At 42.7% G+C, this 72,089-nt stretch overlaps 1 protein-coding gene across 1 annotated transcript; it reads left to right on the top strand.

Annotated features, from left to right (window-relative positions):
- The first annotated feature begins 33,857 nt into the window (after positions 1-33,857).
- CDCA4 (cell division cycle associated 4) lies at positions 33,858-58,072 on the top strand. The gene is made up of 2 exons (XM_069207326.1): positions 33,858-34,025; positions 55,050-58,072. The coding sequence occupies exon 2, from the start codon at positions 55,055-55,057 to the stop codon at positions 55,778-55,780; it is 726 nt and encodes a 241-aa protein (XP_069063427.1). The 5' UTR covers positions 33,858-34,025; positions 55,050-55,054; the 3' UTR covers positions 55,781-58,072.
- Positions 58,073-72,089: the final 14,017 nt, after the last annotated feature.

Below are 72,089 nucleotides of genomic sequence, written 5' to 3'. Positions count from 1 at the left end.
CCAAACATGGCTCTCTACTACCCTTTCCCTAACATACATTCACCCAATAACCACCCATGCATCCTTTCACCCATTGACCCATCCAGGAGATCTAACCCACGGAGGAGTCAGTTTACCCAACCAGGCATGGAATCCTTCCACTCGTAGCCGTTCACACACCTGGGCTGGCATCCTTCACCGGCATACCCTCTCATCCTTCCTTCACCCACCTATCATCCTCTTCATCATCCACCTATATGATCATTATTATGCACCCTTTCATCTACACACACATCATTTCACTCATAGTATATTTCACCCAACCATTCTACTTCCATCCTTTTTTCAATTTTCCAAAACACATCATAGTTCAAGTTTATTTTATAAACCTTAGTCTACTGAATTGCAGATAAAAGAGCCCAATACTTACTTAACTCTCGCTGCATCTGCAAAAGCAGGGTGTTAACGATTGAGTCAACAACACTAGCACACCCTTGTAGCGACTATATTACTAATTCTCACTAAGCAAGCAATAGGACTTACCACCGCCTGCCACTGCAGAGACTACCCCCTCATCCGCTCCGCAGCTGTGTCAGCTCTGTCACTGATGGCCCCGGCACTGGTGGTCGGTGTGGCTAGAAAAACAAAAAAAAGACACAATTTAGATGTCACATTTGTTTTTTTCTTTTGGGTACGGATTCTTTTCTATCAAAATGAAAGGAGGCATTGTTTTCTTTTTATAGCCAGGTAGTCAAGTAAAAAGAAATAGTAATGGAGGGGCCGAGAGAAATAAAAAGGTGCATGAACTGGTCAGTGAAGGGCATATGGTCTTGGTTGGCTAATACAATGAGGCCATCCTCCTCATACTTCTAACCATGGTTCACGGTTATCACCTGCTAGTATACTAATAATACATACACAACATTGGAGGGTACAAACAATTACATAACCATGTTCAAAAGCACAATTCTTTTCCTTTTTTTAATGACTGAGCTGGAGCAAGAAAAAGAAAGCCTTCTCACGAAAGGTGTGAAATACCTTACATGGGCATGCAATTTTCAGTATATGTGTTCTCTGAGCCTTACCACCACACCACAAGGTGGGATACATAAGGGGAGATGAAAAGTCACTGACAAAGCAGAAGAGAGGAAGCCACAGACAGACTATCATAGGCAGACTGTTCGAAGTAAAGAAACTTGAAGTACAGAAAATAAGTAAATAGGATAATGCAGGGAAAAGAACATTTTACGAAACACATCATTCGAAGTGGAATTTGAAAAAAACTAGGAGACATGCACAGTAAAACGGTAGAAAATAATTCAAAGCGTGGAGCGGTAAAAGTTAAGGAAATAAATATTAATATTAACAACAACAGTCGGACTTACTGGGGCCAGCAGAGCCATCTGCCCCGGCACTTGTGGAGGGGCCACCTTCAGCTGCCTCGCCGGCCTCAACAACAGTCCTCCTCCTGCCCCTGGATGCTGGATGAATTAAGAACAAAAATTAGAAAAGATCAGTGGTACTGTTAATAAATAATCTCTCCAAGAATATTATTTTTTTAAAGGATAAGGCAAACACAGTAACATTTCTACATCAGAGGTTCAAGGGGCCTGTATAATATTAATATTAGTATCAAGGACCACCCTATTTTAAATATCCCAACCCTATTCCTAATTTTCTAAACTACATTTTGGAATTACTAATAACTTGCAATTAATGATTTCTACTGTCCTCATCTCAGTCTCAATCTCTCAATGCACAGATTGGATGCATGCACACCTTATACACTACTTGTGCCCAGGACCTGTAAAGGAAATGCAACTAGTGGCCTGCAGCACTAATTGTGCAACCCACTTCAATAGCCCTTCAAACATGTTTCAGTCCTGCCATTGCAGAGCCTATGAGTGCAGTTTTAAACTGCCATGTCGACCTTGCAAGTTAACCCTCTTGCCAGGCTCCAACTTTCCTTTTTAGGGTCGAGCGCGCGCAAGCGCTCTGGCCCCTGTTGTAATCTCTCTGTGGGCTTTTAACCACGCCCATCATCTTGGTTGGTTCATGGGCTTGCCTTTTCAAAGCTTGCTTGATTTCATTAGTTCAAGGCATGCATACGTCATGCCTTTTCCAGTGTTAAGCCCTCCTCTACAGCACCGGTAAACTACTGAAAACATAAGAGGCGCCATGTTTTCCGAATGGCTTCTGCACTATGTCTTTTTATTTCCTATGCAGCGCGATCCCGCTGGGCAGTAGTTGAGCGCTTTGGATGACATCGACCCTGTTACATGGATAATTCTACTTTTGCCGGTTACATGGATAATTGCACTTTTGCTGCTATGTTTCACTGGAAGCGAACTTCTGTTTCTTTCCTTTTCTGTGTCTCCTTCGCGCTCATGGCGACGTTGGCTCGCAAATGTGAAACTCTTTTACTTTTTATTATCAGTTTATGTGGCAAGAAAAGTCCTGTTAGGAGTTTACAAAGCTAGTAGCTCTAGCTCGAGCAAATGTGAGACCCATTGCATTGAAAACGCTTGCTAATACATATGTTACCCCTAAGGTAGGCCCTGGAGCCCAAAGGCAGGGCTCAGTCTATTTTAAAAGTAGGACACTTAATTTTAAGTTTTAAATGTCTTAGCAGTGAAAAAACTCTTACACTCTTTTTTCAGTAATGCAAGTTTGGTGTCACTGGAGTCACAATTTAAAATCACAACATCAGGGCCTACCTTAGGGGTATCATATGCATTTGCTTTTTACTGTCCTTTCTGTGGTTGTTCTTTCAGCTGGGCCTCTTTTGTAATGTTATCTTTTTACTTTAACCATCTAGTGCCTTCTGCCTATCTCTGAATACACGTCTAGGTGGGTCACAGCTGGACTTTTGTGCATTCCCTACAGACATCCACACAGAAAGGGGGCTTAGGGTGACTGATGGGCCATCCTGGGCCTGATTTGTCATCCTGGGAGGGATAGGAGGGAAGAGCTGACACTTACACCCGAATGGGCTGTGTCTTGAACTCACACAAAGAGCTCCATCCCACCCTGTAGTGAGGCTGGAGCCAGGGCAGGAAAGGCAAGGACTTTGTGCACTCCCCCACTTTAAAGGCACCACTCTGTATACGATCTGGATCTCAGACACCACCAACTCAGGACACTTCTGGACTTGTGGATACAGTTTCTTTAGCAAGTGTGTTGCTGGAGGTGAGGGTTAAAAGAACAGTTGGGATGGGATAGTCTGTGTTTTTTTAGCTTTTAGGATTGGGAGTGGCCTGTTGCGGGAGGGGGAGATGGAAAAAGTAAATGAGGACAGGATAGGGGTGGGTTTTTTAAGGCTTAGAGAGAGGGGGTGAGCCCTTTGCAGGCAGGAGGCGAGGCTTTTGATTTTTTTGTTTATAAATGGGTTTGTTTTTTTCTCGATGTGTCATCTTTTTTTATTTTACTAGTAGCTATGACTTGTTAGTGTAGCATTATTATTAATTAAACTACAAGCTCCACCAACATTGTAATGACAGAGGCTAAGCCTCATACCAGGCCCATCACAAAGTAATAGTCCAACTGTGTACGTCCCCTGCATCCTCCCTTTAGTCTATCCCTACCAGATCTCTTTTGCCACATTAGGTAGGTTATCATATATCCTCCAGTCCATCCCCTCCAATCAGTGTTGGAAAACCGATCATGACCATACCCAACCCTCTCCCACTTTAATGACTTGATAAGCTGAGCTGCACCCACCCTCCCATCAGTAACAGATCTATACTTACTACCCTTGCCCTACTATCTGTAAATATTGACCAGTAATGGTGTAGCCAACTAAGAGTCAAAATAATAAACTCTCTCATTTTTAATACTTCTTTACTTACATGAGAAGAAAAAGTGATGTCTTCTTCCTACCCTAGTCGGCCTATACTTAACACAGAGTTTTTATCAGTGGTCCTTCTTACTGCTAGTGGTGCCCCACGGCTAACACTGGAGTCATCACGGAAAAACAAGGTTGTTCTTATTCTGAAAAATGCTTCTGACCCAGCCAAAGGATTCTCATTTTGCCTCACAGACATCTAGACTAAAAGAAAACACAAAGTGAGTAGGAAATCCAAGACAGAGACAATTATGATAAAATAACTAGCAGTGCAGAGTTGTTTACTAAAGTGAGCATAATTAAGAACGCAGGTGCCAGGACGCAGGAGGTTACTTTAGCGGCATTTAAGGAAGATAGATTGTGACAAAAAGTACACACTATCTATCCTTGGCCAAACAATGTTGTAATTTATTCTCTGCACTATGAGGTACCTTTCTTGCCTGCATAGGAGAGGGTGGGATGGGCAAATTTACAATGTTTGGTAACCTCCTCCTGTAAGAGTTGACATAGCCTTAACCACATACACAGTACCAAAGGAGAGATATGTTTTTGGTAGAACTTAATAGAACAACTGATTGTATAACTTGGTGGAAAGGGGGTTAGGAATTTAATGAATGGATGGGTAAGGGGAATTAGGGAAAAGTGACAGATAAACACGACATAAACTAAGTTCATGAGCACATTGTATCTATCGCGGAAAGAAGAAGACACTCCAGTTACCAAATTCAAACAGTCTTTCAGCCCCCAGACTCCTAGGTTAGCTAATTGTTACCTAGGCTTGAAAAAGGCAAAATAGAGAGAACTCAAATTTAAAAAAAACTGTTATAATAATATAAAAGGATTGTTGTATGACCAGCAAAGAGAAGAACAAGGAACATGGTTGCCTTATTCTACCCAGAGAATCTTTCCTTTCCCAACCCAACCCCCAAATAGATCATGTAGCATTGCAGAGGAAAGGATTGCACAATCATATATATCTAAAATGTGTCTGGGTCCACTCATGGAATTTGCCATCATCAGTAACTCAGCAGTTTCAGGTAAGAAAATACACTTACCCTAATCACAAACATTCTCAGGCAACATCAACTACCTCGCCAAACACCTTCAAAAGCTGCAGAAAAAGAACAAAATTTTTAGCCATCTCACACGCACAACTCAGATAAAATGGTGGGCAAGCACATGAGGAAGAAGGCAGCTAAATCAATGTCTGTCTGCTAGAGACTGGACTCTAGGAACCACCCCGACACACATGCAACAAAAAATAACCTATATTTTGTATGAATGCAAGGCTATCAACCAGATCCTAAAATGATTTTAAAAACTATAGTACAACGGTTGTGAGAATGTGATAAATAAATAGAGAAATACACTCTCCGTCATACTGCAGGACCTGCCAGGCCCAAACAGTAAAATATCAACACAATAAATGATTAATAAATGTGCGCAAAAGGCACAAAAACACATAAACATGTGGAAAAATGTTTATTATAACCCTGGACCTCCACCATCCAAAAAATGTGCAAACATTATTTCTTTCCACTACTCTAAATTCCAGGTCAATCAAAAAAGAAAATAGTAACTAAAATAATTGTATCTGCTCTCCCTCAGCCAACAAACTCTTTGTAGACTACTGCATCGCCCTAACTTGATTTTTCCCAAAAACGTAAAGTTTCCAGAATCCAAGTTCAAGCTGTCCAAGGGCTCCACAAAGCAATGAGAAGAGTCTTGTGAACAAGACGACTGTATGTATAGTACCCGCAGTCTCCATTGCACTTTCTATCTGGTAAAAAATAAGTGTTTTACCTAAAACAAATTACCCGGGTAGTTTGCGCCGGAATAACTTCAACCTGAAAATGAATGTATGTTGACTGCCCGTGTTAAAGAACTGCTTATCATGTTCGGAAAACGCTGCTCATGGTCATGCTAATTGCTTTGTTTCTGTGTGATTATCACATTAGAATGTTTTCCTGAACCAAATTATTGTTACATGATATGGTATAGTTACGTAATCTCGGGAATTACATACATTTAATTATGTGAAATTGCCCAAATTTTGCAAATTACACCTACGTAATTACAATTTTGGCCAGGCATAATTACCAGTAAATGCCGCTAGCCAAGGAATCATAGGAACAAACAACATTTATTGCTGCTTTAAGTGACACAGAGAAAATATCTACTAGTATAGAAAGGGATTCAGTAGTGTGTTCCTGGGCAGTCGGAAAATGCAAGACTTATCAATGGGGAACTCATTTTCAATTGAGAACACAAACGTTTATCTATACGAAGAGTGAGCATGGATCAAGATGGGCAGCTGTACGTTTAGTGCGTTCATTTTCCAAACTTGTGGGCTACAAGACCTACGTGGGGGCTAACATACTCATTTTTTAAAAGGGAGGTTCTTACTTGCCAAAAAGAGCAATTTTGACAGGTCGCTGTGCAGGTTTTACACTGCAGCAGGCTACTCTTGCATGCCCGACATTGTATTTTGTTGGTCTACTCTGTGGATGCACTTAAAGGCGCTGTACTCCACAATGGCATTTAACACCCAGACCCTAAGTTTACTTTCTACAATTTTTACTAGGGACATGCAGGCAAGCTAAATGTGCTTATCAGGAATAAGCCAATTTAATCATGTTTAAAGAGAGAGCGAAGGTGCCTTATTTCTAGTTAGCAGGGGTAAAATGCACAGAGTACTAAAGCCAGCAAAACTATTGTCCATTAAAGGGGGGAAATCCTGGTGTAACCAGGCAGAAACAACAGAACTAAGAACTTCTTTGTAACAGAGCTGTCCTTTAAGCAAACACATACCCATGTAGAGAGGAATGCTTGAACCCTTAACTTACACATTCAGAGTCCAAGAACGTAACTATTAGTCCACCAGTGACAATCTATAAAAAAAATAAAAAAAATAACAATGATATTCAGTTTTAAAAACCTGAACAATGAGGTTTTATTGGTGACTGTATTAACAGAACAAGTCGTAGTAAAAGGGGGTAGAGAGAGGGGCAGAGAAAGAGTGAGAGATGAAGAGAGAGTATATATTTTGCTATTTCTGGCCAGTATATCGATTATAAAAGGGATTCTCAAGTTATTGCAATATGATCATTACTGAATTTTAAAATATTTTGTAATGGAGTTTACCTTTAACCGGTTCTGTGCCGCGGATGTAATGGTTACGTCCTGCGGCACAGTGCTGCTGTGCCCAGAACGTAACCATTATGTCCTGGGCACCCAGCCCAGAGGGAGCGCTAGCGCTCCCTCTGTGGGGTCCCCCCCCCAAGTCAGGGATGGAAGGGGAAGCCCTTCCCCTTCCACCCCGACGCCCCCCAACCCCCGTGATGTCAGCACGCGCTGACAATCACAGAGCATACCCCATCGCGCTGATCGGAAGAGAAATGCTTTGCATTTCTCTTCCGATCACGTGGGGGAGGCCGAGAGAGGCTTCAAAGGGTAGGAAATGTATTTCCTTCCCTTTGAAGTCTCTCTCTGCGTTTGACAGCCGGATTGAAAGCAATCTGGCTGTCAAAACGCCCACTACACACCAGGAATGTCTTTTGAAAAAAGGAAATTGGCATAAGGGAGCGACCCCTTGGGCAAGGGTCACACCCAGGGGGGGCATTTTTTTTTAAGGCCTTTTCTGCCCCCCCCCACCGGGGGCAGAAACCTCTAGGCACCAGGGATAAAAAAAATATATAGTTTGTTTTTTTTGTTTTGTTTTTTTGTTTTTGAGGTGGGGTGCCTTGAGGTGGGGAGGCAAGGGTCGCTCCGCTAGGGGGCAAATTATATTTAGGCCATTTCTGCCCCCCCATGGGCAGAAACCACTAGACACCAGGGAGTTTTTTTTTTTGTTCGTTTTTCACGTAAGGGGAGCGACCCCTTAGGCAAGGGTCGTTCCCCTGGGGGGCAAATTTATTTTAGGCCATTTGCTGCCCCCCCATGGGGGCAGATCAGCCTATTTGAATTAGGCCGATCTGCCCCCAAGGGGGGCAGAAACCACTGGGCACCGGGGATTTTTTTGTTGTTGTTTTACAGATGGGGAACGTCCCCTTAGGCAAGGGTCGCTTCCCTGGAGGGGCAAATTGTATTTAGGCCATTTCTGCCCGCTTTGGGGGCAGATCAGCCGATTTTAAGTCAATCTGCCCCCGATACCACTAGGCACCAGGGATCTTATTTTTGCGCTGTCACGCAAGGGGAACGACCTTGTAGGCAAGGTCGCTCCCCAGGGGGGGTGGGGGGGCAAATTTATTTTAGGCCATTTCTGCCCCCCTGGGGGCAGATCGGCCTATTGTTATTAGGCCGATCTGCCCCCAGGTGGGGCAGAAACCTCTAGGTGCCAGGGCAATTTTTTTTTTTGTTTTAGTTTTTTTCTTTGTTTGTTTTTTTAGAGATGGGGAGCGACGCCTTAGGCAAGGGTCGCTCCCCTGGAGGGGCAAATTGTACTTCGGCCAGTTCTGCCTGCTTTGGGGGCAGATTGCAAGATTTTAGGTCAATCTGCCCCCAAGGGGGGCAGAAACCACTAGGCACCAGGGATCTTTTTTTTTGCGCCGTCACGCAAGGGGAGCGACCCCGTAGGCAAGGGTCGCTCCCGGGGGGGTCAGGGGGTCAAATTTATTTTAGGCCATTTCTGCCCTCCCCGGGGCTGGCTGAGCTATAGGCCAAAATCCACAGGTAGGCACTTTGCAAAATAGTTATTAGGTGATCTGTCCCCGGGGAGGGGGGCAGAAACCTCTAGGCGCCAGGGCTAATTTTTTGTTTGTGTTTTTTATTTTATTTTTAGAGATGGGGAGCGACCCCTTAGGCAGGGGTCGCTCCCCTGGAGGGGCAAATTGTATTTAGACCATTTCTGCCCCCCTTGGGGGCAAATCGGCCTATTTTAGGTGAATCTGCCCCAAGGGGGGCAGAAACCACTAGGCACTGGGGATCTTTTTTTTTTTCGCCGTCACGCAAGGGGAGCGACCCCGTAGGCAAGGGTCGCTACCCGGGGGGGGGGACAAATTTATTTTAGGCCATTTCTGCCCCCCCTGGGGCTGGCTGAGCTATAGGCCAAAATCCACAGGTAGGCACTTTGCAAAAAACACCTCTGTTTTCTGTGAAAAAATGTGATGTGTCCACGTTGTGTTTTGGGCCCATTCCTTTCGTGGGCACTAGGCCCACCCACACAAGTGAGGTACCATTTTTATCGGGAGACTTGGGGGAACGCTGGGTGGAAGGACATTTGTGGCTCCTCTCAGATTCCATAACTTTCTGTCACCGGAATGAGAGGAAAAAGTGTTTTTTGGCCAAATTTTGAGGTTTGCAAAGGATTCTGGGCAACAGAACCTGGTCAGAGCCCCACAAGTCACCCCATCTTGGATTCCCCTAGGTGTCTAGTTTTCAGAAATGTGCTGGTTTGCTAATTTTCCCAAGGTGCCGGCTGAGCTAGAGGCCAAAATCCACAGGTAGGCACTTTGCAAAAAACACCTCTGTTTTCTGTGAAAAAATGTGATGTGTCCACATTGTGTTTTGGGGCATTTCCTTTCGTGGGCGCTAGTCCTACCCACACAAGTGAGGTACCATTTTTATCGGGAGACTTGGGGGAACGCTGGGGGGAAGGAAATTTGTGGCTCCTCTCAGATTCCAGAACTTTCTGTCACCGAAATGTGAGGAAAATTTGTTTTTTTTAGCCAAATTTTGAGGTTTGCAAAGGATTCTGGGTAACAGAACCTGGTCAGAGCCCCACAAGTCACCCCATCTTGGATTCCCCTAGGTCTCTAGTTTTCAAAAATGCACAGGTTTGGTAGGTTTCCCTAGGTGCCGGCTGAGCTAGGGGCCAAAATCTACAGGTAGGCACTTGGCAAAAAACACCTCTGTTTTCTGTCAAAAAATGGGATGTGTCCACATTGTGTTTTGGGGCATTTCCTGTCGCGGGCGCTAGGCCTACCCACACAAGTGAGGTATCATTTTTATCGGGAGACTTGGGGGAACATAGAATATCAAAACAAGTGTTATTGCTCTGTGATCGGGCGAACCCGATCACAGTGACAGCAGCCGTGGGAACTGACGTATCGGGCGAACCCGATACGTCATTTCCGCGTCCCCATGTTGCCATGGGGACGCACAACTCGCCGCAGCTGCGTTTCCCCGTTCCCGGGGAAACGCTCGAATTAAAAAAGGCCGCGGATCGGGAGAGGGAGGAGAACAACGACGAAGAGCAGGACGGCGGGAGTCAGAGGAGGACGGACACCGGTGAATACACGAAGGAGCAGACCACCAGGCAACAGGAGCCGAACAACCCCGGAGAACAGGACAGACAGACGAAGGAGCCTAGCCACGGCCCTGGAGGGTCGTGGCTCACAAAGGTACGGTCCCTCTTTGGGACAAGGGGCAGGAACCCTAAATCTACGCTGGGAAAGGGAAGTGGGGAGGAGTAAGAGGGGAGAGGGATCAAGGAAGGGCACAGTCTGACTAAAGAATACCTAAACCTCTCGGGCGCACCTTATGACTTACCTGAAGCACCAATACTGTTATGCTTTAGCACAGTTCACGGGTGGACTCACTTTTCCTCCTATTCCCCTACTTACCCACTCCCTATTCGTTCTTCACTAGAGAGAGCCCCAGTAAATACCTATATACTTACCCAAGTCTTCTTCTGTTTTCTTGTCGGTACATCCCTGGAGCTTTACCACGTCACTCGAGAAACCTGGGAAAGGAAGAAAAGAGAGAGAAAGAAGACCAAGTTAAAGGAGAGACATTGAACTGGGCTACGCCATATTTCACTATGTAAACTTGAAGGAACAAAAGATAACGCCTATAAAATAAACCTTTACTTACCATAATATCGGATCTCTGTCTGGTGTATACTGTTCAGCCTGCCACAGTGGTGTCAGAAGTGGGATCGTGTGTCCCGGCGGCTGAGGAACGGTATAACCATGAGTGAACATCCGAGCCTTGAGGACATGATTAAACAACTGGCGGAAGGCCAGCGACATTTACAGCTGGTTTGGGAGGCTCACCAGCGCGAGGCCAAAGAAGATAGAGAAGCCTTACAGTCCGCTCTAAAGAGCCAAGCCACTATATTGGCAAACAATCAGCTGGTTCACGAGACGGCCATGAAAAAGTTAACTGAGACCATAGCTGCTAGTAAAGTGCACCCTAATGTCCCCAGTTCGGTTCTTCAACGGTATCAGGAGGGGGAAGATCCTGATTCATTCTTTACTAACTTTGAGCGGGTCGCCTCTTCGGCTCAGTGGCCCGAAGACCGATGGGGACAATACATCGCACCCTTACTCACCGGTCTTATACAAGCAGCCTATCAGGCGGCCAACCCCGATGGAACTACACCGTATAAAGACATTAAAAAGAGCATTTTGGAACGGATTGGTGACGACACTGAGTATTACTGAGTAAGGTTCCGTAAGGTTAGATGGAGTCAAAATGAGGACCTTCGGACCTTTTACTTTAGGGTTAAGGATTTGGCGCTCAAATGGCTAGGTCCTATAGGCAATAGTCGAGAGGATGTTATTAAAACAGTTATCCTCGAACAATATTTGGATTCATTACCCACAGATAAGACAACATCCTAATGTGGATACGGACATGGCTATAGATCTGGCTTGTGCGTATCACAGATCCACGGACGTAAGATCAACTTCACCTCGGCCCAATCCCAAAACCCTTCCCCCTCCAACACGGCCCATCCAGAGATATCCTGTAGAAGACCCTATTTCGCGTAAACCAGGGGAGGCCCATCCAATGTCCGGACCCCAATGTTTTAACTGCGGAGAATGGGGACATATTGCCCGCGTATGTCCCAGGAAACCAGAGGGGACAGAACCTATGGAAATAGGAGTAACCCGACGCAGAGTCTTATGTACAGGAACAGGGGATAGCAAATTTAAACAGACACTCCGAATTAATGGGCATCTCCTCTCGGCCCTTATAGACTCGGGTTGTACTCAGTCAGTAATACGACAAGATTTAATAGATCCAGTAGATGAAAACACCTGCCAAAGAGTAACTATTTGTTGTATACACGGCGATAAGGCCCAATATCCTCTCTCCACAGTAGAACTAGAGTGGGGAAATCACAGAGACTTTCTTCCCATGGGGGTCATGGAACAACTAATAGAGGAATGTATTGTGGGAACAGATTACGTACACTTCCAGCAATTGTTAAATAGTACCCACAAGGAGAACTTCGAATGGTGGACAGAGGCTCCTTTCCCTTATAGCGAAATTGACTGTCCCCCATATCGTAGAAAACTTTCTCGCCGGGAAAAGAGGGAAGGCAAAGCCCAGTTTCGAGCAAATAATAACCAACCTCAACCCATAAGAGTTATAGCAGAGAATCACAGGGACCCCATCAGTTTCCGGCAGCATCAGAGGGAGGACCCTACTCTTACTCATGCTTGGGGAGCAGCAAAACCGGGAGAAACTGACGAGGTGGGTCCCTATTTTTTTGTACAACGCAATCTTCTGTATAGGGTGACCACTAACCGGGCAGGGGAACGCAAGTTCCAATTAGTAGTCCCCGAGACATATAGAGACCAAGTACTTTTTCTAGCCCACAATCAACCGGGAGGGGGCCATTTTGGCAGAGACAAAACTGAAGAATATCTCCTCCGAAGATTCTACTGGCCAGGGGTTTTTGCTCATATTCGAAAATATTGCTCTCAATGTCCTAGGTGTCAGCTCACCGAACCAGGCCGGCCCCAGAAAGCACCTCTCTTACCTCTTCCCATCATTGATATCCCATTCAGTAGGGTGGGAATGGATTTAATTGGTCCCTTACTTCCCTCAACTAAGGGACACACATATATACTAGTGATAGTAGACTATGCAACCCGGTATCCCGAAGCCATACCTCTTTCCAGTATGACGACTAAAACGGTAGCCCAGGCAATGATAACGGTATTCACGCGGACCGGGTTTCCCCGAGAAATTCTTACGGACCAGGGTACACCCTTCATGTCCAACCTGATGAAGCAAATCTGTAAAACACTTGGCATTACTCAGATTAAAACTTCCGTTTATCATCCACAGACAGACGGACTGGTAGAACGCTACAATAGGACTATTAAAACTCTCTTAAAGAAAATAGTAGATGAGACTGGGAAAGATTGGGATCAGAAACTACCCTTAGTGTTATATGCCATTCGTACCCACGAACAGTCCTCTACAGGGAATAGTCCATTTGAACTGGTCTTCGGGAGGCAACCGCGTTCCCTGTTAGATATGGCCGTCGAAACCTGGGAGGAAGAAGAAGAAGAGGAAGGGAGACCAGTGTTAGAATACGTGCAGAGATTGAAATTGCATTTACAGGACTTATGGGAGAATGTAAGACAACACATGGAAAAGGCCCAAGAGTCGCAGAAACACTATTACGACAAGGGAAGTAAACTCCGTACATTCCTTCCTAATCACCAGGTGTTGATTATGAGACCCACATCTGATCAAAAGTTGTTAGCTAGATGGCAAGGGCCATATAGGATTGTTCGAGCAATCTCCCCTGTCACCTATCTCATCGAGTTAAGTGTCAACCCCAAGAAAACACAAATTTATCATGTGAATCTTCTCAAGAAATGGGAAGCGGAACCAGAGGTCAGTGAGAGAGTAGCAGCGAATTGTCTCTTATCCCCCGTTAAGGAAATAGAGATAGAGTTGTTTCCCTCGGGGAATCCACAAGAGGTAAACTTGCCCATTGTCAACACCTCGTTGACAAAATCACAGAAGGATCAGTTAGCTGCCCTATTAACTCAGCACTCAGGAGTATTTTCAGATACACCAGGCAGAACATCCCTAATCCAGCACAGAATAAGAACAGCCCCAGGGCAGATTATTCGATTACGGCCCTATCGTATTCCCGAGGCTAGGAAACATATAATCGAAACTGAAATAGAAAAGATGATACACATGGGAGTTATTGAGCCTTCTGTCAGCCCATGGTGCTCACCCGTAGTTCTGGTTCCCAAACCTGACAGAACAGTTCGTTTTTGTATTGACTTCCGCCAACTCAATGCCATCTCTGTATTTGACTCATATCCTATTCCCCGGGTGGATGATGTTCTCGAGAAGATAGGGACAGCCAAGTATATGTCTACTTTAGACCTCACTAAAGGATACTGGCAGATACCCCTTTTTCCCGAAGATAAAGAAAAAACAGCCTTCTCAACTCAATCTGGTTTAAATCAATTCACTGTGTTACCTTTTGGCCTTCATGGGGCGCCAGCAACCTTTCAAAGGTTGATGGATAGATTGTTAAAACCCTTTCATTCATTCTCTGCCGCTTATCTTGATGACGTTGTTATCTTTAGCAATACGTGGCTTGACCATCTGTACCATCTACACCAAGTCTTAACTACTCTCACAGACGCCGGGTTGACTGCTAATCCCAGGAAATGTGTTTTAGGGAAGACTGACATATCGTATCTAGGCTATAAGATAGGCAGTGGTATGTTAAAACCTCAAATGACTAAAGTAGAAGCGATTCAAAACGCACCAACCCCAAAGACAAAGAGAGATTTGCGTTCCTTTCTTGGACTCGTGGGTTACTATCGTAGGTTTATTCCGGGGTATTCCACGGTGGCGGCGCCACTTACTGAACTATTATCAAAAAAACACCCCAACAAATTGGCCCCTTTTTCGGACACTCAGAGACACAGTTTTGACCAGTTAAAATCCGCCCTTACCTCAGACCCAGGTTTGCGATGTCCTGATTTCTCCCAACCTTTTCATGTGTACACAGATGCTTCGAATGTGGGCATTGGGGCCGTTCTGGCTCAACCGGATGCGGGTGGTGGAGATCACCCGATTGTCTTTATTAGCCGGAAGTTGTTTCCCCGGGAATGCCATTACCCCACGATTGAGAAGGAGTGTTTGGCCATTAAATGGGCTGTGGAGACTCTACAGTATTATCTTCTGGGTCGACCTTTTGTACTGTATACTGATCATGCTCCGCTTACCTGGCTTGCTTCCCATAAGGATTCCAACTCTAGAATTCTCCGATGGTTTCTTGAGCTTCAGCCATTTTCCTTTCAGGTTTGTCATGTTCCTGGAACGCAACAGGGTCCTGCGGATTACCTATCCAGGTTTCCTTGCCCTTCTTCGGTCCTCGAACAGGACCGTTCTTGGGAAGGGGTATGTGATCGGGCGAACCCGATCACAGTGACAGCAGCCGTGGGAACTGACGTATCGGGCGAACCCGATACGTCATTTCCGCGTCCCCATGTTGCCATGTGGACGCGCAACTCGCTGCAGCTGCGTTTCCCCGTTCCCGGGGAAATGCTCGAATTAAAAAAGGCCGCGGATCGGGAGAGGGAGGAGAACAACGACGAAGAGCAGGACGGCGGGAGTCAGAGGAGGACGCACACCGGTGAATACACGAAGGAGCAGACCACCAGGCAACAGGAGCCGAACAACCCCGGAGAACAGGACAGACAGACGAAGGAGCCTAGCCACGGCCCTGGAGGGTCATGGCTCACAAAGGTACGGTCCCTCTTAGGGACAAGGGGCAGGCACCCTAAATCTACGCTGGGAAAGGGAAGTGGGGAGGAGTAAGAGGGGAGAGGGATAAAGGAAGGGCTCAGTCTGACTAAAGAATACCTAAACCTCTCGGGCGCACCTTATGACTTACCTGAAGCACCGATACTGTTATGCTTTAGCACAGTTCACGGGTGGACTCACTTTTCCTCCTATTCCCCTACTTACCCACTCCCTATTCGTTCTTCACTAGAGAGAGACCCAGTAAATACCTATATACTTACCCAAGTCTTCTTCTGTTTTCTTGTCGGTACATCCCTGGAGCTTTACCATGTCACTCGAGAAACCTGGGAAAGGAAGAAAAGAGAGAGAAAGAAGACCAAGTTAAAGGAGAGACATTGAACTGGGCTACGCCATATTTCACTATGTAAACTTGAAGGAACAAAAGATAACGCCTATAAAATAAACCTTTACTTACCATAATATCGGATCTCTGTCTGGTGTATACTGTTCAGCCTGCCACATGCCCCTTGTCTTTCTCTAAATTTTTTCCTTCCAAATATAAGAGAGTGTGTAAAATAGACGTCTATTTGAGAAATGCCCTGTAATTCACATGCTAGTATGGGCACCCCGGAATTCAGAGATGTGCAAATAACCACTGCTCCTCAACACCTTATCTTGTGCCCATTTTGGAAATACAAAGGTTTTCTTGATAGCTATTTTTTACTCTTTATATTTCAGCAAATTAATTGCTGTATACCCGGTATAGAATGAAAACCCACTGCAGGGTGCAGCTCATTTATTGGCTCTGGGAACCTAGAGTTCTTGATGAACCTACAAGCCCTATATATCCCCGCAACCAGAAGAGTCCAGCAGACGTTACGGTATATTACTTTCAAAACTCTGACATTGCAGGAAAACGTTACAGAGTAAAACGTAGAGAAAAATTGCAGATTTTTTCACCTCAATTTCAGTATTATTTTTTTTCAGTTGTTATTTTCTGTAGGAAACCCTTGTAGGATCTACACAAATTACCCCTTGCTGAATTCAGAATTTTGTCTACTTTTCAGAAATGTTGCGGTTTCTGGGATCCAGCATTGGTTTCATGCCCATTTCTGTCACTGACTGGAAGGAGGCTGAAAGCAAAATAAATTGTAAAAATGGGGTATGTCCCAGTAAAATGCCAAAATTGTGTTGTAAAATTGGGTTTTCTGATTCAAGTCTGCCTGTTCCTGAAAGCTGGGAAGCTGGTAATTTTAGCACCGCAAACCCTTTGTTGGTGCCATTTTCAGGGAATAAAACACAAGCCTTCTTCTGCTGCCCCTTTTTCCCATTGTTTTGGGAAAAAAAAACATTTTCACTGTATTTTGGCTAATTTCTTGGCCTCCTTCTGGGGAACCCACAAAGTCTGGGTACCTCTAGAATCCCTAGGATGTTGGAAAAAAAGGATGCAAATGTGGCGTGGGTAGCTTATGTGAACAAAAAGTTATGAGGGCCTAAGCGCGAACTGCCCCAAATAGCCAAAAAAAAGGCTCGGCACAGGAGGGGGAAAAGGCCTGGCAGCGAAGGGGTTAAGCAAAAGCATGAGCATTGAGGCAGGAGGGTATTAGCCTTTAGTCATCACAATGGAAGTCTAAGACCTTAAGTATTAGCCACCAAAGACTACATATTGGTTTTATGACATTACTATGACATTGTGAGAGTACAGGGCTGATTGTAGAGGCCCCCTAACTTTTTGCCCCCATTTTTCACTTTTTGCTGGTGTTTTCCTGACTCTGATGGTGCCCTGAGTACTGCTAACCAGCCCCAGGACCTGTGCTCTGTGTAAAATCTGTATGCAAATTAGGTTAATTATAATTGGCTAAGTCAACCTACCTATAAGTCCCTAGTATATGGTAGGGCATGTAGGTTTAGGGACCCTAGCATAGGTAGTGCACCCATGGGTGCACTGCTGAGGTGCCCAGTGTCATTTTAAATGCAGGTCTGCCTTCCTGGCTTCTTTTAAATTAAAGTTACATGCAAATTCAACTTTCGAATTAAAAGTAGTTCCAAAGTCTTAAACTACCTTATTTTTACATGTAAGTCACCCCTAAGGTGCCATGTAACTATAAGCAGGGACCATATAAAAATAGTTTTATAAGCCCTGGTGAGGTAAAACTGCCAAATTCGTTATTCCCTCATTGTAGTGAATGGCCTCCATAGGCTAGAATGGGGAGACTTTATTTTAATTTTTTTAATCTCCTTAAGTAACAGATACCAGAAGTTTGGTATCAAATTAATTGTTATAATAAATCCCACAACTTCCAGTTGTGGGATTTAATATAACTTGCTCGGGTAAAGAGTTTTAAACTTTACCTGAAAAGTTCCCAACTTCAGCCCTGCAGTGTTTGTGCTGCTGTGCTCTGATTGGCCAGCCTCTGGCAGCCTGGCCAGGCTGCTTTTGATGAGGTGTGAAGTGGCCTGGCTAAGTACAAATATATATGCTTGGGGAGGAGATCTCCTCTCAGCAGATGGGGAAGCAGGAAAGGGGAGGGCTGCCAAACTGATCTTCAAAGGCAGAGAAGGACATTTGGAGCAACCCAGCAACACCCTCACTTCCTGCAAACCCAGACAATTAGGTGCCCCATTGATTAGATTAGGAGCGGGCAGGAGAGGGGTGTGTTTAGGATTTTTAGCCACACCAGTGGGTGAGCTCAGCCAGATGTAACCTCCAAAAATCACTTCCAGACATGATGGATTTTTGAGGAATGTTGCTCCCTGGGATCGATTTTTGCCACACTTCCCTGGAAGTAGTCATCACAGTAGGAAGGACCCTGAACCTGATTGGAGAACCAGGACCCCCTTGTTTTTCACGCAGGAGCAAGGATAAAACTAGCAGATCTGCACCCACACCTCAGATCCCCATCAGATTCCAACAAGGAGGAACTACAGACGAAGAAGGACTGTCCTGCTGGACCCCTGACCTGCACCTGGACACTGCACTCTGGAGGACTGCACCAGCTGCACACTTGGGCTTCACCACTAAAAGGACTTTACCTGTCTTCTACTGCTTCAAGAAGGGACTCCCTGTTTGCTACAGGTACAAAGGAGCTGCCTACAGTCCCCTGCATCAAGTCCTGCAAGCAGATCCCAGCTGTCCAGCGTCCAGTGGCCATTTGAGGATTCTGGCCAGGTGCATTCTGGGAATTGTAGTCCCAACTCCCAAGGAGCAACTCAGAGCTTCTGGGACCTTGGGTCAAGCTGTGGACACTTCAAGGACACAAAAAGGACCTCTGGAAGAAGATCCAGAAGCTTGGAGATGTTTGGAGCAACTCCATAAGTTGAAGAGGTGCATTGTGGGAGTTGTAGTCCCAGACCCCAAGAGGCACACGAGAGCCTCTGAACCCTTTGCTGGTGCTGTGGACCACTTTCCTGAATCCAACACTTCTGAAAGTAAGTGTGACAGTGTTACCTCGCGGGCGGCCTGAACTCTGGACTTTGTTCCTTTCCAGTGTGACCTTTTTTTTAACCCTTTGAGCGCTAGTAAGTATTAATTCTTGAAAAATTCATATCTCCGGTTCCCCTTATCCGATTTTTATTTGTTTTGGTGTCATTTTAAAGATAAAAATATAATCTATTTTTATAAATTGATTTTGGATTTTTAAAATGTTTCCTGTGTTTTAATTACTGTTTTGTGATATTTGAATGCTTTACGCTTTGTCTCCTAAGTTAAGCCTTGTCGCTCGTTGCCAAGTTAACAAGGGTTGAGCTAGGTTTAATTTACTGAGACTTAACTGGACCTAAGTGGAGGTTAGTGGCCTATTGCTAAGTGTAGGTACTTACCTGACCTTACCAATAACCCATTTTCCAACAGACATTCAATGTAAAAATTTGAGTCAATGATGTTCCATAGGTCATTGTACCATCTAAAATCATTGAAAGGACGGAGGAAGTGGCTCAGAAAGTGAAATTGAGAAAGAGAGAGAGAGAGAGCAAGAGAGGTCTTTTTATGTGGGGCCTGGCATATTTATTTAAAAACACAATCATATTAGTGCAACATGAAAACAATTGACTTCTTGCTAAGCCTCGTTACTCCTCATAATGGAGCTAGCCCTTAAGCAAACACCTGACTATGGAGATAGAAGCAGCGAAGCCATAGTACATAACTACAGGATACATGCAGATTTTGATTGTAGATAAAGTGTAATCAGCAGCAAAACCCAGAGATACCTAAGGCCAGGCACCACAAAGCAGCTGCCACTCAAGCATTCTAAAAACAACCAGCAGGGAACATACTAAGGACATTGTAATACATACCTAACATTCCTGACAATCTATTACTTAACTACCATTTCTATTCCTTCTTTGCCAAGAACACAAAGGTAAAAACCACCTAACACAGCACACTGACACTAAGGACAATGATAAGGGATAACACCAAATGGAAAACAGGTAAGAACCACTAACAAGACAATCAACATGGCACACATAGGAAATACTCTGAAAACTCGCACAGGGCCTTCCTGATACATCAGAGGTGTGCCAGAAAGTTACACACAAAATATCCAAACCACCCCTGTAGTCTGCGAGATCTTGCCACGCATCCGACAAAAGACCCACCTCAACAATTAGATGAGTTTGAGTCATCAAACGCACCACTCACATACACATCCCCACTTCTCTCATCAAGTTGCCTTCCTTGAAATTCACAGTCATTCATCAGCAATGCACCACTACATTCATCCTCCCTGTCGTGAACATAACTTATACGATTCTTTTGAAACAAAGCCACTTTTCTCAAATTCCACGTTTGACCATTTTCCAACTCAACCCAATTACTACCTACTTTTACCATCAAGTACAGCCATCTAAAATTGGATAAGCCATTTCCAACATCTACTGGCTTCACCTTTACCCGATACCCCACATTAATTAATCTCTTCAGTGTAACTTCTGCTGCCTTCTCATTCCTCACCTGAGCATTCAAATCACACATCCGGGAAGGGACCAATTTTGTTACTGGTTGGCTTCTTCTCATCATCTCAAAAGGTGTCTTCCCATGTTTATATTTATAATAGTACACTGGGCCCAGTACATTTCCTCCATGGCATTGTGAACAACCAAGTCAGCACATTGCAAGCTAACTCCAAAGTTACTTTCAGCAATCTATTAACCCTCTCGACATGACCATTTCCTTGAGAACTATAAAGAAAGGTACACACATTTCACACCAATACCAATCAGAAAACGCATTCATTTCTAACAATGTTAATTAGCATCCCACTGTCAATTACCAACATAGCTTGTTTGCCTTCTCTCCTGAAAACGTCACCCAACATTGCTATAATGTGCCTGGTGGCAACATCCCTCATAAATACCACTTCAACCCACCTAGATTTCGCAGCCACAATGACAGCAGCAAACCTTTCCTGTTCAGGTCAATAAGCAAAAAGGCCAATAAAATCTAAGCACACTTTCTCCCAAACCAAACTGGCCTTACAGGTGTTGTCCATCACTAATGGTTTCCAAGCCTACCTTCAATTGTTTCCCAGAATTCCTACAAACCTCACATTCCTCCACCAATGTTTTCACCTGTCCATCTAATGCTGGCCATCAAAAATTCTCTTTCAATTTCTTAAGAGTCAAAATCTGCCTCAAATATCCATCATGCGCCAGATGGATCTCTAAAATGGCAGTACAAACACCTCTTTAGTGGTGATAAAAGCTGTGAGATGTCTAGAATCTGGGTGTTTCATCATCTGATGGTAGGCACTACTCAAATCAAGTTTTGAGAACTACCTACCATCAGACAAAAACCAAATTAGCCCATTAATATTAGGAAGAGAGAAGCAGTTTGTGATAATGTTCTTGTTGAGACTGCGTAAGTCAACACAGATTCTGAATGAGCCGTCAGCCTTTTTCATTATCACCACCGGTGAGATCCACTTGTCAGTTTCTACTACTTCGATTATTTTGTCTTCGATCAATTGGTCTAAAATTGCCTTGACCTCTGTTCAAACCGCCATGAGAACCTTCTTTGCAACATGCCTGACGGTTTCAGCGCCTTTCGCACAATGATCTTATGAAACATCTACTGGCCACCCCTAGTCGTTTTTCAAAGATTTCCTGGTAATCTTTCAAAACACCATGGAGTTCTGCATCTTCTTCTTACACTACCATTACTTGACTCACAGCCCTTGGATTCACAATAATGTGCAAATCATATTGATGTGACTAGCCTATTGAGTGGCCCAGATTCTGCATCGCAGGCCATTTCCCACAATCTCTAGACCTCAAAATAAAGTTCTTGTGGGGCTAAAACTTATCACTCCTATGTCTGCCCCTTGGTAGCCTTTTAGAATCACATCAGTTCATTTGAGTTCCACATTAGGCCAGGTGACATCAAAGATCTGTTTCGGTATTATGTTAAATTTGATCCTGCACCCACCATCAACAAGGTGTCTTTACCCTTGATACTAAAAATGTCACTCAGCTGTACTTTCCTTTTCACCTCATTGGAGAGCTCACTGACTTTACCGGCATTGACCATTGCATTAATACTTTGTGTTGCATATCTCTCTTCACTTCATCCTCCAAAGAAATAAATGCTTTGTTCACAGCTTTGCATATTCAGGCAAAGTCTCCTTCTTTCTGCAATTCTAGCACTCTTTGCTTGTAGCATAGCTATTCCTTGACTCCACCAGATGGAACAGGCTTCCGCATCTGTAGCACAAAGCTGAGGCCAACTTGCCAGTATAATCTGACTTACACATTTGTTTAGAATTTCCTCCTTTGTTGTTGATGGTTTGACATCTAAAAAATGCTTTCTTACCCACAGTATTTATCTGATCCACATTATTATGCAGTTCAGCCACCTCAACATTTTTTAAGTTCCAATTGTTGCATTTCCTTCATACACATTGCTCTATTCAACCACCTTAGCCGTCCTTAATCAAGGGATTACTAGTGGCCCAAAGGGGGTCTTGTATTTCCTTATTGTAGCACTGCACGATGAACTGGTATCTTATTAACACTTCTGTCAATAGCCCAAATTGGCATTTGTCTTCTATGTCACGTAATCTAGCCACTAAGTCATTAGTTGATTGAGTAGGCGTCTGTGATTGAATGTAAACCTTATGAGGGTGCGTAGCAATGTTTACTGGCAAACAGGTATGTAAGTGTAATTTTGCTTGTACACATTAATGATTCAAATTACCTTGGTCATCATGTACTGCAGGTAAGTATTAAAATACATGCTGACTTTCTTTACCTAACAACCCATTAAGAACAGCTCTTGTCCTGGTGGGAGGCAAATCTATGACACCTAGTGCTTGTAGGTGGTTGTCAAATGTTTCAATCCAATGTTCCCATTCAAATGGAGGATTTCCAGGCAGCATTAAAAACTTTTGTGGATTAATAATAATTTTCACTAAAGCTCATTATGTATGAAGTAACAATTACCATTATATGATTACCACACTTAATGGCGTACTAGCAGAAAAAATGTCCGTAATCGTGAACAAGTTCATCGAGTGGTGCTGTGGTTAGGAAAACAAATAGGCTAGATTGTGTCAAAGATGAGCCAAAACTCAGTGATAAAATCCTAGTAGGAGTGACAAAATTAAGAAGAGAGAGATCATGCCGGTGAGTTAATAATTTATCCTTTGTTATATTTATAGTTTCACTTCTATTTTCAAGCTGGAGGGCAGAAGAATCAGTGCTGATGTTATGTGAAGAGCAGGTGGTTTTCACATGCTGGGGGAAGAGTGAGTGCACAAGGGCAGCACTCAAGTGTTCGAGCGTTCAAGCTCGAGCTCACAACATTGGACAGGGCGATTCTTTAACTAAAATAACATTTAAACACTCCCCATGGATAACATAAATGCTTGCTTTGAAGAAGACACGGCACTGGAGGTAGGTCAGAAGTGTTCTAGGCTGGAAATCATATATGTATTGAACTTGGTATTGAAGATTGAGGAATTGAGAGAGTTGTTCTCAGGCACAGGCTGCTCGGTTGCCCAAGCAACTCGTTGCCTAAACTATGTAGTAAATAACCAATCTATCAGTAGATTTGTAGAGCGCTTCTTGTCACCCGTGAGGGTATGCAGGTGCAGGCAGGGCCCAGTTGATTAGCAGAATAGCTAGGTTTCCAGGGAATTTTGAGACCCTGGAAGATATCGGGAGGTGAGAAGATGAAAGGGTAGCTCGTTCCAAATCTTTGCTACTAGGAAGAAGTTGCAACCTCCGAATCTGCTATGTTGGATGTGGGGAGGGGTAAGGGTTGGAGAAAGGGAAGTGAAGCAGAGGCGTCTTGTGGGCTCACATCCCTGTGTGCCAGGTCCACTATCACTGCATGTGCCAAGAGTAAGTCACCCCTAAAGCTGGGTGCAGCCAGGCACATGTGAGGGCATATGTGCATGAGCAGATATGCCCCTGCTGTGTCTCTGTCAATTCTGAGACATAGTAAGGGAACAGTGAAGCCATTTTAAATGCATGTGCTGGACACTTGTCAATGCGAGTTCCCCTGCTACATGATGGCTTCTTTGAGTCCTGGGGTGTTCGATATCCAACATCTCATAATAAAAAACCATCACTGACCTGGATTTATTTATAAATGCACACAGAGGGCACCTTAGAGGTGCCCCCTGAAAACCTACCCAGCTACTGGTGTGTTCATTGACTGGTACAAACCAGTGCAGACACCCTAGATCGAGTTCTGGCCCGCCGAGGCAAGGTCCAATGCTCCTTGGGCACAGAACAAAATGCCGAAAAATCCCCTGAGGTTGCACTTGGTCAGCTGGTTTTAACGTACTTCCTGAGAAGTGCAACATTAGGTGCTTGACCCAGTCATTCTCCGTTATATTTGCGTTATAAGCTGCCCTTGGACCTTTATCTGTATCATTGATCAGTTTCCAAAATTTCTTTGACTCTTTTCATGTGGCTGGATGAGATAGTTTTGCCCGAAGTGTTTCTTGACTATTACATTAAAAAGTTAATATTTCTTTTTTCAGTTTCCTTCGCTCTTTTCGCAGATTGCAGCAGCTCTGGATCCTCTACACTAGGATGCAATTTCCTGAGTATTCCACTGATTTTGGTTTTCAGCAGACGGATGTGACTTAGCAGTACTGGAGGCTTGCGGGCCCTATACAAGCTTCCTTATTTGAGCCTTCAACTGGGTATTTGGATACCAGATAGTCGGTCAGAGTTTTCCATGCTGTTATCAAGTTAGTGTCACCACAGGCAAGTTGCTTAAGGGTTCCCACTGCATCTTCCACCAATGTTTTTGAAGAGCTTGAGCTCCACTTCAGACACTTCACATTTTCCGTCCTGGCCTCTTCCTACAGGGCCCTTGCTGGTTCTTGTTTACACTTATTAACCCCGATCAAGTTTGATTGCAGGTGGAGGTCTCTCTCTTGTCTGTGTGAGATTTTGAAATTGCTCACCTGCTGATATAGTGGGAAGTTTAAGGCACTGTAGGCATACACAGCCAGAGAGGAAGGAGGTGTAGAAGAGGGAAGAAGAAAAGTTAGCTCATCAGAGAGTGTTTGGGTGCAACAGCATTAGAAAATTAGGTGTTATCCTGCTTTACAGAGGTGAGTCATGGTCATGTACAGTTATACATTACTATGCTTAAGGGGAACATCAAATAGTAATTGTTGTTGTCTTTCTATTATACTTCAATCACTCAATGTTTTTTTTAAATATACATATACAGTTTAATAAATTACCCATATAACTCAACTGTAGCATTCTCAATATTTGTTAGTGTATTTAAAGCATTCATTTGTATGCCTCTTTCACTAGTTTATACTGACTGCCAACAGGTTTCACAATAATTTGATCACTTCCGCAGTGCCTTACAAATTAATCTTTATCTCAGTTTATTAAAGGCTCAATAAAATTAAAAAAATATAAAGAGATCTTAGATTTCATTTGATACTTAATTTGGTGTAGAATATTGTACCTAATTCCAAAAGTCTTGCTTCGAAATGCATATCTTGCTCAAACTAGTCTCCAAATCATCTATTACAGGTCCATCCACAAATTTAAATACACTCAAGATTACCAACAAATATATTTATAGGCACCAACATGTTACATCTTAAATAAGATAGTTTATGTAATTTATTAACTACAAATAGCAGAAATCCAAAAAAGAAATTTGTATGTGCAAACCCATTCAAACATTGATATGCTTCTATATTGTACATTAGATCAAACAGTCAGGTGGAGTGTGTTCCAGTAGGAGGCTGGCCTGGCTTGTAGTGGGTACCAGAGGTACTTACACCTTGTGCCAGGTCCAGTTATCCCTTATTAGTGTAGAAGAGGTGTTTCTAGCAGCTTAGGCTGATAGAAGGTAGCTATAGCAGAGCAGCTTAGGCTGAACTAGGAGACATGTAAAGCTCCTACTGTACCACTGGTGTCATATGCACAATATCATAAGAAAACACAATACACAGATATACTAAAAATAAAGGTACTTTATTTTTATGACAATATGCCAAAAGTATCTCAGTGAGTACCCTCAGTCTGAGGATGACAAATATACACAAGATATATGTACACAATACCAAAATTATGCAGTAAAAGGAAGTAATGCAAGCAGTGTAAAGTTACAATAGATTGAAATAGGAGCACATAGGTATAGGGGCAACACAAACCATAGACTCCAAAAGTGGAATGCGAACCACGAATGGACCCCAAACCTATGTGAGCTTGTAGAGGGTAGCTGGGACTTTAAGAAAACAGTGAGGGTTAGAAAAATAGTCTACCCCAAGACCCTGTAAGGTAGGTGTAAAGTGCACCTACAACCCCCAGAGAGCACAGAAGTCGTGATAGGGTGATTCTGCAAGGAAAACAAATACCAGCAATGCAACAACAGTGGATTTCCGGACCTGAGTACCTGTAAGACAAGGGGACCAAGTCCAAGAGTCGCGACAGTGTCGAGAGTGGGCAGGAGCCCAGGAAAAGCCAGCTGAGGGTGCAAGGAAGCTGCCACCGGATGGAAGACGCTTGGTGTTTTGCAAGAACGAAGAGGACTAGGAACTTCCCCTTTGGAGGATGGATGGCCCACGTCGTGAAGAAGCTTGCAGCGGTATTCCCACGCAGAAAGACCGCAAAGAAGCCTTGCTAGCTGCAAGGGTCGCGGTTAGGGTTTTTGGATGCTGCTGTGGCCCAGGAGGGACCAGGATGTCGCCACTTGGATGAGGAGACAGAGGGGGCGCCCAGCAAGTCAGGCAGCCCTCACAGAAGCAGGCAGCACCCGCAGAAGTACTGGAACAGGCACTTAGAAGAGGAGTGAACCGGAGTCCACCCAAAGTAACAAAAGGGAGTCCCACTACGCTGGAGGACAACTCAGAAGGTTGTGCACTGAAGGTTAGAGTGTCGGGGACCCAGGCTTGGCTGTGCACGAAGGAAATCCTGGAAGAGTGCACAGGAGCCGGAGCCGCTGCAAATCACGCGATACCCAGCAATGCAGTCTAGCGTGGGGAGGCAAGGACTTACCTCCACCAAACTTGGACTGAAGAGTCACTGGACTGTGGGAGTCACTTGGACAGAGTTGCTGAGTTCCAGGGACCACGCTCGTCGTACTGAGAGGGGACCCAGAGGACCGGTGATGCAGTCTTTTGTTGCCTGTGGTTGCAGGGGGAAGATTCCGTTGACCCACTGGAGATTTCTTCAGAGCTCCTGGTGCAAGAAGGAGGCAGGCTACCCCCAGAGCATGCACCACCAGGAAACAGGCGAGAAAGCCGGCAGGATGAAGCGATACAAGGTTGCAGTAGTCGTCTTTGCTACTTTGTTGCGGTTTTGCAGGCGTCCTGAGCAGTCAGCGGTCGATCCTTTAGCAGAAGGTGAAGAGGGAGATGCAGAGGAACTCTGGTGAGCTCTTGCATTCGGTATCTGAAGAATTCCCCAAAGCAGAGACCCTAACTAGACAGAAAAGGAGGTTTGGCTACCTAGGAAGGAGGATTGGCTAGTAAGAGAGGTAAGAGCCTATCAGAAGGAGTCTCTGACGTCACCTGCTGGCACTGGCCACTCAGAGCAGTCCAGTGTGCCAGCAACACCTCTGTTTCCTAGATGGCAGAGGTCTGGGGCACACTGGAGGAGCTCTGGGCACCTCCCCTGGGAGGTGCAGGTCAGGGGAGTGGTCACTCCCCTTTCCTTTGTCCAGTTTCGCGCCAGAGCAGGGCTGGGGGATCCCTAAACCGGTGTAGACTGGCTTATGCAGAGATGGGCAGCATCTGTGCCCATCAAAGCATTTCCAGAGGCTGGGGAGGCTACTCCTCCCCAGCCATCACACCTATTTCCAAAGGTAGAGGGTGCCACACCCTCTCTCAGAGGAAATCCTTTGTTCTGCCTTCCTGGGCCAGGGCTGCCTGGACCCCAGGAGGGCAGAAACCTGTCTGAGGGGTTGGCAGCAGCTGCAGTGGAGACCCCGGAAAGGCAGTTTGGCAGTACCTGAGTTCTGTGCTAGAGACCCGGGGGATCATGGAATTGTCTCCCCAATGCCAGAATGGCATTGGGTGACAATTCCATGATCTTAGACATGTTACATGGCCATGTACGGAGTTACCATTGTGACGCTATACATAGGTAGTGACCTATGTATAGTGCACGCGTGTAATGGTGTCCCCGCACTCACAAAGTCCGGGGAATTTGCACTGAACAATGTGGGGGCACCTTGGCTAGTGCCAGGGTGCCCACACACTAAGTAACTTTGCACCCAACCTTCACCAGGTGAAGGTTAGACATATAGGTGACTTATAAGTTACTTAAGTGCAGTGGTAAATGGCTGTGAAATAACGTGGACGTTATTTCACTAAGGCTGCACTGGCAGGCCTGTGTAAGAATAGTCAGATCTTCCTATGGGTGGCAAAAGAAATGCTGCAGCCTATAGGGATCTCCTGGAACCCCAATACCCTGGGTACCTCAGTACCATATACTAGGGAATTATAAGGGTGTTCCAGTATGCCAATGTGAATTGGTGAAATTGGTCACTAGCCTGTTAGTGACAATTTGGAAAGCAGAGAGAGCATAACCACTGAGGTTCTTGTCAGCAGAGCCTCAGTGAGACAGTTAGTCATCACACAGGGAACACATACAGGGCACATACTTATGAGCACTGGGGCCCTGCCTGACAGGGTCCCAGTGACACATAGACTAAAACAACATATATACAGTGAAATATGGGGGTAACATGCCAGGCAAGATGGTACTTTCCTACAGTTCCTTAAAGTGTGACTTTGTTTTAAAGTATTTTTTGGTTTATCTGAAATGCACTATTTAGGAAAAAGGTCCAACTGGAGGAAATGTCTTGTAACCACTGAGTATATTTGGCTACTTTCTCCAGTATATTTGGTAATAAAACGTATAAAAGATTTACAACCCGCATTTTAAGACTGTACAATATTAGCAGTTAGAAGATGCTTTCTTTTAACCGCTTTAGTTCTTCTTGCTTTTTTTTCAATGACCGTGTCGGATTAGCCTCTTTATTTAAATCTCAATTCACAATCTAAAAAAGGTAATGTTTCTGCTGCTGAATTCCATGCTAAACTCAGTCTGTGAAAGTGAACAGAAGCTGTAAAAATAAGAAGACTTACTATTAAATGGAGGCCAGGAACGTAGCTTCAGAAGGTGTGACACCCCCCAAATAAATGCATGTTTGACTTGGTAGTTGGGTCTGGAGGACCGGAATCAGGTCCACTATGTATGTGCCGTTTTTTTCTTGTCGTGTGCAGGTAATAAAAGACAGTGACCTCTGACATTAAACAGGAGAAAGAGAGAGAAAGAGAGTGCCAGACATATACATATGGTTGCTCAGTTTCTAATATGAAAGCAGACAATCTGGAATCAATAAAGTTATTTCGGCTAGTCCAAATTGTATGGTCCTATGCAAATATTTTATTCCACAGAAGCTTGCTCTTTTTTTATCATCAGATATTGAGAGCACTTTTGAATACTTGTGTTCAGAAAGTGCGTTGTAAAAGTACCTATGCTTGATTCAAAATATAATGATGTGCCAACTATACTAAAAATATATCCCACATTTAGGTTTATGTGACTTCTGGCTTGCCTCTTAGTTCACTAATGCTCCCAAACGGCAAAATCAGTACACTGCAGCTTGCGGCCCCCATGGCACTTGACAAACCGGAGCCAATACCCACTGGCATAGTATCTGGCACTACAACCGGGTCACCCCTGTATAAAGCCAGCTGCAAAGTCACACCAGGAGGGACCAATTTAAGAAACACTCAAACTACTGCTCACGAAAAAAAAAACAAAGACATGAACAATGAAGCAGGGGTGGCGACGAAAGGAGTGGCCACTGCCAGTGAGATACTGTAAAGATTGTCCTTGTCAGGAGTGCAAAACGACTGGGACGAAGCCACCCAACCTAATTAATTTCCCCAGGCAGGAGCAGGCTTCCCCAGGGGACCCGGTCCCGGCAGCCAACACACCAGTCCAGCAAAGCTGGAACACGAGCAGAACGAAACAACTATAAGAAAGGTCCCATTGCACCAAAAGAACAAGCAAACTAGAGCGCAACTAATCTTTTTCGCAACCAGGCGCGGAACTGAGCCTAACAAGATGGGGAACTGACAGACCGAAGCTGAGCCGAACACAGGGGCAGACTTTGACGACTTAACACAGGAAGAATGGAATGAGCACTTCGCCTCATGTTCGTTGGAGAAGGAAAATGAGTGTCCAACTGTACACCAGGAACCCTATACTGCGGGTACCCCGGCCTCCTACCATAGACAAATGGGAGGCATCCATAATCTCTCCAATATACAAAGGCGGCGACAAATCGGATCCTAGAAATTACCGACTGATTGCGCTTATCGACAATGAAGCAAAATATTTTGCTGGGGCTCTCCTCGAACATTTGGTTGACTGGGTTGGTCAAAAATCAATAATTCCCCCAAGCCAAACGGGGTTCATCAGCCATTCAGGCACGGATACTAATATTATGGTTCTATCTCTCATACTTGATTCCTAAACAGCTGCGAAACCCCCACTCTATCTCTGCTTTATTGACTTCAAAGCAGCATTCAACAGCATCAATCGAAGCAGGCTCTGAGGAAAACTTAATAGCTGGCAAATCCCACTGCAACCCCTGAAAGCCATTGAGACCCTGTACACCAGCACGTGGGTTAGGATCAAACTGGGCAAGGAATCAAACCTATCTAGGAGGATCCCAAAGACCAGAGGCCTAAAGCAGGGCTGTGTTTTGGCCCCCACTTTATTCAATCTCTTCATGACTGATTTTTCAACAGTGCTCTCTTCAATCAACTCCCACGCACCACAAATGGGGATGAAGCAACTGTTGAACCTCATATATGCAGATGATGTGCTACTCAGTAGGATAAGGGTAAGCATGTGACATCCCTTGGAAGGCACAGACAATTACTCCCTTGAGAATGGGCTGCAAATTAAACACAAAAAAAACTATGATTCTAGGCAAGGGATGCCTAAGGGGGATGGGTGGTCACAACCTAGGGACTAAGTGCCAGCACACCTGAAGAAACAGCAACTTATAAATACATGGGTCTTCTGTTTCACTGTTATGGATTCTTTCTTAAACACACAGAATAAGACATAAAGGGGCTGCTCTATACACGGGGCTTCGGATATTGTCAATCGACTTGAACAAGTACACGCTCACCCCATTGCTAGAAGTAGCCAGAGCCAAGGTGGTTCCTACATTAGCTTACGGAAGTATTGCACATCGTGGCAGAGACTCTTAAGGTCCTGGATGACACCATAGCAAGCATATAGAGGCAAATGTTCAAGCGTCCAAGTTACATCACCAGCACAGATAAGGCTGGAGTTTCATTTACCCAAACAGTCTCTAGCAAGGCGCGCAGCTTATATCAACTTTTTTCGTAAAACAAGGAGTGCGGCCAGGAACACTATAAACTACAACATATGGGAGGAAATAACAGCGAAGCCCTGCTCGCCGGCACGAAAATATCTTGATACCTCAATAACGCGGTTCAACATCGAGAATTTATGGTCATCGGGCCTTAACCACAAACTAATTAAAACCTCAACTAAAAAAGTAACAAAGCTTCTGTCCCTAACTGAAGACAAAATAACTCTTGAGAAAAGGCATCATGCCTGGCTAGTCCTAAACAGCTAGAAGAATCTACCCCCCCAGCCTTACTTGGGAGAAGTCTTAACCTACAGCATCAAGAGTACTTGCTTTACCGCTTGGGGGTCCTCCCAGTAGTCAGACACGGAAGCCCATGGCGACGGCCCGCAAAAGAGGAACCCTGCCGGCTCTGCAGGACAGCATTTGAAACTGTGCCCCACATGTTGTGCCTATGCTCCAGGACCCTGAAGGATTGCCGCAGGCTTCTGCACCTACTGTGGGTACATCTGGGGATGCGCATGTGCAGACATGCGACCCTAAGCTGCCTCAATTCTGCTAACCAAAAACTGATTGCCCATGGGGTGAGATATCTGCAGGGCGTAGAGCGTACCCTGGCTGATGCAACCACTGCAGACTTTAAGAAATAGGCACATGACCTCTGCCAGGGTACAATAACAGTAACGTCTCAGTATCAAATGACACTTGCTAACTTAACATTTTACAAGTTTAACGGTCTTATTTAATGTGTTTCATTCTGTACAAGTGCAACGGTTTTATTGTGTACAAGTACGATGATTTTTATTAACATGGCGCACTGATAATAAATTTGATTTGAATAGTTCACTAATGGCACTGTGTTTGGGGAGAATCATTAATGTATCTACATTCATGTTTAATAACTATCACTTTTGATAAATGGCTGTCTATGCAGTGATATAATTTGATGTACTAAGGTGAAGCAATTCCGTAGATAGAGAAATACACTTTTTTAATTTAAAGAGAATGAATCATATGCTTACATTCTCTTTGTTGCACGATATACGTTCCAAACTTTCCATGGCTTGGCTCGTGCCTTGACTTTTAGAGCCAAGCCAGAGCTTTGGCTCAGCTCTGGATCTGCTTGCCCTATTAGTTTGCTGGTGTGCCAACCTCTATTTGTGACTCAGACTTAGTACATAAGGCCATTAGACACATGGAGCCCTGTCTCCCCTCCCTGCACTGATTTGTTAACTTGACCATCATGGCTTCTTGTAGGAGAGACAAAGTAGGGTGTTTGTAGTGAAAATACATTTACAATAGGTGACTCCAGGGCATGGACTTCAGGCTGTTGTGTTGTATGTGACACTAGTCATGAGTTCCCAAGGACAGCAACCGGAACCAGAAGAGAAGGGGAGGAGCGTAGCTTCACTGAGTGTGTTTGAGGCATAGCTTTGGGGGAGTGTTTAGGGTGTGACACAACCCAAAAGCATTCTTGGCTTGGTAGTTGGGTCTGGGGCCCAGAGTCAGGTCTGGTATGTCTGTGTCAGTCTCTCTCATCTTTCCCATTTCACTGAGAGCATTTAACTTGTTCAGCCTTTTCTGCTTGTATCACTGATTTTCCTACGGAAAATTGCATGGGGAAACCACATTTTGCCAAGCCCCCTTCTTTCTCCACCTTCACTTGACAGGTCACCACAAAACTTTCCAGGAAGTAGCTGAGGTGGATGAGCCTTTTTTTCAAGATGTGTGAACAGCATCCAGAAAAACAATATAAAAAATGTTTTTTTAGGAAACATGGTCTTAACAATAACTACCCATATCAATGCTCAAGCTTTAAGAAATAGGTTCGCATTAGCTACGGGGGCCGGCATGCTTTAGCTGCCGGCTGGACCTGCAGAGCTGTAAGAGTGAACATGCCACAAGGTGAAGCCATGTTGATGTGTGACTGCAAAAAGCTAAAGAGCAATCTAATTATTAAACTAATAAGCAAGTGCTTAATTTAAGCTAGTAGTTGCTGGTGGGGGCAGTGGCATTCACTTTTGAAACCAGCAGTTATTTTTCCTCCTATGATGTTTCCGGAGAACAAGAGAGAGGAAAACACAAACGTGAAAGGAGGAAGTCGAAGAGAAAGAGTGAAAAAACGTTACCCAGGGGAGAGAGAGAAGGAACCTGCAAGAGCGAGATAAATGAACAGGGACAGTCTAGTAATGGATTAAAAAGGCATGGGGTGAATGTAAGGCTACGTAGCTTGGTTGTCGACGCGCTCATATTTAAATACACCGGTTACGGGCTTCTGAGCAGCGTTTTAGTCACCTCTTTCCAAAATCACTTTGTCCTCGTGTCTTAGAACACACAAGTGTCACATCTCCAGTACAAAACAACCCCATAAACACTAGACCGCCAATAATCAATATAACTGTACATTGCTGCAAAAAGACCGCGGACATATTGGGTGCATTCCTACAAACGTCGAATCTGCTAATACATTGAAAGATTTCACGACACCTAACATGGCCGCTCCCGGAAGTATCAACGTACGTATGAAAACGGTTCATTCTCGAACGGATTTACTTGACTTACTCAGACTTAACTCACATGACGTGTCGATGCACCAATCACAAGCAAGTGATTCCGCTCATCCATGGCAACACTTTTGTGGGCGCTAACGAATGAGCGGAGGTTATAAAGCTGTCGGTCAGCAATAGGTCCCGCCCCGAGCTTTATGCCTTCTAGCTCTTCTTTTACGAGAGGAGGCGGAAGCCTGACTAATCGATCTGTAGCAGTGGGTAGAGTTGGCGGTTGAAGGCCAAAGAGGCGAGCGTGAATCGGGCCGACGAACCGTGCCGAGCCAGACCCAGGCCTTTTGCATGCCTCTCTCTTTAGAGCCCGACTGATAACACCCACGCTGTGAGTATTGATCGCCGAAGAGCAATGTAGTTCCTCTGAGCGACATGTAGACAACAGTCCGATGGCCTCTTCCGCTAGAGCAGGGCACTGATTTATTTTGTTCACACTACGGCTTGATGTAGCGCTTGGATTGGCCTGGCGCCCTTACATTTTTCTGCAGATGGGAGGCCCTTCCTTTCCCCAGTTCCGCGCTTCACAACCCATCCCCCCCCCCCTTTCCGCCGCTTTTCGAAAATGCCGCTAAGATACAATGAGCGAGACGTTCAAAATGGCGGCGCTGCATGCCCCGAATGGGGGAGGGGTGGCCTGGCAGTCTTCGCTGAACAAGGCCGTTTATTTCGCGGTGTTAACGGCAAATCCTTTTGGTTTGCATTCTTCCCTCCAACAGGCCGCATGTCCAGACTGTAGCTCACAGAAGGAGCAAGTGCGATTAGCCGCCCTTTTCTCATTTACGTGTTTTTATTTTGCATTAACATTAAGACGAGAGCGTCTTTTCAGCCAAAAATTATTTCTCTTAAATTTTAAACATTTAAAATGTCAGTGTGCCAGGTATTGGGGACGTACAATTCTCTCAGCGAGCGATTTTTCTGATAGGGACCTTGTCAGTGGTATCCATTTTTGTAGTCGTTACGTTTGCTATGCATCTATTCAAATGGTCGGTTACGTCGTTTACATAAATAATTGTACAAGGGAAAAGCGCCTTCTTTTGTTGGTAAGAAGGTAATAATCAATTGACCGAAGTTTAGGCCCGGTTTAGTGTGTGGATTCTTTAGTCTTCTCTTTCAAGAGGACCGGTACACTTCAACCCACCATTCTCACCTCGTATTAAACATCTTAAAGCACACGACTCCTAAACATGGGGTATGCTATGGAAGTACTTTGTTTGCGCGCAAAGAGTATTTCCCCATTTCAGAAGTGGCCGCATTTACGTTGGCCTTTTCTGTAATGCTTAAGCATAGGATGCAGCAAAGATATATTGGAGCAAGAGAAGCTGTACACTTTCTGCTTGTCTTAATTGTCGTATAACATGTATTCTTTATGGAATATCTAATCTGGTTAGTTCAGGTTACCTCCGAGTTGGTATTCATGAGGCCCGATAATAGTCACCAAATCATCTGTTATCTCCTGGCTGGAGGATAGAGGAAAGGCGAAGTATGCTCAGTTCCTTAAAGCATGGTGCAACTAAACAAATGCAGACTAAAGGTCGCTGGGGCTCAGCTCACTTCCAATTAGAAACATGATGGAAAATTGCCTGTAACGAACGAGGAGGTTAAAGATAGGCTACACAACGTAGGATTTCTGATTTGACCGCAAGAAGTTGGAAGGTTTGAATGCTGGAAGGGCACTGGAGCACTCGCGATGAGTTTGTAGCTTTGACTATTGGACTAGGTTAATTTGAGATGTTGAAATAAGAAAGTGACATGGTACATCTCTGGTCCAGCGAGAGTATGCATAGTGGTGGGGCGGCAAGTTATGTGATTACGCTATTCCTGATAATGTTAGTGAATTATAGATTTGCCTCTGGGTTCGAGGTAAAGAGCATGTTGCTTAGGGAGTGGTCGGATATACATTTTTAAAGTCTTATTTGAAAGAAAACATAAGCACGGGGTGAGGCGTTCCATATCTTGTTACATCGAAATAGTTTTCAAATGGGTATTATCAACAGCCTGGTAAGTATACAAAACAAGCGTGAGCACACATCACAGATTAGGCTATAGACCATTTTAGCCCCTGTTCAATCGCAATCTAGTGCGCCCGTTTCGTTTCCCACTCGGCTTTTAGATCATCTAGAGGACCTGGGAATTGTTTAATATGTGAAAGTTTGGTGATGCCCTTATTCCACAAGTGTTCAGATATTATTCTACTTTCCTAGGGATTGTACTTCCAGGAGGTCTTCCAACCTAGCTCGTCTGCCATCTTGAGCATGCCTCAATTGGAACTAGAGAAAGTACTGGGATGTATGAAGTCTAGATTTTGCTGCCAGGTCATCTTCACGCTTAATATGATTTTGAGTCCCCAGTCCCATTTGGGACATGTCTATCAAATCCCAGGCATGAAACCCCTTCAGACGTGGTTTGCAGGAGTCATCTGCCCTGCTCTAAGGAAATCATTTGCGCCGGGACACCCTGCCGCCTCATGTCACAGCGCCTCTAGCCACCACACCATCGGGAGATCAGAACTGAGTGGCTGCCATACAGCAGAGCGAGTAGGTCGTACCAGTCAAGCATGTGTATCTCTAGTCAAAAGCCTGGATCTTATCTTTCTCCATGCATCCCAGTCATTTGTTGGGTTAAGTTACCCAGTAGTATACCTTTAGGGTTGCACAACCATGACTCGCATCATAAGCTGTCCTGTTGCCATTGGCGAAGGGGTGACGAGAGGAACTAGGAAATCATTTTGAAAAGCACCTCAACATGACCAAAAATGACAGTGTGGCCCAAAGCAAGGGGAACATGTTTAGCTCCCTGCTTCCACGTTGGGACAGGAGCATTTTCATATCTCGGTATCAAAAGTGGTCTCTGGCGTTCTGTATGGAAGTTAAGGCCAGGAAAGAGGAATATTCTATTAAATGAACATATGTGGACTTTCCCCAGGTGACCCTAAGGCTAGATGTGTCCTTATAGATGCTAAGTATATCCATGCAGCGTGGAGGGGTTGTTGTCTGGGTTTCACCTGAAAAGTATGTTATCCATGTGTAGGATACCCCATTGTTTGAACCACCACCCTTTTGTGTGTCAATCCTCAGCCATTCAGTTAGCAGGTACATAACTAAAGCAAAGATCATGGGGAAAGTGAACATCCCTGGCACTGAAAGTGACCCATTAACTCATACCAGGTTGTGTAGTGTTACGGTGAAGTCTCATGGGAGTATGATTGTCATGTAAAAAGACAGTAGGTTCGGAGATAGTGTCAAGTTCTTCGCAGAAGTGATGCTGTGAATCATGCAGACTGTTGATGGTGAGCTTTGGACATCTGTTCTCAGTGAACTCGAGGTGTGACACAGCTTGGCTAGGTCAGTGTGGAAAGCTTTGTGTGAGAATGAGTCATTGGGGACTATCGGTGTCTCTGATCGCAGCAACGCGTGTGCGGGCTTATTGAAAGTGACTCACGGTATTTGATTGCAGACTAATATAGCGTTTCAGAAAGCGTGCATACCTATGTGTTTTGGTTTGGACTCAAAAGAATTAGGTCACTATTACTATCAGAATGGTTAATTGTGATTTATAACTTTTATTGCCGTACATTTGTCAATTTAGTTTTATGATAGATAGCAGCATGTCAAACCGGCTGATGTGTATTGGGGGAAAAAATGCCGGGTACTCATAGGAACATACAGCTATGGATGCAGTAAGCATCGTAATCCGCATGTTATTCCCCCAATTTTTGGGTGGTAATTTATGCACCTGATAATCTCGGACTCGGCGGTGCAATGAATATTTTACCAATTACCATGCCATTTGTAGTGAGAGCCAATGAGGCTTGACTTTGTCCATATGTTCCTTGGAAATATATTTTAAAGTTTCCAACTTGTGTTGAAGTGGCATTGTCAATGTCACTCTGACCTCAGTACACAGCTGTGTAGCTGCCTATACGGTTTAGTCAAAAAATGCGATTATAATATGCATGCCTGTCTTTCCCGCATCCTTCATCACAATGCTATGTGCTGTGCCCCAAAACACAATAACACCTCCTTAGTCACTAATGCATGACAGCAATGCGACCCCTATAGGACTATAGAAAAGCTACAATACATTATATCCTGCTTCCCACAAGATTTTGTAAAAGAAGGTAAAACATGTTGCATGTGGTAAATATAAACCTATATCTCCCAACTAGCTATTCACTTTATTTTTTGACTGTTTGAAGGATTCGTCGGAGTTGGATAAAAATGGCTGGTATTTAAATTTAACCATGAAATCTTGATACATGGGTTTGTTCTTTGCAAGATCAATGTGTGTGGCTGAGGAGGACCCCCAGGGACAGGGGCTGTGGTGCTCACGGCACGGCCCGAGGTGGAGAGAGCACCGATCACAGAGAACCATAGTATCTTCATCCCATAGACTACTGTAGGAACCTGCCAGCCAAACTGAGACTGCACAAAAGCCAGAACGTGATAAGTCTTAAGGCATCCACATTATTCAGGCCGAACGTTACTGCTAAGTCTACAGTGGTAGGAAAAGTGATGAGGTGGCTTTGTACATCCTAGCACAATGCTCAATGTTTACACATGGATGACTAGCTAATACTATGGATGAGACTGGCTGATGAAGGGTGATATCCTGAAACTGGTCCTAGGATGCTTGTTTCCAGTCCAGGGAGAACCTGGCATGGTAGTTCGGGCTGGACTGTTCCCATGGGGAACAGGGTCAAGACTGATTTGCATATGGCTTGGTCCAAACTGGAATGGCATGGGTAGCAAAAAAAAAAACAATGTAGTTAGAGCCAGGTCTCTGTACTGGGGGGTGAATGTTTGACATTGTTCAGCATTCCTTCCATCACTTGTTCTTTTTTACAGCTTGTCTTGCAGCCAGCACATGCGCGCTGCCTAGGCTCGGCCTAAAAATGAGGAAATGGTCTATGTAAGGGTTGGAGATGAATCTGTTAAAAAGGAAGCAAGTGCAGATTTGAAATGGGAAACATGTAGTACGGAGACTGAATATAATTCCGTATTTCAAAAACATAACAATTGGATAAGGGCTTTTATGCATGCACGTGTTTTTTTTGGGGGGGGGGGGGTGCACAGTTTAATGGAGGTGTGGTGTGTCAGAGTGCGAAGACCAGTGATTTTAGTTTTTGAGAAAGTGGACCTCTGAAGAGGCATTGTGAAGGATTGTATGCACCTGGCACTCTTTAATTTATTTTTGACCCTGGTTTATTTTGGGCATTATAGTGCATTACATCCAATAGCAGTGTAGAAAATAGAGAATGAATGCTTCATTTGAAGCAGTTGTTCCTTGAAATGTGAATTTGTGATCTAGCCCATGTGTTAAATGTTGGGCTTGTCATAATCCTTTTAGGGGGACTGAAATAAAGCAGGACACACTAATAAGTTGCCCTTGACGAATTGCTGGTGCTTCTTCCTCAACTAGTAAAAAGTAATGCCTTCTCCTTCGACTTATTTCTTTATTCTTGTTCATAGACATACTTTCATTTTCCCAACTAAAGCTAGATTAGAAGTGGATATTTGTCCAAGTAGCCAGTCCCTATGACAAGCTCACATGCAGAAGATCAAATCTATGGGAACAATTGTGGGAAAGTGTGACAGATAAAAATGTCAGACAGCAGTGGGTGACCATCCTAAATGGTGTCTGTGTGTGTGTGTGTATATATATATATATATATATATATATATATATATCCCAGTCACCACTAAGAAGTTATCGTTGGGATCTTGTTTCCATTGAAAAAGCATTTTTTGACTTGCCTGTCTTTTGCACCGCTCAATGATTCTTAATGAAATCCTCCCAAAAAAGTGTCTCTGTGATTCTTGTTGCGCATGGAAGGTTTCGGGGATGATCTGGCAAGCGGGGGCCAAGAAAAAGGGGGTGGGTTGAAATAACATTGTTTTCCATGTTAAGTACTACAGGACCTTAACATGTCTACAGCACCAAACTACTGGACGGAATTACACCAAAAGTGTCCGAAAGCTGGCTTTTGGTAACAGATTGTGCTTTTGCTTAGTTAATAGAAATCCGTTCAGTAGTTTTTGAGAAATTAAGGGAAATCCAAATTTGTATTTCTCTGACCACGCAGTATTCGAGAATAAAAAACGGACTTGTGCAGGGAAATGCTTGGGGCTTGGCTTCAGCAGAGTCAAGGAAAAACGCAAAAAAACCACTAGAGCAAAAAAAGCATTAAACAAATATTATTTGCAACGAATTAGGAATATGTGCCCAAAGGTAGCTTTATCTTGCGCCCTCACCGTGCACTAGTTACCCCACAAATTACAGCACTCATGACATCTTCAATGGCGTCATTGATAGTCACTGTAACATCTGCAGTAAAATTATTTCTCACATACCTGTGCTTGGCGAGCGTGCAAGTTATAGTTACCTTTGGGCATGAATTATAGTTACTTTGGGTAACTCTAACTATAACATGTGTATTTGTATGGTTTTGTACAAGTAAATTCAGAACCTAATTATGTCCCTGTAACCTTTGTTTTTTTAAGTCTGTGTATGTATGTATATATATATATCGCACATTGGTTTATTTACACATTTTTATATAGTGTTTACTTTACCCAGAGGTTCCAAGATTCTTTCACTATAGAAATAGATCATTACATAAGGTAACATTTACATTGTCAAACAATGTAGGTACGTGTAAAGGCCAAAGACATTGGAGAGAAATAATCTAGAAGGGTAACCAAACATATCATCGTTCAAACAGTCATAGTGAAATCACGATGTGAAGTTGGCCTTAATTATTATAGTCCTAATTGTAATAAAGAGATTATTAAAACATACAATTATCATACAAACCTTTGTCAGAAATGCATTTTTGGCATTAGAATGTAATGCTCAAAACCGCCCCTAGGGGGCACCATAACAAAAATATAATTTGAAAGAAACATGATTATGTAATGATATTGTTAATCCCAAGAGGGAATACCCCTATGGAAAAAAAATACAGGAGAAAGTAATGCAGTGTAACCATATACTTGGCCCCTAGAGGGCATTTTAGGGCTAGCAGTCCTACTACATTATTGCAAACAAGGTCTTTAAAACAAAACTTCTCCCAGCTGTAAAACAAGTCGTAGCCATGAGAAAGCTTGAAAGACTGAATAGTGGGAGAGGTTATTATTTTGGGGTCCCCACTAACCTAGTGTGGAAACCCAGAGATGATGATGAGTGTTTTGAAGGTGGTCCCATTGTCCTAGGACCAGCACAGGCTGAGTTATGAGCAAAAAACATTTGCCAAAGTAATGCCCTGCAAAGCATTATGGGACGGGTTCGGTGCCATAAATATTGTAGCATGTTGCATGCAATGCTCAGAACAGCCCCTAGTGGACACCACAATAAAATAGCCTTTGGAAGAAATATGGTCATGTAACCATGCAGTCCGCCCTTAGAGAGCATAATCACATGATAAAGGATTGTTAGAAAGTAATGCAGTATAATCATATATTTAGCCCCTAGAGGGCATAGTGCATTGCACATTTTCAAGGCTAGGAAGACTATTACAAACAAGGCCCATAAAAATAGCTTTTTCCAGCTGTAAGATAAAAGTTCCAACCATGAGAAAGCTTAAAAGATAATGAATGGGATAGGGGTTATTATTTTGTAGTCCCCCCTAACAGTGGGGACATAGAGATGATGTAGACAGCACATAAAGGTCAGTGTTTTGAAGATGGGTTCCATTGTCATAGGACCACCACAAGCTGAGTTATCAGCAAAAATGTTTTGTAAAAGTACTGCACTGCAAAGATGTAGACAGAGCGTGCTGTGAACGTTTTGGTGGTGGTTCCTTTGTCCTAGGACCACCATAGGCTGAGTTATGAGTAAAAATGTTTCGAAAAAGAATGCTAAGCATAATGGGACGAGTTTCCTGAGTGCAGTGCATAGTATAGTAACTGCTCTCTCACTGTGCAGGGAGAGCCGCTTTCGCTTTAAAGACTTATGTTTTAGTAAAGCATTCACACATTTTAAGTGTTTTGAGGGGACCACAAGAAATTACTCAGATTTAGGTAACTGTGAACAATATGCCCAGCGCTCCAAAACTGCTGATCGAGGTCACACTGTTGTGCCTGATCGTGCTGTGAGCACCATGGCTGCCATGTAGCACGAAGGGGAGAGACAAAAAGTAGTTCGCCCATGCTGAGTTATCTTGCCAATCACAGAATTCTCCATGTAAGCTCCATAAAGTGATTTTTGAAAGGCAAGCCCATGAAGGAGTTAGTGATGGGTGGGGTTAAAAGCCCACAGTACTTGTTTTCAGCTAAACTCAGACCGGACGGAGATCCTCAGTCTGGGACGACTCCTGGTAGCTGACCACACTTAGCAGCCCCCACCCCTACAAACCACTCTGCAACCTCAGCGTTTTCCTAGAGTCAGCGCTCACCAGGTCAGCTCCGGTGCGGTCACCTGTTTCCACACCCTCCGACTCCTGGAAGATCTTCAGATGGATCCCAAGCCACTGCACAAGACTGTGACACGCTCTGATTGCAAGGAGATTTGACTACGGCAACACCGTCTATGCTGAAACCACCAAGAAGAATCTGAGCAAGTGTAGCCAAGTAAAGACATGTATCTGTTTGCTCAATATTGTTATGTAGTTGAAAGGGGGCGGCTTATGAGGAATGTATGTTTTCAGCAGTATTCTTGGTTTTGTAGTCTCCATGTTCAGAGCAAACTGATAATCTGCTGTCACAAAACATCAAATGAAAAATAGATTTATTTTTAATATGAACTATTTGGTTCCAATAAACTGTACAATTGTCTTCTGGAGGATGCAACACAACCCGCCATGCTCGAGTCGAAATCCAGGCTCTTGCCCCTCTACCCCATCCATTCTCTGTCCTCAGCCTTGCAGCAGAGAAGGATATGGGCTGCCATCCCCCCTCAAGTTCACCACTCCCTCCTCATTGCCAAGGGCAACCATTCCGAAGACCTGTTGACTTTGCCAATGCTTGTTTCCTTTAGAAATGAAGTGCACGGTTTGCTCCCAAATCTGAATCTGCCCCAGTTGTTTGTCTGGGTTAGCACAGAGTTCACAAAGGCAGAGTTTGTTTTCTTAACATGCACGTATACGTAGCCAACCAGAAAAAAAAAATCTGTGTAGAGAATCTGTGGATTCCACCTTGAATACTATGCACGAAAAATAGAAAGGCTTGCAAGTACATTTTTCAGAGATTTGGCTGCATCAGTGTTTAAACCCCAGCTATGCATGAGTCCCACGGACACAAAATGATCAACCCAAGAATTTCCTTCGTTAATATTTGTCATGCCACCGCTGTGGATCTTTAACTGCATAGAAAATGTTATAATTGGAAGAGACCACCATCAGTGTCGGCCACATCCCTGGCGCTGCGAGGAATGTCCTTTTTGCAAATCGCATATTAGTCATTGAGATTGTAAACTCACCCTCCACATCTATTGTATCATATTTTTCAGTTTGGAGAGTGAGGAGGAAAATGTGTGCCCAACATGTCTCATGCTCAATTTGAAACAAAACTCTGAGTTAAGTGGCAGATACAGTTTGCCATGTGTGCTGTAGTTAAACATCTGTGCCCCCATCATTCCATCAGCACATGCTTGTGACGATTCATGCATATACTCGCTCAACACCTATGCAGTAGCACATGATATGGCAGCCGGAAGAATCATGACCTGTGTACACTTGATTACGCCACCCCCTACCCTTTTTTCCTCAGTGCTGTATGGTATCAGCAAAAATAATTTCTGTTTGCTGTTGAAGCACGCCATTAGCACTATGTATTGGGGCCGTTTGGTCACCGCCTTGCAGACTACCCGGTTACATGGATAATTGCACGATTGCCAATATGTTTTTTTGTGTGTCTCTCTCCTTCGCGCTCATGGCAGCTGCAGTGCTTGGAGTCGGTTAGTTCTTGTTCTTATTTAGACCGTCCAACTGGTGTTTGTCACTTCCGTGGAACATTGCTTGTCTACACCTCTATCTGCTTCTATGCCGCCACCTGTGCATCTGCATCATTTTTGGAAAGCACTTCATGAGTGCCCATGTTTTTCCCGCTTTGTCTGCCTTTGCCGCCTACCGCTTTCCACTTGACTCATGTTGTTTTCCAGCTGCACTTCACCCTGCGCCTATCCTCCCTACTTTTTACACACCACTTTCCCTTTCATGAAAAAAAAATGTGAACTGTCCATCACATGGTGTGTGGAGTTTGTAGGTTGCAGGCAGTATTTAATTGTAGCAGTAAAGGTTTGATAGCTCTCCGTGTTTACCAAGGAAAATTTTGTTTATTGGGAAATGTGATCGCTTTTCTAGTTTAATTAAAAGTAGAAATGTGTTCTAGGTTGGCTTTGAAGGAGAACGCACGTGCCCTTATACGAGTTATGCATTATTTTTCTCAGGTAGCTGCGGGAGAGGCTTCTGTTGGTTTCGAGTACCTAAAAGAGTGCCAGGTTTCTAGGGGTTACTGCACATGAATGTTTAAAGTGACAGTTATTCCGTGGAAGATGAGCACAGTAGACTCTTCAAAGGTGTACTTAGACTTACTATATAACAGAACCCATGTATTTGTAAAACACATGTTCAGTCTCGGAACTGATAACGTGTTTGCTGTTGCTTAAGCTTATGGTACTGATTTGTCGACCATGTAAGGATGAATGGTAGTGTGGACCTTCTGGGATTCGAACCGTGGCAATGCAGTCAGACAAAGATCCTCAGTGTATGGAACTGGTGTTCATGTGGCACTAGAAGGTCCTGTCTTCAGCCAGCCATCTATTTTGCTATTGTTACCAACTCTGAAACCTGCGATTCAGACAAAGCGTTATTGTGAAAGAGAAAAGCAATTTAATCGATTGGTAATTTATCAACCAACACCCTCCACGTATCCCTGCTTCTCTGTAAAATAGCTTGAATCATAGCCCAGAGCTCCCATATTCAGCACTCCATTGCGTTCTACACATACATGCATTTAGATTCATTCATGAGGTAGATACCAGAGAGCCACCTGTGAACACCCCAGTGCTCATACACGCACATCCAGATTGTAATTAGTGAATGCAATACAGAGTGTTATGGTGCGGTTAAGTTGGCTGTGAGTCTCAAGTGTTGTACTTTATTTAGACTTTTTAAAATAAGAACGATATGTTAGTATAATCTGGTGCCTGTTTATACTGTCTGAGCACAGTAGAAAACAAACGTTGCAAACTTGATATCTCACTCTAGTTTAAATTAGCGGTAAATGTCCACCACTCTTACTTTTTTTTAGGTCGAGTGAAAGTGTTCAACCTCGTGTGTACTTCTTATGGCTTAAAGGGATTTTAATTTGTTGGTTGCAGTTTCCTTTAAAAATTCTTGCTCTCTAGTGGTCAGTTCTGCCTTTTTTCTCCCTCCTTTTTCTGTTTCAGAGCAGTGACTAACTAATGTATTCTACTTTTGGTATCTTTATTGCTGTGACAAACTATTTTTGTTATTTCTGTGGTGGTCCCCTTTTACTGTGGGTGCTTTAACCTCTTAGCTGCTCGGCCTTTCCCCCCCCAGTGCTGAGCCCTTTTTTGGCTATTTGGTGTAGTTCGCGCTTTGGCCTTAACTTTTTGTCCACATAAGCTATCCACGCCAAATTTGCGTCCTTTTTTTCCAACATCCTAGGGATTCTAATGGCACCCAGAGTTTGTGGTTTCCCCTGGAGGAGACCAAGAAATTAGCCCAAATACAGTGAACATTTTGTTTACAAAAAAAAATGGGGAAAAAAGGGCTGCCGAAGAAGTCTTGTGTTTTTTTTCTCCTGAAAATGACATCAACAAAGGGTTTCTGGTGCTAAAATCACCATCTTCCCACCTTTCAGGAACGGGCAGACTTGAATCAGAAAACCACATTTTTCAACACAATTTTGGCATTTTACTGGGACATACCCCATTTTTCCTATTTTTGGTGCTTTCCGCCTCCTTCCAGTTAGTGACTGGAATGGGTGTGAAACCAATGCTGGAACCCGGAAAGCTAAACATTTCTGAAAAGTAGACAAAATTCTGAATTCAGCAAGGGGTCATTTGTGTAGATCCTACAAGGTTTTCCTACAGAAAATAACAGCTGAAAAAAACAGCAATTTTTCTCCACGTTTTACTCTGTAACTTTTTCCTGCAATGTCAGATTTTTTTTAAAGCAATATACCGTTACATGATCTGGACTCTTCCGGTTGCGAGGATATATAGGGCTTGGTAGGTTCATCAAGATTCCTAGGTACACAGAGCCAATAAATGAGCTGCACCTTGCAATGGGTTTTCATTCTATACTGGGTATACAGCAATTCATTTGCTAAAATATAAAGAGTGAAAAATAGGTATCAAGCAAACCTTTGTATTTCCAAAATGGGCATAAGATAAGGTTTTGAGAAGCAGTGGTTATTTGCACATCTCTGAATTCCGGGGTGCCCATACTAGCATGTGAATTACAGGCCATTTCTCAAATAGACATCTTTTTTTACACACTGTCTTACATTTGGAAGGAAAAAATGTAGAGAAAGACAAGGGGCAATAACACTTGTTTTGCTATTCTGTGTTCCCCCAAGTCTCCCGATAAATATGGTACCTCACTTGCGGGGGTAGGCCTAATGCTCGCGACAGGAAACGCAACATGGACACATCACGTTTTTACATTGAAATCTGACGTGTTTTTTGCAAAGTGCCTAGCTGTAGATTTTGGCCTCTAGCTCAGCCGGCACCGAGGGAAACCTAGCAAACCTTGGCATTTTTGGGGAATCCAAGATGAGGTGACTTGTGGTGCTCTGACCAGGTTCTGTTACCCAGAATCATTTGCAAACCTCAATATTTGGCTAAAATAAACACATTTTCCTCACATTTCAGTGACAGAAAGTTCTGGAATCTGAAGAGGAGCCACAAATTTCCTTTCACCCAGCGTTCCCCCAAGCCTCCTGATAAAAATGGTACCTCACTTGTGTGGGTAGGCCTGGTGCCTGCGACAGGAATAGGTCACACAACTGTCAATGTTGGTCCTTACATGAGGCAGCTGTTGACCCTGGGGTGATCCATTCCTGACACAGGCACTAGGTATAGGCACTCAAGTGGGGTAGTGTTTTTATCAGGACAGGTGAGGAATCACTGGGTGGTAGGAATTTTGTGGATCCCAGCATATTCCTGTAGTTTGTGTGACAAATGTGAGAATTTGTTTTTATTCAACATTTCAGCTTTGCAGGGTATTCTGGGGAAGAAAACTTTGGGGAATCCCCACAAGTCACACCTCTGGACTCCCCCGAATGTCTAGTTTCCAGAAATGTTTGGGTTTAGTGTGTTTCTCTATATGGCCGCCGAACCCAGGACCAAAAACACAGGTGCCTGCCTTACAAAACCAGTTTTGTTTTGCCTTAGATAATTTTGATGTCTCCACAATACGATTTGGGTGGTGGAATTTGGGGCTGAACTAAATTGGGGAGCCTCCAAGAGAGCACTCTCTCGCTCTCTGCTGGCCGCCGCATTCACCTGCTCTCTGGGTTGGGCTAACCCACTATTACCCCATTGCACAGACTGCTTGCGAAGGGAAAGCAGGACTGTCCTCATCACCTCCCTCATAATTTACTGGAAGAGGAGTTATCGAATGGGACTCCTCCGACTGAAAAATCACTCCCAGAGTCTGCGCCATTGTCCTATCCCTCAGATGCTGTCTCAGTATCTGGTGTCTCAGTCTCTGATCCTATGTCAGAGCTGGCCTCTAGAACCCGAGTGACGGCAGCAGTCATCCATCAAGATGCCATCTCTGCTATTGGCTAAACTGTTGCTCTAAAACACTAGCCTGCGTAGACAGTCACAAAATCGATGGTGTGTGTGAGATACGTGCAACAGTAGAGGCCACCTTACCTGCGCTTCTTCCCTCAATCAGCACGTTCTTTCAAGACACTCAAAAAACACCTTGTCACTTACCATTCGTCAGTCTTTAGCACCTCCTGCGCCCAGTCCAACAATCATTATTGGTGCTCCCACTCCCTCCTCCTCGGATTCCCACATTACCACCCAGTAAAAGTGCCCTTCATCTCTCCATAGCCGCCCTCCACCCCGCACATACATTTCATCTGTATTATAGCGCAGGTAATGGCTGACTTTACTAATGTACTCAGCTATTTACATAAAATACAGATTTGCACTTTGCAGTAGGCATATAAACCTGCACTTCTTTATGGCACTAAAACTGCCACTAGACAAGTATGACCCTTTTGTAGCAGAAACATAATCACAATACTTACTTGACTTTTTTATTGCTGCCTAAAAGCTACAGTTGAAAAGCGTCAGTTGAAGTATGTGCATTGCTTTGAAGACGCAAGCTGCAACTGCAAGACAACTGGTGGCAAAAATAAATATATATCACTTTTATATGTGGGTCTGGTTTTCCTGGGGGCCAATCGCAGCCCCCAGGGAAACCCCACACGTATTGACAAAAGTGATATCTATATTTATAGATAGTACTCTGTATGGATCAAAAATTATCAAGAGGAAGAGGCAGAACAGGCCGTGGCTTTGGAAGAAAACTAAATCGGGCAGGATCAATAAAAGAAAATCAAGGAGAGCAAAAAGAAACAGGCAAAAGACAATACTCTCTCAGGAGTTTAAGGAAATAAGCAAATCCCCGAACTTAGTAGTTAATCTCTCTGACTATGAACTAACGGAATTGGAATTAAAAACTCTTAATAAAGGCTTATCGTTTTGCCCTGAAATTCATCATAACCATGTAGACACCCGAATAGACATTTATAAATTCATAAGAAAGTTAAAATTGCTGAAATTTCATGCACAGCAAAAGAAAAAGACTTTGCCTAATTTAGATGGTAATACTACAGTGGAATCAGAGGAGACTCAATTAACAGTTGACCAAGCAACTGATTTGAAAACATGGTTTGATTTAATCCATAACTTACAGGATGATGAATACACGGAAATGGAAGGTTTGCAACAATTAAATGTGAACACCAAATGCCATATACCATCTGGTCTAAAAGAGAAATCAAAGTTTTGTCCAATTCTATCTCCAGGCAATAAAATAGATTTATATTCCGAATTAGTCTTAGAAGACTTGGAGCGCTTACAAAATAAAAGACTAGGAAAGAACATGGAGAACTTGACGAAAAATGAACGCCTGGCATTGAAAAACTTGATGCAAAATAATCGGATTACAATTAAGCCAGCAGATAAAGGAGGAAATATTGTCATCCAAAATATATCCGATTATATGACAGAAGCTTATAGACAATTAAATAATCCAATCGAATATAAAAAGTTGACAAAAAACCCTATTAAAAAGTTGACATTTCTTTTGCACACCAAATTGGAGACTTGGCATTAACAACTGTTACTTGATCGTGAGGAATATAGGGTTCGCTACATAGATGATATTTTTATCATCTGGAATGGATCAAGGCAGGAATTCATGCAATATTTTGGCATTCTCAATAATAATGAAGTGGGTCTCAAATTCACTTGTGATACTAGTCAAACCTCGATTAATTTCTTAGACATTACGATTTATATTGAGAATGACAAAATAGAAACCACAGTTTTTTGGAAAAAGACTGCATGTAATAGTATACTACATGGGAAAAGCTTTCATCCCAAATCTTTGATCAACAGCGTCTCCTAGGGTGAATTTATAAGAATGAGGAGAAACTGCTCTAGTGAAAAAGATTCATTGTCAAAATGCTATCAAACGTATGAAAGATTTAAACCTCGAGGATATAACGAGAATATTCTCAAGAAAAATCTTAATTTGATTCAGTCTAAAAACGAGAGGATTTTCTGTTTTCAAAATAAGGGAAAAGATTCAAAAGAATCAATCAGAATGATAATGCAATATACCAAAGAAAGCACTCTTATTAAGAACATTTTGTGTAAACATTGGCAGATTGTAAGAAGGGACCCGGATTTAGGATCCCTAGTTGGCCCTATGCCTCTATTCTCATACAGGAAGGCACCTAGCATAAAGGATATGATAATTAAAAGTAATTTTGTCTTGGAGAAAGACCACAATTGGCTGGGGGAAAGACAAGGGTTTTTTCAAATGTAATCATTGTAAAGCCTGTAAAATAGGACAATCTCTGAAAAAGGTCATATTTTCAAATGGACAAGAACTGGTAATCAAGCATAAGATCACATGTGATACAAAATTTGTGGTGTATGTCATTGAATGTCATTGCGGTTCCAAGTATATTGGTAGCACAATTTGTGCATTAAAGAAGAGAATCTTGGAACATATAAGAGCAATCACTCATAAGGATTTTACATATGCCACAGCTAGACACTTACAAACCCACACACAAAATGATTGGAGAACCTTGAGGTATTTTATGGTATTGATCATATCCCTGAACATGAGAGAGGAGGTGACAGAGTTAAAAAGTTAAGGCGACTCAAATCTAGATTTATAATACAGATGAAAACGAGGGCCCCCTTTGGGATGAACAATGATGAAGAACTTTATGTCCATTTGTAGGTCCAGCCTTATGTTATAATACCTAGCGTTAATGTGGAATTATAGACGCTTGTACACTAACATTTGGTTTGACCACCTTTGCAGTGAGTAAGAAGAGCTAATTTCTATCCAAGGTGACATATATTTTCTTTTGAAACCATTGAGCGTGGCTCTTTTGTATCTGTTTTACAATCAATGGCTGAATTGATTTACTTGTAAACCGATATGGTTGCATATAATTAACATTTTTGATACATTAAGAAACCAATGCTTATGACGAAATTTAGCGCTATTTTTGGTAGAGTGATAACAATGGCTAGTTTAAAATCTAAAATTTAAATTGAAAGCTAAATTTAAATTAATATAATTTTAATTAAAGTAGTACGCACATTGATATATGCATTTAATAATAAGTTGACCTCTTTTTGTATACAGTCATTGAGGTTAGAATAATGCTGTTTGAATAGAACTGACTTATGCCCTCTTTTGAAACGCAATAACATTCATATAATTATTATTTTCTTTTGCTTGTTTTTTGTTGTGACGTAAGATGTAGTGTTTTAGAACCACAAGTCCCAACATGCATTGTAATCAGCATTGAATGTCACTATAAATAGAAGTTGTAATAGTAACACGATTTTTTTAACTCGAAAAAGACCAGACGGTCGAAACGCGTTGTTCGTTCCTTGTTTCCAGCTTGAAATTAAATAAATGCAAGATTTATCACCCCTAATGGAGTGAACTGCTAAATTTTGATTGACATATATATATATTTATTATTATTATTATTATTATTTTTTTTACAAAAAACACTCAGTTGTGTAACTCACTGCTCACGAAAGCCATAGTATCCCTTTTTGGTAGACTGTAGCAAAACATAAAAGCAACAATGTGAAACTTGCTCACCGTCCCATGGCATCTTGAGTCTTTCTCTCCAGTGCCCCTCCCTGCCAGCACTCACAACCTCGAGTCTTTCTCTCCAGTGCCCCTCCCTGCCAGCACTCACAACCTCGCACACAGGGCATTGCTTATCGCCTTTATTGGGGCCGTAAATCTTCTCAGGCTGCTCTGCTTGTTAAAATACCAGGCAAGAATGCTTGCAAGACTTCAAAACACAAGGTAGTGCAGTCATCTCATCTTTCCTCAAGAGCTTGTGATTTCTGATGCTCTAGTGACCTTTTACGGCACAGTTCGTTGCAAATTTAGCAAAACGCTACATACATTTAATATGGTTATTTTGCATCAGTATGTTCCAAATTACATTTATGGTGCAGTGTTGCTAGCTGGCACTCTGCATATGTCGTGCTCTGTTTTATAGTCTTAAACCCAGATTTATTTTGTTATTAAATGCACACTTCCACCTATAGCATTGTGTGTACATAGATTTTATATGACTTATGTGCCTTACTTGTCATTCAGTAATAGTTGTATAGTAGGGCTTGAATACTTGTTCTTTCAATCTATACTATAGCAATTTCCTTATTGTGCCACCTTTTCACATTTCTACATACAGGGGCTGGAGGAAGCAGTGAGCAATAGTTCCATGACTGTAATGCCTTTGAGTCTGCAAACCTATTAACATGCACGATTTAAGGATTTTCACCAGGTCTCCCCTAATTTTTTCCCAAACTGAGAGAGGTTCTTTCTATTTCCCTCTCTATCAGCTGGCTTTACTGCGGGGGATCCCATTCTGCTCTTTCTCAAGGAGCAAAGTAGTCCACCCCTCCCCTTTTCATTTTTTCCCCAACATTTCTATTCTGAAAGAGCAAAGAATCAGCACTCTCACTTGCAAGCTTTGCAAACATGTGCATCTAATCAGAGCGCATTCTGAGAGCATTATACTTGGCCTCATATTATTAAACTCTTCAAAATGTGTGTACTCCCTTTTTTTCATGCTGGAACCACTGTTAGTACAATGTGACCATAAAACATTTAACATCGCTCAGCCTAATAACAAAGACTTTTCATTAATGAACTATAAATACAAGTTTAAACCGCATTAACTTATGGACACTCGTATTACCTCAACTGCAGACAGTTTTCCTTCTATGTAAACTGGCAACCAAAGGGTTTGTGCTGCCGGGGGTTGGGCCTACTTGTCCCAAGGACAAAAACATGAAAACTTGTTACCCTTGACCTCCAAGCAATGTGTCCCAGGTGGTGGGCAATAGGAATTCCACATCCCTCCTGTATCAAACACAGCACCACACAATTCAACGCTACAGAAATCAACATAATTCCAGTCCACGCATTTCCATGACATACAATTCCACTACACGCCACATATATCGATTCACACCACAGATTTCCACATCATGCTATATTTCAGTGCCACGCCACATAAATCCCCTTAATGCCACTCCACAACACATACCACTCCACATAATTACACTCCATGACACACAATCCCACTCAACAATTTCACTACACACAATACCACATAATTCCAATTAACACCAATCCAGTCTCCACACCCTACAATTCAAGCACACACAATTCCACGCCACCTAGTTCTGCTCAAGTCCACATAATTGCAATCCACACCGTATAATTCAACATCATTACACATAGTTCCAAGCCACTCCACATCAATCATACCATACAACATAATTACACTCTGGCGCTATTGAATATCAACAGTCAGAATAGCAAGGTTGCATACTCTTGAATCTACCCCTGGCCTCTTTAATCCACTGCCAGACACTGTTCCCCTTTAGCTCCTTTGTGGGTTCCTGCTTTCTTCCTTTGTTTTCAGTTTTTCACTTCCTTTGTCTTTCCCCTTTGTTCTCCCCCCCCCCCCCCCCCCCCCCCCCTCCAATGCTTTCAGAAAATATCTGCCCACTGGATCAAATTAAGCACTGGGTGCTGCCCCTCATTCACCAGGTCTGGGCATCTCCAGTGTCCTAAGGGATCATTCTGATTAGTTTAGTGTGTGTGTATATGTATGGATATATATATATATATTATTTGTATGTATATCCGACCATTCAATGTCTTTTTAAGCTCTCATGGCTGGAACTTTTGTTTTACAGCTGAGAGTAGTTTGTATTTTAAGGGTCTTGTTTGTAATAGTGTTGCAGTAGGCCTGAAAATGTGTACGCCACTACGCCCTCTAAGGGTTAAATATGTGGTTGTACTGCATTACTTTCTGCCTTGTTTTCATGTTGCTGTGTCCTCTAGACTCTGCCTATATGGTTACATGGCCATGTTTCATTATGGTGTCCTCTAGAGGCTGTTGTATTAGTCAAGATACTACAATATTTGCTGCACTTGGAAACTTGCCCCATAATGCTTTGCAGGGCATTCCTTTTACAAAACATTATTTCCCCCATAACTCACCGTTTGGTGGTCTTCGGGCAGTGGGGCCACCATCAATTTTCAGCACTGTCTAGGGCAGTAATCCCCAAAGTACGGCCCGGGGAGGCGCATGCGGCCCTCCTGACATTTACCTGCAGCCCCCAGGTCAACAGCAGCACTGTGCTGCTGTTTATTCGACTCGGCACAAAAAAAGTGTTAAATAAACGGGCACATTTTTATTTGGCGTCTAGTTGAAGTTAAAGAAAATGAGTAACTAGGGTGTTCTGGAACTCTTAACTTTAGAAACACCTTCATTATTAAAGATAGCTGGCAACAAAAATATAAAAGTATGATTTGTGTGAAATTCAAACATTAACTTGCAGAACCATTTCACCTTAGCACACAACTTTATATCGGAAGTATTTTTTTAAAGTGATAGTTTTCAAAAACGAATTTAGAAACTTTCATCCCTTTCCATCCTACACACCCGGACAACAATGTAAACTGTGAACTAAAAGGCAAGTCAGTTATGTGAACTCTTTGGGAGGGCTTGGTTTCTATAAAATATGAACAACTTTATAGTTTATTAAATCAGACACAGAAGGTTTTATACATCCTACATCCTGAAGACATTATAAGGTTCTTATACGTGATGAAGAAAGAGGAAAAAAAAGGAGGTAAAGTGAAATAAACATTTGCCTATGATCACACAATATGGTTAAGTAGGAAAGCTGGAATTTATGTCCAAGTTTTTGGTTTCACATTGGGCAATTCAGGCCCTAGATGTATATGATTCACTTCCCCTACACACACTTTACCACTACCCCTCCCTGACCTACCCCCAGGCCTCCGACTGCCACCAAGCTGGCAGCAATAAGGCCCTTGGTCACATCAAAGACCAAACAGTGCGGCCCCTGAGAATATTTGTGAGTACCCATGGCCTAGGGAATCTCTAGGTCCCCACACTAGGTTGGGAGTGGGGTCTGCAAAATATTAAACCGACATAACATAAGCAATTTAGGTAAGACTAAGCTAGCTAGATGTGATTTGCAGATCAGCCATTTGGGGCTCCTTGAGATAGGATTTTCAATTTGATTAAGCCATACTGAGATACCTTGTTGACTTTTACCTTAGTGTTTGTTTTTGTCTTGCCTTACTGCAGTCTGGAATTTCAATGTGTTGAGCTCTTGCTAAGCATCTGGCAAAACGACAGTTCAGAAGTACGATGAAGGCGCTTCTCACTGAGGTAACTCTTGTACACCTAGTTCTTCTGCCCATCCCTCTTCTCACAGAAAACAGCTCTGCTATTTTCAGTGTAGTTGGAAGGGAACTGGAGGAGTGGTGTCCTAAGGATGCCCCCTCATATATTCCCTCTTTGCTAGGAGGCACAGTAGCCTCCAGCTAGGGCATACACTATGGCTTTTCTTTTAACAGAAAACAGTTGCAGATGTGCTTCAGTTCTTTCCTGTACTGGATTGATGTCCTGTGTGTCGTGGAACGGTTAGATTGAGTATTGTCAGTGTCTAATCTGAAAATGTCATCAGTATGTTTCTGGTCCACTTTGAGGTTTGTGTGTGCTTTACAGTAAAATGTTTTTTTGTTTTTTTATAGACATTATGTTTGCAAGAGGCATGAAGAGGAAATGTTTTGAAGGCGAAGAGGATATCGAAGGAACAGTAGCTGGCTTTAGAACCATACCTTCGTACAATCTCCAAAGGCAGTCTTTGTTAGACATGTCCTTGGTCAAACTTCAGCTGTGCCACATGCTTGTGGAACCTAACCTTTGTCGCTCTGTGCTCATAGCCAATACTGTACGGCAAATTCAAGAGGAAATGACACAAGATGGGACTTGGCAAATGATCAGTGCACAAACTACAGGACAGCCGCCTTTGGACAGATTGGTTTCAACAGACATCCTTTGTCGTTCTTCGAAGGAACATGAAGGAAAACAGACTTCTGGTTATAGTGAATATGAGGAAATTCAAACACAAGAAATTTCTGATTTATCAACTGTTGGTGGAGTTCAAGCACCGCGAAGTTTGCAGAACAATCTTTGGGAAATGGAAAACCAGCAAGAAAATAGGGGGAATTTGCATAAGTCAATAGATCAAATATTCGAGACATTGGAGAATAAAACTCCAAATTCTGTTGAAGATTTATTTTCTGATGTGGACACTTCTTACTATGATCTTGATACAGTGTTGACAGGAATGATGGGAAATTCCAAAGTAGGCCATTGTGATGTCCTGGATAACTTCACAACTCAACCTACCACAAATAGTAACTGTAAATCAGAACTTAATGAGATTGACCATATCGTAGAAATTCTTGTTGAATCTTGAAACTTGTGTACACACTAGTTAAATGTGCTTTATTAAGAGACTTGTACTTCATTGATAAAGGAATTTGTAAATGCAATTTGCATTAAATACAAAGCACTTCCGAACTTTTCGATGAAAAGTTAACATGCACAGTGTTTTGTTATGATGTATTAAAATGCAAGTTTTTCCTGCATTTTCAGTTTACATTTTTTATGCTGTGAGGCCCTACACATAACCGTTTCAACTTTAGATATTTTTTCTGTCTAGAAAATCCAAGCCTCTAATAAATTATGGCTTAAAAAGGAAAACCTTCAAATGTTGTGATCTATTCAAGCAATTCATTGGATATTCCTTTATGAATATTGCTGTACTATACTCCTGAGTAGCTGTCAGGCCTGTCTAAAAATGCATCACAAGATCACCTTTTATGCTGAAGCAGACCGAACACGGTGCCTTTGACTTTTGCCCTTTTAAAGGCATATTGCTTAAAATCATGGCCTCTTTGAGTTTCAGTGTCTTTTTTTTTTTTTTTAAACTGTCTGTACAATTTGTTTACAGAGATTTTTCGCAATCTTTAAACTACATTATGCTACTTGTATGCAGTATTTTAGATTTTTCATCTATTTTCCTAAGAATATATATTTTACTATTCATCTGGTCAACTGCTCTTTTTATTATAAATGCGTGTTGACTATTTTTGAAAACTTTTGTAGAAGGATTTTTTTTTTTTTTTTTTTTTAACTTGATGAGCTACATCGTAGCCCACTTGGACATTGTAAATACACAATTTTATAAATTGTATTTGTTGGTGTAAGCGTTTTCAGATTTCTGTACTTTTACATAGTACCATACTAACTTAGAAAATTTGAGTATGTAGCACACCTACACATTTATGAACAGTCTTATTGTAATAAATGTGTTCTGTGGAGACAGACATTTCATTTTTGAAATTCTGTTCAAGCCATGCGTAATTTCAAAGTATAAATTATGCTTATTTATATGAATGTCATGCGAGTGTGTTTATGTACCAGCCACAAAACAGTTTAGAAATATCTTGCACTAATTACTGAGTGTTGACGGGGCCTTCAAACATGTCTGGTATGATATTAATATTATCTTGTCCTTTCTCTCCGTGTTCGACTTTTCACTTATCCTCACATAATTCAAAGCAGTTCAACATAGGCTATGTATTTGCTTTGCATACAATGCATACATTCGTTATAGAGTGTATTTTGCATATCTAGCTATGTTGTATCTCAGCTCTTAAATTAGGTTTACTTTTGTAATTGATGTTTGTGGCCGATGTCTAGGTCAATCATGGTTTTAAATTCCTTGTGCAAACAGAAAAACATTCTTGTTTTTTTTGTGATTTTTATTACGGAAACCTGCAAAACGTCACCTGGAGAAACAAGAAATTTACAACTGCAGGCATGTTGTAACTTTTACCTTATGAATGGTGACCTAACTAGTGCTTCTCAGTCCTGAAAGTTGCTACTTTATACGGTACTCTAGGTTTGTTTCATCCAGACAGTAAGTATGCTCAGTAAAATTATCCGTATTCTGAGCTGCAAAGAAATTTTGAAACTTGTGCAGCAGCAATTGTAGTGACATCAATGGTTTAGAAGTCCTGACTAGCAAAGTATGTCATTTTGCAAGTTAATTGTCATTCAGATCTCTCAAAGTCTTATTTAGGCCGGACAATGTATGAATTGTTGATACTTAAAATTGGGGGTTAGGGGAGTGGGGTAACCCTTCAGTATTCATCCGTTTTTGAATTGTGGACTTCGAGGCATAGCTTTGACCTGCACATCCAAGTCGAATATTATAAGTGCTGAGTAGTTCCGTTGTCACACGGTAAAAGGGTGCTTTGGTTGGCCTGCAGTAATGCAATGAGTCTTTGGTATTCAAAACATAATTTTGTATTACATGCTGGAAATTTTTCAAACACTTTTATTGTTTAGATTAAGTCCGGTTTACTGTCTACATAACCCTACTTGTCTTGTTTTGCCCAGCATAATTTACTGTTATCTGGTCATTTATTATTCAAATGCTTAAATTAAAATTTGCTGTTGTTACAGTAACATTTTCAAATAAAAACCGTCCAAAAACTGGATGTTATACCAGTGTTCTGACACCTGTAAATTTCTATGGACCCATAATGAAACTTGTCACACCACACATTTTTGTCAGTGAAACTTTGCCATGGGGAAGAAATGGTTACCGTTTTCTTAAAACCAATTTTATTGTCGTAGCATAGTATTTTATATCTTGAAAAGTGTAACACCCATAGTTTATATTAAACTTTATACATTATTTGGGGGTTTTATGTGGTTTTTTGAAGGAAAAAAAACAGAACTTATGTGGCAAATAAGTCTTAATTGGGATATTCAAAGTGTATTCCTCTGCTCTGTACATTTAGGGCTTAATTTCATACTGACTCTCTTGGAACTGCAGCACCTGCCTGCCCTGTACACTGTCACTTGTATCAATCACTGGGCAGTACATCAAAATAAATGTTACTATATGCATAACAAACTGACTAGAAGGATGGTAATTGAGGATGGAAGACAATATATTTGGGAGATGAAAGTGCTGTGCTCTCAGTATACCACTGTATTAGTTAATGGCGTGGATGCCGGATGGAAGTTTGTGACACTGAACTAGAGGTGCAGCTTTCGTGTGTGTTTGAGGGTTTACCCAGTTTGTGAGTCTGGGGTAAAGAGAAGATCAGCTTCCGAAACTAAAAAGGGTGAGTAAGGTTGTTGTGGTCTTCAGCTTTTGCAGGTGATGACGTGAGAAAAAGGAGCACCATGTGATTGATACAAGTGACCGTGAACATGGCAGGCAGCCAGAAAAGAAAGTAATTTGGCATACAACCCCCTAAACACCACTGAATGAAACACCCTGACCTCCCCCCCCCCCCCCCCCCCCCCCCCCCCCCCCAATTTGGGTAACAAAGCGAAAGGACTGTAATTGCTGAGGGAAAGTGAGAAGCATTTTCTTTTCCTTCCTGTTTAATTTGCATGGATTTGTTGACTGTCTGCCTTGAGAAAGGAATACAAGTGTGGTAGCCCAGGAGAGCGATGTTGTGGAGGTTACTGTAATTGGGTGCTAATAGATGACAGTCGCTTCACAATCAGTAAAAAAAAAAAAAAGTCTGGTCAAAGAGTTTATCAATCTGGGGAACAAGCCAGCTACTAAAGTCTGCCAGAATGGAAATTTTGGGTGGTGGCGAGTAATGCTTTTCTAAGTATCCACAAATATTAGCTTGTAAAGTTGAGGCATGGCGATTAATATGAACGAAAGTGTAGAGTTTCAGGAAGATTGGTGGAGGAGCATTATTTATTTTGAAGTTAGAGTAGGGTTTGGCACATTTCTGGTAGACGTTCCTGTATTAAAGTTGATGATCTCCATTCTGGAGAATTATTTTGAACTGCTAGGGAGAGTAGTGTGCATGATGTGGTGTCAGCAGGCCTAATAATTTAACAATTTCAGATTAATATTCCTGGGCGTTGTGGGGGGGGCATTGTGTGCTTAGATGTGCTGCTGCTGAAAGTGATCTGGGCACACTACGTTCTTCTTTCCACCACTTGTGTGCCTAAACACAGCTCACTCCTCAACTGTCAGGAGGTCACGGTGGTTGCATCTCTGAATAATCACCCAAATGTATGGTGGAAGAATCGGATAGGAGTACTTTGGGTTCTAATCTTGAGTGCTTGCCATATCCAAAAAGAAAAACCAGGCTGCTGGCAGAGCAACAAATTGGACAGTGGTTCACACACTGGCTGAAATGGGGAAGACTGTAATGTCATATCTGTGAAACTGCCAAACCTAGATGCACTTATCTTCACACCAGGACTACCAGCATTGGTTGTGATCAGTGGAACCTTCTCTATATAGCACTGGGGGTAACTAAAGGCCACAAAACTGCTCATTTCCATATGCCTCACACAATATGGATAACTAAAAATTAATAACATTTCCACGCCATATGGCTCTGACGTGCCTAACTTCGTTGTGTGACTTTGGGTGAGCCAGGCACTAAGCATCTTCCAGTGGGACCATGTGCACCAACAAATGTCAAGCTGGTAATAGTACACTCTGGTCACTCCTACTGATCCCGTTGGGTGTGAGAGGCAACTGATGCAACCAGTAATGGAGAGAGTTCTGTTAAAATCCAGATATACAAGAGATACTCACTTACATGGAATGCATTAACGGCAAAGCTATTCTATCTTCCAGGCTTGTGCTAGTTTTCTGCTCTTTGTATGGAAGGGTATAAAAGGAGGTGGAGGTTTTAGTCACTTGTGGGGCCACAACCCAATTTGTGACCTTTTATTCCTCCTATATTCTGCTACACCAGCAGTCACCCCACTGACTGTCTTCTCTATGCACTGCATTCTTGAAGATTTATAAAATGGCAACACTCCAACACTGGGTCATACTGGACACTTTTTATGCCAGATACCTTCATCTGGACTACCTGGTTGAAGAGAGACGCCTGGTGCATTTTGACCAGGCCCCCAAAATTAATTGTAAGGTTGATACTGCAATTAGCTTTTGATTCACATGCATACCACCTCTCACAAAACAGAAGCTAATCCCCTCTGTGATGGGATATTTGGTGTAGAGGCCTTTTAGCCTCCAACATGCAGAACTAATGAACTCCACTCAGCCAGGCATATCAATTGAATTTCATTAAGCCAGGGACTCCTAGCCTACGTATGTATCAGCTATTTCTATAGCGTGAACCTAGCCAAGAGACAGCAGAGCACTGTATAGGATCAAAGACAATCCTAAAGTCAACGTGTGATCGCTGGGCTGTAATGAAATTTAGTACATTGTTATGTGGTGCTATTTAAAGAGGTGAGTCTTTAACTTTTCTCCCTAAATTAAATCGAGCAGCGTTGGGACTGTCATCATGGCTATATTAAATTTGTTCCAGGTCCTGGGTGGACTTCATAGTCTGTCCTGACTACAGGCGTGCCGAGAACCATGAGGGATGGTGGGCTTGTTTGCAGGTGTGTTGGATTTAATTTACGGTGAAGGAAACCCTAACACGAATTTCGAGGCTCATTCAAACGTATCCTGGACTGATCATGGTGCCAGTCACAAAATATATAACAATTGAAATCTATTCTTTCTCAATATTCAGTGTAGTTGGATTAGGTGGTCCTGCCCTCACTGTATGTGTTCCACATGCAATTTAGGTCTACACTAGTAGTGTGAAAAAGTTAGACTCGGTTACCCTTCACATGTACATTACACATGTAGCTTCCAACCAGCCTTGAGCCCTTCACCCTCTGTCCACTTGCAGCTGACCTTATCCTGAAAAGTAAATACTGGCGGTCACTGCTTACCAACCAATTTCAGGGGAGCAGTATAGTGGGTGAAACTCCTTCATATTGAAGCCAGATACCTGAAAACAAAAAAAGGGGGGGATTTTCCTGTGTAGAAAATCCCTACAAGTTCCTCTAAACTGAACCACTTCTAATTGTTCTTGGACCATCATGCTTACGAGCGCCAACATGACTAAGCTAAAATTACACTATTCTCATTCTGACAGCCAACACTAAAGAGCAGTAAATATAAACTGAATGGCATTTGTATACAGCCAGAAATTGAATTCCTGAAAGTGATGTCATTCACCTGTCAAAGGCTCTGCAGAACTTTATCACCCACATCAATCTTATCCCAGTGGACCTGCAACACTTAACTGCTTCAGAGACAAATTCATAAATTTCCACCAATGTAACTCCTCCTGAATGAGCGCCCCTAACTTTTTTCTTCCAAACTCAAACCAGACTGGCACAACAAGCAATCGAATCCATAAAACACCGCCACCCTCCGATTCTCGTACAAACCAGTGTTACATATTTACTCTTCTGCTGCCTTGCTATCTTCGAATGTATCCTGCCCTTTTCAAACACCTGTGTTTTTGGTCCTAATTCAAATGAAAAATCTCTCCACCTGACCCCTCCAACCATATGCCAGTCTCCAAAAATGTATGTCTGGCACGCCATTCAAATGTATTTGTTTGAATAAGATCATTATAGAAAGAAAAGCAATGGTAATAGAGCAAAACCGTACTCGAGCCATCAACTATGACCTCAATTACAGAAAATTAAAGACCAGTGTGGCAGAAATTTTCCTTCAGCGGTTAAAATGGAAAATGACAGTAATAAACTTTGCAAACTGAATGCTTTCCATAAAAAACAACTTTCCATCGTTAAAAATCAGTCAATTTTGCGGAGACTGGAAATGTAATAAAATAACCGAAGAGCTGCAGTTTGGCAAGATGCTGAAACTGCTTCAGCAAGCTGCCTAATCCCTAAGTGGTTAAATGTGTTTCAGAAAGGATGTTGCAGATACTTTCCAACTCTTAGCAAATATATAAAATGAGTCCTAAAGACTACACTTAAGCTCTGCAAATGCAGCACATTAGGTTTCCCTCCAGGGAGACCCGATCTTCAACGATGCAACAAGACAAAAGCAAAGACTGGCCAGGTAACGTTTCAGCTGTTTGGCTTTGGGAGCAACGAGTAATTCTGTGCATGATTAAAAGCATAATAGGTGATAGCTAGGCTTACGTAATCGTAGTAGAAGCACAAAGTTCTAAGTAGTTTCGTTATGTCCCTCACTGATGCAAATGGTAATTGGACATTCTAAAGATCTGTTAAATTCAAATTCCTAATTGAGGACTCTTAAATTGAGGTCCCAGGGATTAATCTGTGGCTTCTGCTTTTGTTTGTTTCCAGGCAGATCAGATGTAGCTGGCCATTGGGAGCTGAATGTAAGTTCAAACAGAAGATAACAAAAGGGCCTTTATGCAATCTTGTCTTTCTTTAAAGATTACATTTGAGACTCCCCTGTTGTGGTGCTTTCAGAAAGCTCAGACGTACACTGCCCAATGTGACAATCTGCCATGAAAAGCAACTGCCCAAGAGTCTGCTATAGTTTGGAAGACCTACTATGCAGAATTGGGCTTACTGCGATGCCTTTGTTTCCTGTTCAAACGTAAAGCATTTGTTCAAGATTAGAGCCTTTGAACCCAAATTACAAGGTGCTTGTGTGCTGGGACTAGTTCTAACTTGATGTTACCCAGGGACGATTGAACTTTGCAATTTTCCTATGAAATGCTTCATTTTGTTATGGGCAGATGACATTTGTTTTCTAGGCAATAGGCTTTCAGTGTTGAAAGATCTCTTTGGAGACTGTGGTCCAGCGTAACTATCATCAGGGAATTGTACAAAGAGAGAAAGAGTGCTAAATTTTGGGTTTGTTTCACAACTTCCTGCTACAGCAATTAGTTTTTCTCTGAACACTGCTTCCAGCGGCGTATGTTTAAATAACAAGGGTGCCAGTACACATCCTCACTTTAAGCCTTTTTTGTAAAAATATTTTCTGATAAAACAAAAATTTAATCACTCACACAGGCCTTCATGTAGAGATAGATAATTTCCCTCAACAATAGATTTGTAATTCCAAATCCTCTAAATGTTTGGCATAGTAAATTATTGACCACATTGTTGCCCACGGTTTTAACATTTATGGAAATTGCACAAGTCACTGAACCCTTGGGGGTGGGGACGATGGGGGGAGGGGGACGGTGGAAAGCTCCTCATGATGCAATCCTGTCTTGTAAAAATTGACATTTCTTTGCCTAGATCTCTAGCTTTATGACAGTATCTGCCCTTACCATCAAGTAGGCAAGATTTTTGTGTAATGCGTATTGAATCTTGGCAGCTCTGGAATTGAGTACAATTTTTGTATAGCGGTGTTAACCAGCTGGCCCAAAAACTGTTGTTCGTTTTGAATGCCTCAACAGGAAGGTCATAGGGCCAGGTGCACAATTTCTGCAGATTGTGACGTGCCTTACTAACCCTGTTACATGTAATATCTAATAGGTTGTGAGTTTTTACATTTAGAGGCATTAAAAAGCCAAGCGATTCATCAGTTAAATACAAAGATTTAACAGAATTTAGCCATTTCTTTATGCGACTGCCATTTACTTCTGTTTGTGTCCCCCCTCATTGATGAATCCATTAAAAGTCTCAAAATGTTCCTTCACTATAACTTCATAAAGTTCTAGCCATTGATTTATCTTGATCTGCCCGTTTTGTCTCCCAGATTGCTTTTTTATAAAGAGCTTTCTCTTGCTTCATTTCTTGACTTAGTTCATGGTAATTAGTGGCCACACTGAGGTTCCTAAGTAATCTATTAAAAGAATGAATTGTTTCTTTTAATTTACTGGCGAACCAAAATTTTATGTTTCTAGGCCCCAAGGATCTTAAGAGTACTAATTGAAGGTGTGTGTGTGTTGGAGTCTTCCTTATGTAATGGCATAGCTTAATGAGAAAAATGGGGCAAATATCCTCACAAAATAATTGTTTATGGAAAGTAAATCTCTCCATTATTTGCAAAGAAACCAATTCCATTAAGCAGTATTATAAACTTTCATAAATCTCCGATCATCTGATTCTACAGTTTCAGAAAACTGACAAAAATTGTGTACCCATTTGATCATCTTGTTTCTAGTGTGTATGCATTGAATTGTAATCCGCTGTGGAAAATGGTCACTTCCCAGTCTAGAAACTATTTTGGTATTGTGTTTAAAGAACTCAGCTGACACCTTTTTAGGAAGTTTGGTCATGTTGTACAGCTCTATCCTGCCAGACATAGAAAACAAAGGAATGCTTTGGACACTGTCTAGTAGTTGTCCTACCACAATATATTTTTCTTTTATTAAGTTTTTAGTATTGCTTTTTTGACGAGTCCATTGGCTTAGAGGTCGGGTCTCTTTCCTCACTGCTTTGCTACCTTTGGTTTTGAATCCTCTTCAAATTGAGATTGGGTTGAAGGAGAGCTAGCTTCCTTTTGATTGGCTTCTTCTACAAATGAATTCATGTTAGTCATCTGGCTGTTCCTCCCTCCAATCCCCCCTCTCCCCAAGTTTGTTTCACTTTAATTTGCCCCATTTAGCATTCTCCACTAGAGACTAGCTACGTTTTTGCTAATGTGCTTTAAGTGCTGATGTAGCTAGTGGGAGATCACAAACATATTTATCTTGGCTGTTTTGTTTTAAATGTCCCACCTAAATTCATAGCATATTAGTGAAGAGTTTGTAGAATATTGACAAGCATGAACATTTTTTTGGTGTTACTTTTTTATCTCACCTTTTGCCCAATCTACCAAGTCATTTAGTCATCCTAACTTAGAGTTGATAGATGCAGTGTAAGATTGTAACTGGTCTACCTGAATTTTTCACTTTGTTCGCATGCAGTGTTCATTGCTTCCAAAGTTGAAATTTGTAGAGGCTAACACTTTCTTTTATGTTGTGAATCAGAAGGCCTTTTAAGAGTTTCTGACTTGGAGGCTGGATGAAAATGAGATTTGATTGGGCTTGTACTGTGCTGCAGTGCTTGTACTAAAGCAGGAATTTTCACCCATGTTTGCATTGTTTTTGTTCTTATGTAAAAACTGAGGAGAGCAGAATGAGTATTTATACTATCTTCCAGGCCGTCATTATGTGCGTTTGTGTTAAGATGTTTCTTTCATTTTGCCTTTGAGAGTTCAGAGTACTGAAGTGAAACACCAAGTGATCATGGTTTAATAAACATTTTGTCACTGGAGGAGGAGTCCTTTTACCAGTTTTTACTTTGATTCAGAGGTATGTGAAATTACTGTGACTGACTTCCCTGACTCATCTAGCTTTCCTCGTCGCAGGCTGGAACAGTAGGGTAGACCTAGAATCAGCTGAAAGGTATGTAAAATAAGCCAGTCGACCAAAACCTTGTTTTTTTCTGGAAGATAGTTTTGTTGAATATTATCAGTAGTCAGTACATCAAATACAGTTGATCAACCTTGTGAGATTATTGCTACAAGAACAGGCAAGCAGGATTCAGACATGGATAAAGTTTGGTTCCCGTAGGAATGTTTTCCGAATAGGAATATGCAGGTCTGTCCATTGATATAAACAACAAGAATAAGTACCACAGGTGAGGATCTTAGGTGTATGATTTATGTCATACGGTCTTAACCATTCAGCACTGCACATCATAAAACCATTTTGCGTAACAAACTAGAGTCATAAGGGGGGTAAAAAGAATAAGAGATCTGAAGAGGGGGGGGGAGCGCATGTGGTCATCGGAGGTGAGCTTGTTACATCATGAAACATCAGGAGGCATATCAGTCTGCTTTGAGGAAAGGAGACTATAGCTAAAGAGTTACTATTTATTCTCAAACAAAGCTAAAGATTTGTCATGTGTGGGCAATTGTGGTGCTCTCCTGTGTCATAATATGCTAGTTTAGTCACGGTATTGCTGAATTTGTAACCTGTGAGGTTGTGCATGTCCTGTATAAAAAACAGGGTTCTTAGTAGTGGAAGAGGCAGCTCCAGGGCGAAACTGAATTTGCATCCCTAATCGGTGGTACCTTGTTTAGGGTATGTACACGTGAAGTTCCAGTCCTTGCGAGAAGGCAGCTCTTCAGCCTTAAGTGCACATGAGTTGCCATTCAGGGGCGATGGGTCACCTCTGATATGTGGCATTTAAACTTGGCTTAGTTTAAGGTGTGGTCTCTGATCTGATGGTGTTTGAGTGGCTTAATAATGAAGTGGCCTTATCGCTGCCCCCTATTTGTGGGGATTTTAATATACACATTGTAGGGGATTGGGGTGGTGACAGGAAATATTCTGGTTGGAAATCCAGATTTCTTTTGGCTATGTGTGATTTGGTTCATAGTCACCGATTGGTGGATGTTTGGGGGCGAAGATGCCTTCAGACCCCAGATTTACATATTATTCTGCCCCACACCAAAAACATGCACAACTTGATTATTTTGTGGTTTCAAGTTCTCTTCTTTGGGGCTGCAAAATTGGGACATTTCCCTGCCATATGTTCAATCACAATCCTCTTGCGCTAACAATTACGCTCGAGGTGTAGAAGAACTGGCCCCAGAACTGAAGCTTTGAGTGTGCCCTTTTACTAGATAAAGATCATTATATACTACTTTAAAAAAAAAAATGGATACCTATTTTTTTTATGAAAAAGCATTGGGAGTGCTCCGGTTTGGGTTGCATGTGGCATGTTTGAAGGCTGCATTTGCGGAGAGACCATGCGCTTCAGTCTGAATCGCCAAAAGGAGAAGCTCCGAATGACTGAACTATTTAAGACCCTGGTGACAGCTAAAACCAAGCTAGTATCTGCGGTTATCAAGAGTAAGAACGTACAAGAAGCCCAACAAGGGGTAGCAATTGTTAAAAGTACAATCTCTGAGATGACTGCCAAAAAAGGGGCAGACCAATAACCAATATCTAGCCTAGAATGTGAACTATTATAAGTTTAGTGAATAGGTAGGTCTCCACCTTCCTGTTCGTGCATGTCAAAACTAGGTGCAGGGAGACATAAAAGAAGTGAGGGGCCCTATGTTTGGGGTACTTGTTGACCCTGTGGATATCCACTCTGCTTTCCAATGGTTTTACTCAACCCTTTATACTGAGAACTTAGACTGAAAGGGCAAAGAGGTTCAGCAATTTTGGGACAAGACCTTGCTAAATGTCCTAGGCGAAGAGGATCAGGAATCACTGGAAGGCCCCATTACATGGGATGAAATCCTGTTGGCGATCTCTATAATCTGGCATCGAGCAAGGCATTTGGGTCAGGTAACATTCCTCTTGAATTTTATCTGTTTTTTTCTGGCCTCCATTAAAGATTATCTAATGAACATATATCTATAATAATGGAGCTGTTTCCCCCTAAGTTGTGGGCTTTGGCCAACATTGTGGTTTTCCCAAAGAAAACATAAACCAATGCAGGAATTGGGCTCATACCGCCCAATCATGCTGATCAATGGGGACTCTAAAATCTATTCTAAAGTATTGGCCACACGCCTGTCCAGGTTTATTAGCAAGACTGGGTTTCCTCGACAGCACAGCTTCATTTCATAGGAGAGGGATGACAGAACACAGTAGTCATGTTTTCTTTTCAATACTGCTGGTACAGCTGGGGACACTATGGCTTTAATCTTCTTGGATGCTGAGAAAGTGTTTGATAGGGTCTTCTGGCTGTACCTGTGTGATGCTCTGCAAAAAGTGGGCATTGGGTCAGGATTCATTAAGGCCATTGGCACTTTATATCAAGATTCCATTGCTAGGGTCATTGTAAAGGTAGGGGTATTCGGATCCAATCAAGATACAAAGGGGGATAAGGCAGGGGTGTCCTTGTTCCCTAATCCGTATGTACGGATACGTAATGCTAACCCCACGATTATGCCATTGCACTTTAATGTATGAGATACTAAGACCTTGGCATATGCCGACGATGTGGTGCTGGTTACCCCAGATCCCAAGAAGAGAGGCTATTTGGTTCGGGAGGTTCTCAGGTTACCGGTTCAATGACGAGATGACACAAGGGGTGGTTAATAGGTATGTCTCGTTGAGCAATTCCAGTGAGGTAGACAGTGCAATATATAGGGGTTAATCTTTCGGCCAAAGTCGACCGGATTACAGCCTTTAACCTTGAGCCCCTAGTATTGAGGAACGGTAAGCACATTTCCCGGAAGAAGAGCTTGCATCTCTCTTTGGTTGGCCGGTGTAACGTCCTTAAAGTGCTGCTTCTCCTGAAAATGTTATATTTCTTTTGAGCTATTCCATTAGAGGTAGATCATTTTTTGTTTAAAAGATTAAAGGACATAAGATTTGTATGGTCCTGCAGTCGGGCCAAGAGAGATTTGAGCTTCTTGACGTACCCAGGGTAGAGAGGTGGATTGGCACTACCAAATTTTAAATTCTATTATTGGGGGACTACTCATTAACAAAGTTGAATCTTGCTCCCCGAAGACAATCCAGACTTGTAGGCTGCTGTTAATGATCTCTCACTGTATGTGCTTGTACTTGGGACAGAGGCTTGGGGTTGCCTCAGGAGGTAAGTTGTATTCGGATATTTCAAAACGGTTTGACTCCAGCCTCTGCTGGGTTCTTTAAAGGTATGGATTGCTGTGTGTAAACATCTGAGCATCAGCCGATTGAATTATTAATTATCCTAGCCCTAATAATCCTTAATTACCAGACTTATTCCAGGATCTCTGTATTTCCCGCTGGAAGGGACTAGGGCACACTAGGCTGGAGGAGGTTATTTTTCCCTATAAAGGTTTAGTGTCTTTTGAGGATCTTATAAGGGACTATTTGTTTGGGCACAGGGAATTCTTTATATTTCTACTAATCCGGCATTTCCTCAGCCAGAAGGGAGGTGGCCCTGCCATACTTCTCTGAGTGGACTTACTTTTAAGTGCAAGACTTTGTCCACTTGGGTAAGTATATGGTTTGCTGAACCAGCTTATGAAGGATGATTTGAATAAACACTGAAAAATGGTAGGAGAAAGTCTTCACCCCCTAACTCTTTTCTTTAATTCTCAAAATCTTGACATCCATATTAAAGAGAGGGTGGCAGCTGCTGCAGAGCAAAGGGATACCTACCTGTTTCAGTAGAAAGGTTATTATGGCTGTTGGACCTGGCTTCTTTTGTGGTTAATGCAGATGAGGGGTGAGAATCCCAAACTGCTGAGGTGGTCCATCTCCTTATAGGGAATGGACTTTACGGTTGAGCACTTTCTGGAACAGACAACGCCGATTGTCTTCTTTACATTGAATCAATCAATACACATGTCACCTTTATACATGAACAATGCATTTTAATACACAAATAGTCACATCACCCCTGTTGGATTTTTCCTTCATGAACTCTGTTAACACCAGCACATAGGTATGTGGTTTGGCAAGCTCTGATGGTTAATAACTGACAGGTCACAGGTGGGGTAACACTTAGCCGACAGCCAAACCCACACGCTCAGATCAGATCCCACAGATAGGCATCAACACTACAATGGTCTTCAGAGAGTGATTCCCCCCCTCCCCCCCCATCCTTAACTAAAGCACAAATGGCCAGAGGGACACATGCATTGCCAAAACATCATAAAGTTAGATGCCATATTTAGTTAGGTACACTTAGCCAAGCAGGACCTAGAGGGGACATATGGACTTGTACTCACTGACCCACATAGTGTCAACGTCAGGTCAAGGCCCGTCTGAATCCTTATCTAGAACTTGTATCTATGACTCTGTTTCAACTGGCCGCATGTTTCACTAGGGAAAGAATGTTTTATGTGTTTATTGCTCCCCTTGAAATTAATAAAATGTGCTTCATTTCAACGTGCTATGAGAGACCGTCCTCAGACCCCAGTGCTGTAACTGCTCTCCCAGCTGTAATGTTTAATTGAACAATCTGTTTCCTGTTTTTCCAGACACCTCTTGGCTTGTGTTTTTTTATGGTAAAATCTAATTCGAGCAACAGTCTCTCCAGGTTCTTGTGCCTTAATGAAGAGAACTCCCAGGGGGTTGGTTAGCTCACCACACTTTCAGCTGAGGGAGCATGTTTTAGACCTGGCATCCTTGACGTGGTTTCCTCTAACGTTTGCCTTCAGACCTCCTGTTTTGCTGACCTCGTTTTAGCTGGCTTCAGAACTCCGGGCCCTAACCAGTGCTAAAGTGCATTGCTGCTGGAAGCAGGGTAACATTGGATTGTCCACAACTGGCATATGTAATTTACTTATAAGTCTCTAGTAAAATGCACTGTCTGTGCCCAGGGCCTGTACATTAAATGCTACTGGTAGGCCTGCACCACTAATTGTGCCTTCCACTTAGGTAGCCCTTCAAAAAAAGGTCTTCAGCCTGCCATTGCAGAGCCTGTGTGTGCGCCAGTCCCAAACCTTTTTTTTTTTTATACATATAAGGCACCCCAACGGTATGCCCTAGACAGCCCAACGGGGCAGGTTGCAGTGTATTTAAAAAATAGGACATTTACTTTATATATGTCCTAGTAGTGAAAAACTCAAATTAGTTTTGCAGTACTGCAAGACCCTCCCATAGGATAACATTGGGATTGCTTTATTACATTTTATAACTGTTATTTCAAATTGGGAAGAGTTGAGACCCCTACATTTGGGATTGCTGGAATCACAATTTTAAATCACAACATATGGTGAAGTTTGATTTTAAATAGTAATTCTTAAAATACCACTTACAGAAATGTTTTTTTTTTTTTTTGCACTCCTTTAAACAGCTGGTGCTTTCTGCCCATCTCTGAATACACATCTGGGTAGGTGACAGCAGGGGCCTTGTGCATTCCCCCCCACCCCCCCAGGCAGCCACACACAAAGGGAGCTAAAGTGTGACTGATGGGACATTCACAGCCTGATTGGCCATCCAGGGAGGGAGGGAAGGAAGGAAGGAAGGAAGGAAGGAAGGAAGGAAGGAAGGAAGGAAGGAGGGAGGGAACGAACGAACGAACGAACGAACGAACGAACAAACAATCAAACACTGGCACTTATAGCTGAATGGGCTGTGTCCTTATCTCACACAAACCCCATGTAGTGAGTCTGGAGCTAGTGCAGGAACTCTGCACTTCAAAGGCCTCTCTTTGAAGTCTCCCCCCTCTTCAAAGTCACCACTGGGTATAAAAGCTGGACCTCAGACATCACCAACATTAGGAAACTCCTGGACCTGTGGATATTCTGCCAGGAAGGACGACTGCTGTGCTGCTAAAAGGACGGTAAACATGCTGAACTCCTGCTGTGCTGACCTGCTTCATTCCTTGCCTGGAAGTGAGGAGGACCGAACCTGAATCTCTCCATCCCAGAACCAGAGTGACTCCAAGGGCTTTCTGGCTTGTCAGCCTTCCAACACATCTGCTACAGCTCCTGGACCTGTCTTCTATCAGCTCCTGACCCCAAGAAACACGCCTCTAGTGCAGGGACCTTGAAAGTGGTTTTGTGGCTCCTTAAAACAAGGACAGCGAATGGCCTGCTTGCACAGGAACGGCTGCGCCCACAAGAACGATCAGTGCGAGCCGCTGCAAGTTTATCTTGTCACACAGCAAGCATCACCCTTGTGACCTTGAGGCTCCAATTTGCCCGGCAGACACTTCGTGCCCATTGTCCACCACCAGCCTTACTCTCCTTGCTCTAGTAAACTTCTTCCCCACGAACAGGATTCTTAGGTCAAGGTATGATGAGATAAAACAACAGCAGGGCTTGTCAAGGACTATATCTGTCCCGCGCTTAACTGTGGTCAGTCTGAATTTTTTGGAATTAACCTGGTCTAGCGTGACCAGATATTCCCAGTTAGTGCTTTATGCTTTGAAGCATTAGATTTTTGTTTTTTTAAAGATCATATCTTCAATTATACTCTTTGGATTTTTGTTGTTTTGCCCTTGTTTGTTCATAAAATTTAGCTCTATTCTTTTTAACCTGGTGTGGAGTCTTTTTGTGGTGTTTT

The sequence above is a fragment of the Pleurodeles waltl genome, chromosome 9 (assembly GCF_031143425.1).
Source record: "Pleurodeles waltl isolate 20211129_DDA chromosome 9, aPleWal1.hap1.20221129, whole genome shotgun sequence".
NCBI classification, from domain to species: Eukaryota; Metazoa; Chordata; class Amphibia; order Caudata; family Salamandridae; genus Pleurodeles; species Pleurodeles waltl.
The sequence above is the reverse complement of the archived record's forward strand: the minus strand, read 5'-3'. Positions and strand labels throughout refer to the sequence as shown.

Coding starts and splice junctions, on each gene's coding strand:
- CDCA4 (XM_069207326.1), top strand. CDS start 55,055: ATGTTTGCAAGAGGCATGAAGAGGAAATGTTTTGAAGGCGAAGAGGAT.